At 42.7% G+C, this 70102-nt stretch overlaps 6 protein-coding genes and 1 long non-coding RNA gene across 13 annotated transcripts; 4 read left to right on the top strand and 3 right to left on the bottom strand.

Moving 5' to 3' along the window:
• Positions 1-2075: 2075 nt before the first annotated feature.
• Positions 2076-17548, top strand: LOC121584764 (E3 ubiquitin-protein ligase RNF34). 4 transcript variants are annotated; one of them, XM_041900858.2, is made up of 9 exons: positions 2076-2217; positions 6383-6601; positions 8329-8394; positions 8636-9025; positions 12914-12976; positions 13133-13334; positions 13477-13506; positions 13804-13848; positions 16143-17548. In XM_041900858.2, exons 1-9 carry the CDS (start codon positions 2212-2214, stop codon positions 16328-16330), a joined length of 1209 nt encoding a protein of 402 aa, XP_041756792.1. In that variant the 5' UTR covers positions 2076-2211; the 3' UTR covers positions 16331-17548. The 4 variants fall into 4 exon arrangements, with proteins under 4 accessions (XP_041756792.1, XP_041756795.1, XP_041756794.1 ...); XM_041900861.2 differs by lacking the exon at positions 8329-8394; XM_041900860.2 differs by lacking the exon at positions 13804-13848.
• Positions 17549-20643: 3095 nt separating this feature from the next.
• Positions 20644-38025, bottom strand: LOC121584765 (lysine-specific demethylase 2B). 4 transcript variants are annotated; one of them, XM_041900865.2, is made up of 11 exons: positions 37937-38025; positions 36421-36640; positions 26879-27103; positions 26314-26451; positions 25369-25455; positions 24401-24697; positions 23405-24213; positions 22897-23060; positions 22598-22759; positions 22142-22360; positions 20644-21623 (listed from the first exon to the last, which is right to left on the bottom strand). In XM_041900865.2, exons 2-11 carry the CDS (start codon positions 36472-36474, stop codon positions 21442-21444), a joined length of 2337 nt encoding a protein of 778 aa, XP_041756799.1. In that variant the 5' UTR covers positions 36475-36640; positions 37937-38025; the 3' UTR covers positions 20644-21441. The 4 variants fall into 4 exon arrangements, with proteins under 4 accessions (XP_041756799.1, XP_041756797.1, XP_041756798.1 ...); XM_041900863.2 differs by having other exon boundaries at positions 24401-24706; positions 37937-38024; XM_041900864.2 differs by lacking the exon at positions 37937-38025 and having other exon boundaries at positions 24401-24706; positions 36421-36650.
• A 709-nt stretch (positions 38026-38734) lies between these two features.
• Positions 38735-41553, top strand: LOC121584144 (calcium release-activated calcium channel protein 1-like). The gene is made up of 2 exons (XM_041899984.2): positions 38735-39030; positions 40276-41553. Exons 1-2 carry the CDS (start codon positions 38917-38919, stop codon positions 40828-40830), a joined length of 669 nt encoding a protein of 222 aa, XP_041755918.1. The 5' UTR covers positions 38735-38916; the 3' UTR covers positions 40831-41553.
• A 3946-nt stretch (positions 41554-45499) lies between these two features.
• On the bottom strand, positions 45500-51103 carry LOC121583956 (rho-related GTP-binding protein RhoF-like). The gene is made up of 3 exons (XM_041899812.2): positions 50969-51103; positions 49914-50048; positions 45500-46144 (listed from the first exon to the last, which is right to left on the bottom strand). Exons 1-3 carry the CDS (start codon positions 51101-51103, stop codon positions 45977-45979), a joined length of 438 nt encoding a protein of 145 aa, XP_041755746.1. The 3' UTR covers positions 45500-45976.
• A 1366-nt stretch (positions 51104-52469) lies between these two features.
• Positions 52470-61988, top strand: LOC121583958 (histone-lysine N-methyltransferase SETD1B-A-like). Its single transcript, XM_045225485.1, has 16 exons — positions 52470-52476; positions 52535-52686; positions 52864-52962; positions 53075-53339; positions 53658-53770; positions 53970-54923; positions 55764-56042; positions 56179-56295; positions 56915-57032; positions 57153-57620; positions 57794-58896; positions 59095-59226; positions 59319-59444; positions 59550-59669; positions 59852-59989; positions 60822-61988. Exons 1-16 carry the CDS (start codon positions 52470-52472, stop codon positions 60993-60995), a joined length of 4365 nt encoding a protein of 1454 aa, XP_045081420.1. The 3' UTR covers positions 60996-61988.
• On the top strand, positions 56415-57026 carry LOC121584145. Its single transcript, XR_006003664.1, has 3 exons — positions 56415-56491; positions 56608-56804; positions 56915-57026. It is a non-coding gene; the product is annotated as an uncharacterized LOC121584145 (long non-coding RNA).
• A 1425-nt stretch (positions 61989-63413) lies between the features above and the next one.
• Positions 63414-67731, bottom strand: LOC121584146 (4-hydroxyphenylpyruvate dioxygenase). The gene is made up of 14 exons (XM_041899985.1): positions 67615-67731; positions 67410-67436; positions 67081-67143; positions 66606-66710; positions 66435-66477; positions 66227-66309; positions 65923-66012; positions 65729-65832; positions 65518-65595; positions 64810-64972; positions 64566-64637; positions 64331-64453; positions 64034-64150; positions 63414-63843 (listed from the first exon to the last, which is right to left on the bottom strand). Exons 1-14 carry the CDS (start codon positions 67615-67617, stop codon positions 63733-63735), a joined length of 1182 nt encoding a protein of 393 aa, XP_041755919.1. The 5' UTR covers positions 67618-67731; the 3' UTR covers positions 63414-63732.
• Positions 67732-70102: the final 2371 nt, after the last annotated feature.

Genomic DNA, 70102 nt, shown 5'->3' with positions numbered 1-70102 from the left:
TATTAAGAGCTCATATAGATCACAGACCGTGGAGCTGTGGGCTTTCCCCCCCCCTCACCATGGGGAGAGGAGAGAGGAAAGGCTCCATCGCCTGTGCCCAGTACGCGCATTGGCGTGTTACGTTGAGAGCACAGCAGCGATTAGGTCATCACCTCAGCTCTTTGTGTGTCACGGTGCGGCTGCACTAGGTAGACCACTTTCGAAACAGCGTCTGTCTCATTGGATTTGCGAAGGCATTGAGACAGCTTATGAGGCAGGTGGGGCGACAATTGCCTCAGGGTATAAGGGCCCACTCCACTCGTGGAGTAGCGGCTTCTACTGCCCTTTTCAGAGGAACAGGGGTAGAGGATATTTGTGCAGCAGCGTCGTGGTCGTCACCGTCTCCATTTATCAGTTTCTATCTCTTGGACATGTCTTCTAAGAGACATGTCTTTGGCTTGGTCTGTACTCAGCGTAGCTGATGGGAGGCCTTGAGCTAGGAGAAAGGAATGTAGGACTAAAGAGGTAGGTCTCTTTCAGGTCCGCTCCTTTTAGAGGAAGACATATATGACATGACTCCTGACTGACATGTTCAGTACAGTAGAGGGAATGTTATTGATCTGCCCACCAGTATTACTGGGTTGGGGCGGAATGATGAGGGAAATAGTTTTTGTAACTTTGTTACATTACTATTGGACCATCATAAAATATTTACGGAATTGTGATGTCATCTATCTGCTGGTTCAGATTAGTATGACTCATATTCTGGTTATCTGCCCACTAGACATTGGCAATACCTTTGGACTAGGTGGGGCGGATTTGTACCGAGGACACAGTATATTGTGACACAGTGTGTTACAGTACTGTGGGACTTGGTCGCAGACATTGCTAGGCCCAACCTTTTCATTTCGATGGGAAGTGTTGGGCTCGGCAGGGAGTACATTTTGGAGCGTTGCGCTCCGCCTTAAACCAATAGGAGCAGAGCTCCCCTATGGGGCGGAGCTCCACGATATAAAACGATAGTTACCGGAGTGTAACTCCAGTTCTGAGTGGAGCGAAGCCCCATAGGATTTAAGGCCCTGCCCACCCTCTAGTCTCGCTGAAGATAATTCTCGGGAGGCTGATTGAGGGGAAGCGTCCCCTCTTATAGGGACAACTGTACTCCTATTGGCTGCAGGTGTATGCATAATTTTGTCTCAGGCTGTTCGCTGCCATACTCCCGAGTGGTACAGTGGTCTAAGGCAGTGCTAGCTGTGCCACTAGAGATCCTGGTTTGAATCCAGGCTCTGTCGTAGCTGGCCGCGACCGGGAGACCCACAATTGGCCTAGCGTCGTCCAGGGTAGGGGAGGGAATGGCCGGCAGGGATGTAGCTCAGTTGGTAGAGCATGGCGTTTGCAACGCCAGGGTTGTGGGTTCGATTCCCACGGGGTGCCAGTATGAATATATATATATAATAATGTATGCACTCACTAACTGTAAGTCGCTCTGGATAAGAGCGTCTGCTAAATTACTAAAATGTAAATGTAGGCAGCGGGGTAAACCAATAGGAGCAGAGCTCACCTATGGGGTTCCGCTCCACTCATAGAACTGGAGTTACACTCCGGTAACTATCATTGGACATGACATTTGTGTCTTGGTTAATTAGCAAGAAATGGCGGTGGAAAGATTTTGATTTTGATTCGGTACAGCAAAAATCAATTTGATGGAAAGACATCTCTTTCCATCAAATTTTAGAATATTCGCATGAAAATCTGTCGCCAATTGGATGGAAACCTAGCTAGTGAAGAAGTAATACCTATACAAATCAATCTTAAGACAGCTCTCTCTACTAAACGAGCACATACATTAGGTAGCCTAGCGGTTATGCGCGTTGGGCCAGTAACCGAAAGCCTAACTGGTTCGAATCCCCGAGCCGACTTGAGCAAGGCACTTAACCTTTATTGCTCCTGTATGTCGCCAGCTAAATGACTAAAACGTACAATGGTGGATAGCAGTGAACAGCAGCAGTAAAGTTAACGCCCCTAAATTGTGATTGGACATTATAGATACTGCTGCACGAGACTTAGATTCAATTGGTGGAATTTATGTCCATCATGTTACCCTCGCTGCCTGGTTTCAAGCTCGAGATGCTGGTGGAAAGAAGGAAGACGTAAATGAAGTGAGGATTCCTGAGTTTTTGCAATGGTCAGACTATCCATTTATTGCCACAAATTCCACAACCCGGAGTTGCTATGAAGGTACAATTATTTCTTGTTGAAATTATGCTTTCCTCAATTATCAATAGGTGATTGCTGTCAAGATAGTTGACTGTCAGCGAATGTGTTAGCTAGCTAACTAGGTCGCTGTTTTGTTATTTTTACAAGAGCTATCTACCCAGCTAGAGATAGCTAGCTAGCTAGCTATGTTGAGTGATCTGAGTTCAATCATCTCTATCTGTAGCATATATGCTTGGTAGCTAGCTAATGCAGCTAACGTTATTGCCAGCTACTGTATTGTCAGTATGTACAGTGCCTAAGGAAAGGAACTTATTCACATCACTTGACTTTTTACACATTTTGTGTTACAGCCTGAATAAAAAATGTATTACATTTACATTTGTGTCTCTGGCCCACACACAAAACCCAATAATGTCAAAGTGGAATTTATGTTTTATGATTATCTTTAACAAATTAATCAAAAATGAAAAGCTGAAATGGCTTGAGTCAGTAAGTATTCAACCTCTTTGTTATGGCAAGCATAAATAAGTTCAGGAGTAAACATTTGCTTAACACGTCACATAATAAGTTGCATGGACTCACTCTGTGTGCAATAATAGTGTTTAACATGTTTTTTTGAATGACTACCTCATCTCTTTACCCCACACATACAATTATCTGTAAGGTCCCTCAGTCGAGCAGGGAATTTCAAACACAGATTCAACCACAAAGACCAGGGACGTTTTCCAATGCCTCGCAAAGAAGGGCACCTATTAGTAGATCAGTAAAATAAAAATAGACATTGAATATCTCTTTGAGCATGGTGAAGTTATTAATTACACTTTAGATGGTGTATTAATACACCCAGTCACTACAAATATACAGGCGTCCTTCGTAACTCACCAGGAGGCCAATGGTGAATTTAAAACAGTTAGGAGTTTAATGGCTGTGATAGGAGAAAACTGAGGATGTATCAACAACATTGTAGTTACTCCAGAATACTAACCTAAATGACAGAGTGAAAAGAACGAAGCCTTTACAAAATACAAATATTCCAAAACATGCATCCTGTTTGCAATAAAGCACTAACAAATGTGGCAAAGAAATAAACGTTATGTCCTGAATACAAAGCGTTATGTTTGTGGCAAATCCAACACATTACTGAGTACCACACTTCTTATTTTCAATCATGGTGGCTGCATCATGTAATGGGTATGCTTGTCATTGGCAAGGACTAGGGATTCTTTGGGATAAAAAGAAACAGAGTAGAGCTAAGCAGAGGTAAAATCCCAGATGAAAACTTGGTTCAATCTGCTTTCTAACAGACACTGGGAGACAAATGCACCTTTCAGCAGGACAATAACGTGAACACAAGGCCAGATATACACAGGAGTTGCTTACCATGACGACATTGAACGTTTCTGAGTGCCCTAGTTACAGTTTTGATTTAAATCTACTTGAAAATCTATGGCAAACATGAAAATGATTATCTAGCAATGATCAACAACCAATTTAACAGAGCTTGAAATTTTTTAAAATTAATAATGGTCAAAGGTTGCACAATCCAGGTGTGGAAAGCTCTTAGAGACTAACCCAGAAAGACTCACAGCTGTAATCGCTGCCAAAGGTGTTTCTACAAAGTATTGACTCAGAGGTGTGAATACTTATGTAAATGAGAGATTTCTGTATTTCATTTTCAATACATTTGCAAAAACTTATAAAAACATATTTTTTTTTAATTTTTTTTTTTTGTGTAGATGAGTGAGAAGAAAAAATAATATTTAATTCATTTTGAATTCAGGCTGTAACACAACAAAATGTGCAATAAGTCAAAGGGTATGAATACTTTCTGAAGGCACTGTAGCTAGCTAAGTTACAATGCTGCCGAAATAACGTTAGCTAGCTACTATTAGCTAGATTTTCTTTTCTAACTGTAAGAGCTAGCTAGATTACACTAGCTACTCATCCAGGAAAATTATCATTAACCAGTTTTAATATCCAATATCAGTACTATTGATGATTGCTCCCAAGACCAAGGGTAGCTTGATGTTTTGTGTCTGTGCCTACTGCTAGTTGTAGCCTGCTTTGTGAAAGAACAGTAGATTGATTGACATTTTTCCTTGCTTGTGACTGATATTTGTGATTGAATGGATATTTATATCACAGTTCATATCCTCCCTCCTAGGAAGCACGCTTCTTGTCAACAAATTATTCAATTTTTTAAAATGTATGTTAGCGTTGTCTGTAGGCTGTTTGGTCGCACATCTGTAGAAATCATAAAGTTAATTCATTGGGCATAATGATTTTGATTTGATTTATTAGGATCCCCATTAGCCGACGCCAATGGCGACAGCTGGTTTTACTGGGGTCCGACACATAACGAAAAAGACATTACAGACAAAAGTCTTTACAATTTACATACATTTAAAAACATTAACATGTAGTTTGTGTGTGTGTGTGTATCTATCAAATTATGTTTAGCCAAGTTTATAGTGGGAGTTATAATGTTCAAAAACAATTATCACATTGTTGCCCACCTAATGCAATTTTGTAATTGTTGTACTATCTCTCTTCAATTAATATGTATTAGTAAAGATATTGAACGAATACTGTATTTCATTTGATCATAATACAATCTCAAACTGAGAGACAACTGAGGCATTTTGCTGAATGGATGATTATTGGTAGAACCAGATCAGCAGGGGACTCAATGCAGATACAGGTCAATGTACACAAGCTTATTTACCAGGAGAAACTGCACCTTCAAGAGAAACACCCCCACAACACATCCATAAAAAAATAAGTGAATGCAGACTCACATTTAGACTAACAACTTGAGAGCAGAAAATGCAACATTATTACAACAGTAGTAACAAAATAGTACACCAATTTATGCATAAATTGACCTGTTGCCTGAGGAATAATGATCTGGGGCTGTTTTTCATGGTTCGGGCTAGGCCCCTTAGTTCCAGTAAAGGGAAATCTTAACGCTACAGCATACAATGACATTCTAGATGATTCTGTGCTTCCAACTTTGTGGCAACAGTTTGGGGAAGGCCCTTTCCTGTTTCAGCATGACAATGCCTGCGTGCACAAAGCGAGGTCCATACAGAAATGGTTTGTCGAGATCGGTGTGGAAGAACTTGACTGGCCTGCACAGAGCCATGACCTCAACCCCATCAAACACCTTTGTGATGAATTGGAACGCCGACTGCGAGCCAGGCTTAATCGCCCAACATCAGTGCCCGACCTCACTAATGCTCTTGTGGCTGAATGGAAGCAAATCCCAGCAACAATGTTCCAACATCTAGTGGAAAGCCTTCCCAGAAGAGTGGAGGCTGTTATAGCAGCAAAGGGGGGACCAACTCTGATTTTGGAATGAGAGCAGGTGTCCACATACTTTTGGTAATGTAGTGTATATTCCTGTATTTGACTACTGCACAGTACTATTGTTCATGTAACAGAGACCATTATAGTATGCAATGGCCAATTGATAGGGCCTACGTTTGGAAACAGATTACCTCATTGATAGAGATAGGAGCTGAACTGAAATGGAGTATGTGGAATTATCTCCCCATGTTAATACAGGGAATGCATTCTCTAGTGTTATATTTCCAGGGAACAGATATCGAGTTATCATTTGCAGCCACTCATCGAGGTTAGTTTATCTGATACATTAATCATTTCTCCACTACGTGCCTTTGCTTTCTCACACATTTTCCCCTGCAGACAAAGTATCCCATTTAGAGAAACAATGATAGGATGTGCTAGATGTAGGTCTATTAGGGCTGGTCTGCATGCAGTCCCTGGGCATGTCTAGTCTTTTGTGCTATTCTCAACTTATGCTTTTCATTTCCTCAGCCATATAAAGTGATGCCTCCAGCTTCTCCTGTGGCTGCATAATAGTATAATAGCCGGTGTTTCCATGACCACTCTGTTTTTAGGAGATGTTATCAGACTTGCAATAACCTGTGTGCAATACATTGCAGCATCTAGCCAATCTGTTTGTAGGTATCACTGTGATAATGACTATAGGCTGTGTGGTGTTGCACAGAGAGGTCTCAGCTCAGGGAGAGAAGGCTTGTCGACACTACAGGACTGCTACTGGTGATGTTTGACAGTGATACCTCACTGAGGTGGTGACCCCTTCTCACATCTGTGGAGCTGTGCAGTCTGAAAACTGCTGTCTCTGTTTTGTGTTCTCCAGGCGGGGGCCTCATCCATGTGGGCTTCATGCTGTGGTCTGCTGAATGAAGTCATGGGCACAGGGGCAGTGAGAGGCCAGCAGCCCGGGTTCGGAGCCGGTGCCGGACCCTTCCGGTTCGCCCCCAGCACAGGATACTCCACATACCCGCCCACAACCTCAGGGAGCCCCAGCCTCATATGTAAGGCCTGTGGCCAGGCATTCTCTGTCTTCAGGAGGAAGGTAGGTGTTTGGTTTGGGATTTTTTTGCAAATGTATTAAAAATAAAAAACGGAAATATGACATTTACATAAGTATTCAGACCCTTTGCTATGAGACTCGAAATTGAGCTCCGGTGCATCCTGTTTCTATTGATCATCCTTGATGTTTCTACAACTTGATTGGAGTCCACCTGTGGTAAATTAAATTGATTGGACATTATTTGGAAAGGCACACACCTGTCTATATAAGGTCCCACAGTTGACCGTGCATGTCAGATCAAAATCCAAGCCATGAGGTCGAAGGAATTGTCCTTGGAGCTCCGAGACAGGATTGTGTCGAGGCACAGATCTGGGGAAGGGTACCAAAAAATGTATTCAGCATTGAAGGTCCCCAAGAACACAGTGGCCTCCATCATTCTTAAATGGAAGAAGTTTGGAACCACCAAGACTCTTCCTAGAGCTGGCCGCCCGGCCAAACTGAGCAATCGGGGGAGAAGGGCCTTGGTCAGGGAGGTGACCAAGAACCCGATGGTCACTCTGACAGAGCTCTAGAGTTCCTCTGTGGAGATGGGATAACCTTCCAGAAGGACAACCATCTCTGCAGCACTCCACCAATCAGGCCTTTATGGTAGAGTGGCCAGACGGAAGCCACTCCTCAGTAAAAGGCACATGACAGCCTGCTTGGAGTTTGCCAAAAGGCACCTAAAGACTCTCAGACCATGAGAAACAAGATTCTCTAGTCTGATGAAACCAAGATTGAACTCTTTGGGCTAAATGCCAAGCATCACATCTTGAGGAAACCTGGCACCATCCCTATGGTGAAGCATGGTGGTGGCAGCATCATGCTGTGGGGATGTTTTTCAGCGGCAGGGACTGGGAGACTAGTCAGGATCAAGGCAAAGATGAACGGAGCAAAGTACAGAGAGATCCTTGATGAAAACCTGCTCCAGAGCGCTCAGGACCTCAAACTGGGGTGAAGTTTCACCTTGCAACAGGACAACAACCCTAAGCACACAGCCAAGACAACGGAGGAGTGGCTTCGGGACAAGTCTCTGAATGTCCTTGAGTGGCCCAGCCAGAGCCCGGACTTGAACCCGATCTAACATCTCTGGAGAGAACTGAAAATAGCTGTGCAGCGACACTCTCCATCCAACCTGTGAGAGCTTGAGAGGATCTGCAGAGAAGAATGGGAGAACATTTCTAAAAACCTGTTTTTGCTTTGTCATCATGGGGTATTGTGTGTAGATTGATGAGGAAAATAAACAATTACATTCATTTTAGAATAAGGCTGTAACGTAACAAAATGTGGAAAATGCCAATGGGTCTGAATACTTTCCGAATGCACTGTAGATACACTCACTAACTGTAAGTCGCTCTGGATAAGAGCGTCTGCTAAATGACTAAAATGTAAATGTAGATCAGTCTGGGGGTTTGTTGCTGATGGGGGGAAGAGATCCTCTCCATATTGCAGGGTTGAATTCCATTACTCTGTCTGGTTTGGTCCCTCTGATGCTCTGAGTCACCATGCCAACACAGCGTCTAATCCCACCGCTTGCATGTTATTACTGTTTGATGTTTGTGACATGAAAGAAATGAACTGCCTGCCTCCTGTCCGACTGTCTGGAGAGGGAGCGGAACAGATGCACATGATTGAAAAATGCAGTAACAGTATCAAGACATTGATATTCTGCTTCCTCATGCCTTGTTTGAGCTCCAATACCCCACTTTCCTCTCATCTGTCCACCACAGCCTGTGAAGGTTCTATTGAAGATTAAGCATCAGTGTTGCTTTGTTAAGAACAAACGACCGTTCAAGGTACAGTATATAGAGGGAGGTGATTGCTTATTGAGTAGGCTTATCTGAAATTTAATCATTTTGAATCTTCCTTCTGCACTAATGTTTTAATGGAGATAAATTCTAAATGCTGAATATTGGGCAGGCTTTGCAGATCCTATTAAGGCACAATGTGCCCTGAAGCCTACATTACTGTGTCAATGTCACTTCTCCTGTATCTTCTCCTGCTTAATGCCTACACTCTATCGCTCTCTTCCCCCAGCATATCTGCTGCGACTGTAAGAAAAGCTTCTGCACGCTGTGCTCCATGCTTCAGGAGAACCTGCGTATATGTGCCACATGTCACCTGCTGAAGGGGACAGCCTTCCAGAGACCACAGCTGATGCGGCTGAGGGTCAAAGACCTGCGGCAGTACCTGCTGCTACGCAACGTCCCCACAGACACATGCAGGGAGAAGGAGGACCTGGTGGACCTGGTGCTGTGTCACCAGGGGACCGAAGGGGAGGAGGACCCCGACATGGCTAGCTTCAACTCCCGCTCCCTCTACACCCCGCCCCCCTCCGCCGCACGCTCCGCCTCCGAGCTGTCTGTGCTCTCCGCCTCTCACGGGGAAGCACTCAGCAGAAGTGACAGCTCAGGGACTACCAACCAGGTACACATACTTCTTATACACCCTCCCCAACTACCAACCAGGTACAGTACACGCAATGCAGGTAGAGAGTGTGTAAAAGGTATTAGGTCTGCTTTGGAAATGACTGAGGCAAAGACAGTACAGTATGAAGATAGGCAGAAAGTGCTTCTCCAATAGAAAACCCAATCACACTTGTAGGCGATGTCATGGCGACGTTGGTTAGCTAAGCTTATGCGCAGAAACACGTCATCGCGTCTAGCAGTCGTCTCACGCCGAACTGCGCATGTGCAGGCCGTCAAATCAAAGGCATTCCTTCGATATAAAGTTGTTTTTTGATGAAAATGAATACGGGTCAGTTTGACACTTTCACGAGGTTGGAGTAATAACATGTTCAACTACTTAAGACATTGGCTTGAATTTAGATTGTGCCTTTAGATTTCTTCCTAACAACTAAGGAATAATTTTTCACTTCTCTCATTGACTTCTCAAACCCTGGCCTGGTCTGTTTGATCTGTTTCACTGTTTCTGTTTCGAGGCGATGTTGCACCTCTGGGTTTAGAAACTCTGTGAGTGAGGTCTACATTTCAGGGTTGTGATTCTTCCGGATTAATCCAGAATTCCAGTGTCTGGTACTCAGACCAGCAACGAGCAGGTGAACACTGACTGTTGATGTTTTGTGTGTGAAAGTGCATTCAAGACATGTCCGAAATATGGCGCTTCACAGTTCCTTTCTACTTATGTTAGCTTTAGAAAGCATAAATTTTGCTTGTCCTTATCAGACTGTCAACCCCTGGTGACTAAAAACGATGGGAGTAATTTAGTAAATTCAAAAGAAATCTGTTGATTCATAGACTCATAGTTCTCATTTTCAAACACTTCAGTCAAGCCCTGTGTTCTATTTCCCCCTTGTGGACATGACTGTTGGACTCTCCCCCCCATAGAGAGATGAGGCCTCCTGTTGGACTCTCCCCCCCATAGAGAGATGAGGCCTCCTGTTGGACTCTCCCCCTATAGAGAGATGAGGCCTCCTGTTGGACTCTCCCCCCATAGAGAGATGAGGCCTCCTGTTGGACTCTCCCCCCCATAGAGAGATGAGGCCTCCTGTTGGACTCTCCCCCCATAGAGAGATGAGGCCTCCTGTTGGACTCTCCCCCCCATAGAGAGATGAGGCCTCCTGTTGGACTCTCCCCCCATAGAGAGATGAGGCCTCCTGTTGGACTCTCCCCCCATAGAGAGATGAGGCCTCCTGTTGGACTCTCCCCCCATAGAGAGATGAGGCCTCCTGTTGGACTCTCCCCCCATAGAGAGATGAGGCCTCCTGTTGGACTCTCCCCCATAGAGAGATGAGGCCTCCTGTTGGACTCTCCCCCATAGAGAGATGAGGCCTCCTGTTGGACTCTCCCCCCATAGAGAGATGAGGCCTCCTGTTGGACTCTCCCCCCATAGAGAGATGAGGCCTCCTGTTGGACTCTCCCCCATAGAGAGATGAGGCCTCCTGTTGGACTCTCCCCCCATAGAGAGATGAGGCCTCCTGTTGGACTCTCCCCCCATAGAGAGATGAGGCCTCCTGTTGGACTCTCCCCCATAGAGAGATGAGGCCTCCTGTTGGACTCTCCCCCCATAGAGAGATGAGGCCTCCTGTTGGACTCTCCCCCCCATAGAGAGATGAGGCCTCCTGTTGGACTCTCCCCCCATAGAGAGATGAGGCCTCCTGTTGGACTCTCCCCCCATAGAGAGATGAGGCCTCCTGTTGGACTCTCCCCCCATAGAGAGATGAGGCCTCCTGTTGGACTCTCCCCCCATAGAGAGATGAGGCCTCCTGTTGGACTCTCCCCCCATAGAGAGATGAGGCCTCCTGTTGGACTCTCCCCCCCATAGAGAGATGAGGCCTCCTGTTGGACTCTCCCCTCGCCTCCCCTCTCTTCTCTCTCAAAGATATAGGAAGTAGTCCTGTCCTGTTTCTCAATTCCTGTAAACAAAATATTTATTTTAAATGTCTTCTCATGGTTTATGCGTCACAATTCATGGTATTTCATGCTAGATTGCAGGAAATGTCTGTTTCAGGTTTTAAAAAATCAAAAAGTTATTCAGCTTCATTAGGGGGGTAAAGTACCTCTCTGGACCTCCCCCTCGCTGTTCCTTACACAATTTTTGAGCTTTTTTTCCCCAGACCCCATCACATCTCTGACATTTGTTGACTGCTATAAATACCTGTACTTTACCTGCTCAGCTGGTGCAGACAGCAGTAAAAGCTTTACTATGAATGGAAGGTAAACATAGTAGTCCCCAAGGTATTTATGGACTAAGCAGCGGGTGACTAATCCTAATCCCTACCTAGACTGTACAGTAAGTATTTATAAACTCAGCAAAAAAAGAAACGTCCTCTCACTGTCAACTGCGTTTATTTTCAGCAAACTTAACATGTGTAAATATTTGTATGAACATAACAAGATTCAACAATTGAGACATAAACTGAACAAGTTCCACAGACATGTGACTAACAGAAATTGAATAATATGTCCCGGAACAAAGGGGGGGTCAAAATCAAAATTAACAGTCAGTATCTGGTGTGGCCACCAGCTGCATTAAGTACTGCAGTGCATCTCCTCCTCATGGACTGCACCAGATTTGCCAGTTCTTGCTGTGAGATGTTACCCCACTCTTCCACCAAGGCACCTGCAAGTTCACTGACATTTCTGGGGGGAATGGCCCTAGTCCTCACCCTCTGATCCAACAGGTCCCAGACGTGCTCAATGGGATTGCGATCCGGGCTCTTCGCTGGCCATGGCAGAACACTGACATTCCTGTCTTGCAGGAAATCACGCACAGAACGAGCAGTATGGTTGGTGGCATTGTCATGCTGGAGGGTCATGTCAGGATGAGCCTGCAGGAAGGGTACCACATGAGGGAGGAGGATGTCTTCCCTGTAACGCACAGCGTTGAGATTGCCTGCAATGACAACAAGCTCAGTCCAATGATGCTGTGACACACCGCTCCAGACCGTGACGGACCCTCCACCTCCAAATAGATCCCGCTCCAGAGTACAGGCCTCGGTGTAACGCTCTTTCCTTCGACGATAAACGCGAATCCGACCATCACCCCTGGTGAGACAAAACCGCGACTCGTCAGTGAAGAGTACTTTTTGCCAGTCCTGTCTGGCGACGGTGGGTTTGTGCCCATAGGCGACGTTTTTGCCGGTGATGTCTGGTGAGGACCTGCCTTACAACAGGCCTACAAGCCCTCCGTCCAGCCTCTCTCAGCCTATTGCGGACAGTCTGAGCACTGATGGAGGGATTGTGCGTTCCTGGTGTAACTCGGGCAGTTGTTGTTGCTATCCTGTACCTGTCCCGCAGGTGTGATGTTCGGATGTACCGATCCTGTGCAGGTGTTGTTACACGTGGTCTGCCACTGCGAGGACGATCAGCTGTCCGTCCTATCTCCCTGTAGCGCTGTCTTAGGCGTCTCACAGTACGGACATTGCAATTTATTGCCCTGGCCACATCTGCAGTCCTCATGCCTCCTTGCAGCATGCCTAAGGCATGTTCACGCAGATGAGCAGGGACCCTGGGCATCTTTCTTTTGGTGTTTTTCAGAGTCAGTAGAAAGGCCTCTTTAGTGTCCTAAGTTTTCATAACTGTGACCTTAATTGCCTACCGTCTGTAAGCTGTTAGTGTCTTAACGACCGTTCCACAGGTGCATGTTCATTAATTGTTTATGGTTCATTGAACAAGCATGGGAAACAGTGTTTAAACCCTTTACAATTAAGATCTGTGAAGTTATTTGGATTTTTACAAATTAACTTTGAAAGACAGGGTCCTGAAAAAGGGGCATTTCTTTTTTTGCTGAGTTTAGTTCTCTGTGGAGGTTTCCGTCTGAGTCATATGTTTTGTGTTTGTTTTTGCTGTACAGGATATAGGAGACGCCACGTCTCTCTCCATCCTGAACCTGGAACCCATTGAACACACACCAGAGGTAAATAATGAACATCACCCAGTAGGCTACTACCTCTCACAGCATCTGGAGCTTATTCCGAGGGGTGCAACTTTGTCCTGTCCAATCTGCCCCTTTCTCTCCAATGCAGTGTGTCATGTATGTAATGGCTTATGGCTCCCCTCTCTCCTCCTGCAGGTGAGCCCTCTGACGCGGCAGCGAGCACGGGCCTCTCTCTCAGACGTCTCTGGCCTGAGGGACATCGAAGGCCTGTCCGTCAGACAGCTGAAGGAGATCCTGGCCAGGAACTTTGTCAACTATTCAGGCTGCTGTGAGAAGTGGGAGCTGGTAGATCGCGTCAGCCACTTGTACAGAGAGACAGAAGAGAACAGGAAGTCATGTGAGTAGCTGTGAGCCTGGTCCCAGATTGAGCTGTCTTGCCAACTCCTATGGTCATTACTACGCCATGTTTGCCCATTAAAATGGTGTACGTTAGTTTTATTAGCTTGAGTACCTAAATGTTTTTTCTTACTTTCCTCTAGTGGAAAACGTGAACACAGCTATAACTTCAGGTAAGAGATCACTGCTCTGTCTGTCATTTGTGATGGTACGTGATATGTAAAGTCTGTGGAACAGGAATGGAAAGTACAGCTACTTGACATGTAACCGTTCAGTCTCTGTCTCGTCAGTGATATTCTAGCTCAGGACGTACAGTATGTTCATTACTGTAGCTACCATTAATATTGTACCTTCAGAGTTCCTGTATCCCATCAATGCTTTGTACCAGGGGTTGATTCTTAGTTGATTTCTGTAGTGTTTTTTAAAATTCAGAATCAGTATTTAAATACATTTGCTTTACTCCTTCCAAGTGATGGTCTTGCCCCTTCCTCCCATCTGCATTGGAGGGATTGGAGGTAAGGTATCTGAAAAGGGCAAGTGTTCCCCTGGTCACTCCAACTGTTGACCTGGTCACTCCTACCTTCTCATGGCCCGGCCCCTCAGTCTGCATGTAACACAGGCATCCATCCTCATATACAACCATCAGTTTCACCTTACTTACTACATCTGGTCCCACCACCACCACCACCACTACTACTGCTGCACATCCATCATGGTGTCTTTGTATCTCATCCATACCAAAGGTACCTCCATGCAATCTGAGCATGTCTAGCTATTGGAGGCATCATTGCCCCTTTCCATTGCGAAATAAGAACCAGTCACCCAAGTTCTATCCTTAAGTTTATTACCTCTTAGAAAGCCCAAGATGGTATTTTATAAGTTCACACACATACAGTGCCTTCAGAAAGTATTCATACCCCTTGACTTATTCCACATCTTGTTGTGTTACAGCCTGAATTAAAAAAGGATTCAGCTCTGTCAAGTTGGTTGTTGAACATTGCTAGACATTAATTTTCAAGTCTTGCCATATATACTGAACAAAAATATAAACGCAACATGCAACAATTTCAAAGATTTTACTGAGTTACAGTTCATACAGTATAAGGAAATCAGTCAATTGAAATAAATTATTTAGGCCCTAATCTATGGATTTCACATGACTGGGCAGGGGTGCAGCCATGGGTGGGCCTGAGAGGGCATAGGCCCACCCACATGGCAGAAGGCCCACCCAATCAGAATGTGTTTTCCCCCCACAAAAGGGCTTTATTACAGACGGATCCTGCAGGTGAAGAAGCCAGATGTGGAGGTCCTGGGCTGGCGTGGTTACATGTGGTCTGTGGTTGTGAGGCCAGTTGGATGTACTGCCAAATACTCTAAAACAACGTTGAAGGTGGCTTATGGTAGAGAAATTAATATTCAATTCTCTGGCAACAGCTCTGGTGGACATTCCTGCAGTCAACATGCCAATTGCACGCTCCCTCAACTTGAGACATCTGTGGCGTTGTGTGACAGAACTGCACATTTTAAAGTGGCCTTTTATTGTCCACAGCACAAAGTGCACTTGTGTAATGTTCATGCTGTTTAATCAGCTTCTTGATATGCCACACCTGTCAGGTGGATTATCTTGGCAAAGGAGAAATGCTCACTAACAGGGATGTAAACTAATTTGTGCACAACATTTGAGAGAAATAAGCTTTTTGTGCTTATGGAACATTTCAGTTTATTTTTATCCTAAAAAAAAACTCCCTAGTCCTTGCCGATGATAAGCATACCCATAACATGATTGTCACCACAATGCTTGAAAATATGAAGAGTAGTACTTAGTAATGGGTTGTGTTGGATTTGCCCCAAACATAATGCTTTTTTATTCAGGACATAAAGTTTATTTCTTTGCCACATTTTTGCCAGTTTTACTTTAGTGCCTTATTGCAAACAGGATGCATGTTTTGGAATATTCTTTCTTCTTTTCACTCTGTCATTTAGGTTAGTATTCTGGAGTAACTACAATGTTGTTGATCCATCCTCAGTTTTCTCCTATCACAGCCATTAAACTCTGTAACTGTTTTAAAATCACCATTGGCCTCATGAGTTAGGAAGGACGCCTGTATCTTTGTAGTGACTGGGTGAATTGATACGCCATCCAAAGTGTAATTAATAACTTCACCATGCTCAAAGGGATATTCAATGTCTGCTTTTTTTTTTACCCATCTACCAATAGGTGCCCTTCTTTGCAAGGCATTGGAAAACCTCCCTGGTCTGTGGTTGAATGTGTGTTTGAAATTCACTGCTCGACTGAGGGACCTTATAGATAATTGTATGTGTGGGGTACAGAAATGAGGTAGTCATTCAAAAATCATGTTAAACACTGTTATTGCACACAGTGAATCCACACAACATATGTGACTTGTTAAGTGACACAATCTCAATTTACTTTCTGAAGACACTGTATTCTGTCCAGCTGTATGATGTCTGGGGTCTGAATTCAAACATCCACTGATACACAGTCAGGATGAGGAAGGGGTCTCATTGTCATGGAAACTCCTCTTATGGAAGCCTTTTTAACCGGCTCTGACATTTCCAGGAGCCTGTATGGAGCTTGCCCTCTGCTTTGTACCAGCCATGACCTTCCTAAGATAAGGCACCCTAGATAAGAGAGAGAGGAGATATTGTGATCTCTCTCATAGGCAGTGTCACTCTCTTTTACCTCTTCGGGGCATGACATCATCATTGCTCTCCTCCACTCTGATCTGTATGGAATGTTCTGTTCTTTTGCTTTTTTCTCTGATTCCTCCCCTCTGTCTTCCTCCAGATGGGGGGAAGGCCCAGCTGACCAACCTGGATGACAGTCTGTGCAGGATCTGCATGGACGCTGCGATCGACTGCGTCCTCCTGGAGTGTGGTCACATGGTCACCTGCACCAAGTGTGGTAAGCGGATGAGCGAGTGTCCCATCTGCAGGCAGTACGTTGTGAGAGCCGTGCACGTCTTCAAGTCCTAATGACTCAACCCACAACCGCCACCACAGTCTCACAACCTCAACAAAACATTCACCTCCAGAGAAACGGAGATCTGTTGTTCTGTCACAGTCCATACTGGGAGACTGCCTCCATGCTCACCACCAGCCAACCGAAGTAGCTCAGAAAAATTCCAAAATACTTTGTTGTGGGTGTTCTCTGTTATCATCCCCTGAAACGCTTACATTATTTGCACACTTAAACATGAATATTGGAAATGCAGTGTTCTATATCTTTTTCACTTTTATTATTTAGTTTGACTAATCAGTGTTTGAAGGAAAAGGGCAGCAGTCTACCGTCGTATTAATCCATTCCATTCCTAAACACATCCTTGACTTGTTACTATCTACCTTATCTTCTCTACCTATCAAGAATGTGAGCTATTCAATCATGTGCATTGTTGTCTAACATGATGTATCACTTTCGAATCTGCCTACTATGAACTGTAGCATTTGCTGCAAATGACTGCATAGCTTAGTAATTCTGAAGAAAATACTGTACTGTGCAACAGAGGAGGATGGGGGGTGAGCGAATTAGGTGCCAAATGAGAATGTTTCCCCTCCCCCCAGTGTGAATGTTAATTATTAGTACTGTATGTCATGATGTCATGATGTAACCAATCAGGTGGCACTTTGATTTCACGTACACCATTGTTCCCAGTTATCTACAGAGTGAACCTTTAACTGTGACTGGTAACTCACTGTTCCTCCTGTCCAAATGACCAAGCCCATCATGGAATATCTGTCCATATAGAGGTCTGTTTTGATTCGACAGAGGAAGTCTGTCACATTTGTATTTTAATTCATAACAGCAATATCCAATGTCATTATTTGCTCTTTTGTCATGTCTTAGCACTGAATGTTAAGATGAAAAAGAAAAACAGGTGCTAAATACATTCAAATGTTTTTCCTGTTTCAGCTAGTATACCAACTTAAATTGTGGATATGCTTTTATTAACGGAATATTATTGATACATTATTGTAGTTTTAGCACAGAACTAATCAAAGATAGAGCTGCAACTTAACTGAAACTGGAATATAAAGTGTATATATAAAGGAAAAGTGACTTGCTGTGCATTTGCATATCACTGAGTTGTACATACCTATATTTTTTCCATTTAATTTGAACGTGTAATATTGAATTATTGAAGATGTCCCTCAGATTTGGCTAGTTTATTATTAAAGAGTTATGTTTCACTGTCAGGTGGATTGAAATGTGTTGTTACTGCATTGGTTTGCTTGAGCTTTCTGTCCCCAAACAAGAAGCAGAGTATGAAGATGTACGGTTATGTCCGAAATGGCACCCTATTCCTTATCAATCAATCAAATGTGATTTATAAAGCCCTTTTTACATCAGCAGATATCACAAAGTCCTATACAGAAACCCAGCCTAAAACCCCAAACAGCAATTTTCCTCCAAGATGTTCAAATGTTCATAGATGACCAGCAGGGTCAAATAATAATCACAGTGGTTGTAGAGGTTGCAACAGGTCAGTACATCAGGAGTAAATGTCACTTGGCTTTTCATAGCCGGGCATTTAGAGGTTGAAATAGCAGGTGTAGTAGAGAGAGAGAGTTGAAAACAGCAGGTCTGGGACAAGGTAGCACGTCCGGTGAACAGGTCAGGGTTCCATAGCCGCAGAAGAGTGGAAACTGGAGCAGCAGCACGACCAGGTGGACTGGGGACAGCAAGGAGTCGTCAGGCCAGGTTGTCCTGAGGCATGGTCCTAGGGCTCACGTCCTCCGGGATGGGAGAGAGAGAGAATTAGGACACAGGACACCAGATAAGAAAGGAGAATAACACCAGATATAACAGACTGACCCTAGCCCTCCGGCACAGACTATTGCAGCATAGATACTGGAGGCTGAGACGGTGGGGGGGGGACACTGTGGCCCTGTCTGACGATACCCCCGGACAGGGCCAACCAGGCAGGATATAACCCCACCCACTTTGCCAAAGTCAATCAGAGAATCCCAATGGAGAGACAGCAAGGGCGGTTTATCGCTCCAGTACCTTTCCGTTTACCTTCGCACCCCTGGGCTAGACTACACTCAATCATAGGACCTACTGAAGAGATGAGTCTTCAGTAAAGATTTAAAGGTCGAGACCGAGTCTGCATCTCTCACATGGAAAGGCAGACCATTCCATAAAAATGGAGCTCTATAGGAGAAAGCCCTGCCTCCAGCTGTTTGCTTAGAAATTCTAGCGACAATAAGGAGGCCAGCGTCTTGTGACCGTAGCGTACGTGTAGGTATGTACGGCAGGACCAAATCGGAGAGATAGGTAGGAGCAAGCCCATGTAATGCTTTGTAGGTTAGCAATACAACCTTAATCAGCCCTAGCCTTAACAGGAAGCCAATGTAGAGAGGCTAGCACTGGAGTAATATGATCACATGTTTTGGTTCTAGTCAGGATTCTAGCAGCCGTGTTTAGCACTAACTGAAGTTTATTTAGTGCTTTATCCGGGTAGCCGGAGAGTAGAGCATTGCAGTAGTCTAATCTAGAAGTGACAAAAGCATGGATTAGCATTTCTGAATTTTTGGACAAAGAGTTTCTGATTTTTGCAATGTTACGAAGATGGAAAAAGCTGTCCTTGAAATATTCTTGATATTTTCGTCAAAAGAGAGATCAGGGTCCAGAGTAACGCTGAGGTCCTACACAGTTTTGTTTTTAGACAACTGTACAACCATCAAGATGAATTGTCAAGTGCACTACTTTCGACCAGAACCTATGATGCTTTGGTCAAAAGTAGTGCACTATATAGGCCAGGGAATAGGGTGCCATTTGACATAGGCACTGACATTGGGTTAGAGATCTTATTTCCATACTGATCGTTTTCCTGCCCTTTTAAAATACTAAGCACTGTACTGTTTCAAAGTCAACGTTGCTGCTATTTCAGAAAATGTCACATGCAAGCGCCTATAGTAGCTGAGAAGGTTGCACTTCCCTTTGGAAGGGTATGCTAAACAAATAGTGTGCAAGGTCTGGTCTTTGTATTTGGGAATGTATAACTTTTTATTTAGGCAATTAAAGATTTTTATTAAATACATTAGACTGTCTACTTGTCTAGTATGCGGTGATGCCCAGACCACTCATTCTTGGCACCCCTTTGAAAAATGAAATTAACAATTTGATAAATAGGGAAATGCTTTAGGAAAATGAAAGCAATCCTGTAGGGTGAACTAGTGTTTAGAGTACCAGATTATACCTTTGTCTAGGAGAGGACAGCTGCAGACAGCAGCTTCCATGTGACAAACGCTGAATGTAAAACAAAAAAACATGGTTGATACATCACCTGAGTTGGGTGAGAAGGTTCCAAAAATATGTCCATATACCAATGTTATTTCCTGCTCATCGAAAGCTAAGCCACCTGAGGTCACCAGTTACCCTGGCATTTAGGAAATACTCTGCTGTGCCCTATCAAAAGGCCACAACTGAGGGTCAAAAATATGTTATACAGAGAAATATACTTTTAATGACAATCATCGCACTTGATTTTAGATTTACAAATATGAACTACATCGTGCATCTGTAGTCAAGGTGGCCAACATCATTCACTTGTGACATTGTCGGTCACAGTCACAACAGATAATGGCAAATTATAATTACATTATTTGCACAAAACCACAATTATGGATGATAACTATCAAATATAAATAAATACAAAATTAATAGATAAAGTCAATCTTGGAATTAATAATCGGATAATCAAATGCTCTTTCATAGAAACATGCCAAGTCTGTGGAGGCCACTGTTACTGTATGCACTGGTGGAAACAGTTTTGTAAAGGGGCAGTCTGCAGTTGCTACACCCATTTTTGGACTTAGAAATTAATTATATATTCTCATTGATTCTTTAATATAACTTACAAATGCCTCATGAGCTTAGTAAACAAATGTAAACAAACTGTATAGCCTCAAAATGTGGTTAAAAGTATCATTTTGATATCATGGATGGTCAGTCCTTGCATCCATATGTCTTCGAATTTGAGAGTGATTACATTTCTCCAGGCCCAGCCCTCAGCTTTTTACCAAAACAGGCGGGTAACGCTTTGTTATTGTTTCAAATGCGGATTGTCCCTTTAAAGCGGATTATTCAATTACTTGACAGAATCTCACATTATGGGCTCGAGTGCTAAAACATGCGAAACACAATGAGATTGAAATATGTACGAAACAGAATCTCACATTATGGGCTCGAGTGCTAAAACATGCGAAACACAATGAGATTGAAATATGTACGAAACAGAGGAAAATGCAGAAGGTACTGAGAGATTTAAAAAATACATTGACTAACATTCCTTATGTCAATATTTATTGACTGATTAATTTCAAGATATATTCATTAACCTAACCATCTTTGCAACATTTATTTAAATCTTATTTAAACATTTAAAACATGTATTTTCTAATTGTCTTATGTTCATGTTTTAAGTAAAGTATTAAAGTAAATCCAGTCCAAGTCAGTAACTACCATTAACTTGTAATGTCACCTTCAGAATTTGGCACATGATATCAGGTAAAACACAGCATCCAAAAATATATATTACCATCGGTGTCAAGGCAAACTGATTTAAAGTACTGTAGGTCAATATTCAGTTCTAAGAATTATCTGGAAACTGTTCATAAGTTGAAATCTGGGGTGTGTATGGTACTGCATACATAGAGTTTCACTATAACCTAAATTGTTAGCCCAATGCGTGAATTATTATTGTATAAAAAAAAAAAATCTAATGTTTTAAACATTTAACATTTCTAAGTAATAGAAAACAAATTCCCCAACAAATTCAATGCAACAAACACAAGCCTTTGAAAAGGGTATAATCTTAACACAAAAATAAACACATGCATGTTTTGTTTTCCCTCCCCATCTCCTTCTGTCCAGTACATCTTCCCCTTTAACGTCCAGAATGACATTGATGCAAAAATGTGACATTGTTCGTTCACAAATCTAATACAGTAGATTCTCCAATGAAGAGGAAATAAATATACAAAACCAACCAGTGCAGGCTTGATGGGGGAAACCTTGTCTTGCTCCATTTAGTAAAAAGGGTAGTTCTTTTTTGCTGTGTACATTTTGGCCTTAATGTCAGTGTCTAGCTGAGTTTCTGCAGTAATTTGTCCTCTTTGAGTCCAAACTGTACACTCACAGACATCTCTGCTATGAACTGTTCACAGGCAGTCTTGGTCACCTGTTTGCAATAGCGCAGGTCAATGTGACAGATGGTTCCACAGCGCTTGAAGAAGGTAAGGGAATGGTCTGTCACCCTATTACAAACTGGAGGGGGAGACAAAAACAGAGCCAGGCATGAGAAAACAAGTAGAGAGCCAGATTGAATATTATGAAGCCTAAATGCAACAAAGACTTGCAAATTATAATAAATAAAAAAACTAAAATCAAGATAAGACAAAGAATAAATACATATTCTATATTCTTTAATATGAAGACACAAAATAAGTGAAATAGCTCGTTCTATAATAGTTATGACTGAAAAGACAATGTATAATTACTATCTATCCAGATGTAATGTATATCAAATTACTTTATTCTTGCTATGTAACTACTGTAAAAAAATAAGTGGCATGATTCTAAAATGTGTTTAGAATGTACATGTAACAACAAAAGAAAAAGCTGTAAAAACAAAAGTTTATTTTTGTCATCCGAAGGTAAAAAAAGAAGAAAAAAAAGTGACATAGCAGAGTAAATAAAATGAGCCTCTGCGGTGCTGTATTACTCTAGCCCCAAGTGCTAATACTGAGGTTGTGAGAGTGGTGTGACTGACTGAGGGTTCCTACCTGACAGGTTGATCTCTGTGAGGGAATCTCTGGTTGTTGTCCCTGCGGCCGTCAGCAGGTTGACCGACTGGTCGTTGATGTGGTTGCAATAGCTCAGGTCCAGTCGGGAAAGTAACGGCATATGTCTGATAATCAGACGCAGAGAGGTGTCTGTGATGTCCAGTCCGGCCAGACACAAGTCCAAAACGTTCCTCAGCTTACAGCGGTTGTCCAACTGACCTGAGGGTGGACAGCAGGAATAAAATAGGAGTGATTTCCCATCTCGCAGTCAAGCATGGTGAGTAATCTCATTCATTTTCGTTAACATCCTTTAAGATACACTCATATTTTCTGCCTAATGGGTTTTTAGAAAGAAAAGCCTCCCAGTCCTGTCACACCCAGGAGAACCACCAGAGGTTGCTATAATACAGTCATGTCAATTTCATCTAACTCTCCCCTCTTGTTGCCGGTGGTTACCTGGTCTGTTGTCGGTCGGTGGCGAGAGCAGGTCCCTCATCTGGGCATCTTTGAGCCCCTCCACCCACTGCACGTCCAGGGTGCGCAGCAGAGGGCAGCTAGAGGTGCAGAGGGCAGATACAGCCACCCACGAGCACCCTGAGAGCAGCAACACCCGCAGACCTGCAGGACACAGAGCGGTGTAGTGTCAGAAGGGTTTCAACAGACACAATCACATAGAGGGGTGGACAGTCTCTAGTGTCTAGCCAAAACATATTTCTCTCCCATAGATCAGAGGTTCACATGGTCCTGGTATGTACCTGGTAAGCGGTTAATTAGCCAGCCCAGCTGCTTCTTGGAGATGTTGGTCCAGCTGAGGTCCAGTGAGAGGGGCTGTCTGCGGATGATGCCACTCAGCATGAGGGGAGTGATAGATTTACAGCGGTTCAGATCAATGTTGGTCCACAGTCTTTTATCACAGCACCTGTCAGAAATAGACAATAGAGATACACAGTCACTATCTGGCTTGGACTAAAATTCACTATGTTCTAGATAATTAGTATATTTGAATGTGAGTGTTAAAAGAGATTGAACGGGATCTTAAGCACTTACAAATTAGTAACATATTTTACGAATTGGAATTCCTAAAAAAAAAATATACAGGACGTAACACATCATACGAAATGGATGACATACACAATTGTGCACAAATTTCAGGGACTCAGTTTGGATCGTGAGAGCTACTTTTATAACGCATCTTTCATTTAAGTTTTATAGGCCCTTAATGTAAAGTAAAAATCTGAGTGGGAATAGTAAAAGAGCTCTAACCATCTATTCCATGTCTTGCAGACACACATGCAGACACACAGCTCCTTGTGTGTGAAGTGTCCAAAGATCTTCATCCAGATCTCTCTCTGCACCGCATGGGTCTTCCCATCCACCAGGGGCAGTCTGTCCGGCGGGGGGCTGATGGGGGGTGGCCGGATGACGTGACGCTCCATTTGGACACACTTGGGTGGGGAGCGTGGGGGCAGGGGCCGGGTACCAGGGGAGCTCCTGTTGAAGCCCAGAGGGGTGATCTGGCTGGGGTAGAAGTGGCGCAGCTCCCAGGGGGTGCCGTTCATTTCCTTGGTCCGGAGGTGGGGGCGCTCCCCTCCCAGGTCACTGCCGATGCGGAAGCCCCTCTTGGGCTCCTCATTCTCACTCTCTGGCTCCACCTTGAGGGGCTGGCGGTTCTCATTGGCTAGGCAGTTCTCAGTCTTCTGGATCTCCTGGTTCAGTGCTTTGCTCAGCTCTTTGCTCAGCTCCTTGTTGGGTAAACGGCGTTTGCGGCGTGCTTTGGGGCGTGGGCCCTTCTCCTGGGGTTCACTGCCCCCCTCGCTGCTGGGGCCAGCCTGTGGAGAGCTGCAGTGAGACTGGTCACTGTCTAGAACAGGAGTTTTGAGAGGAGGCCTTGGCAGGTTTGTCTTTGTGTCCTCGTCATCCCTGTCCTCTGCCTCGTCCTCGGTATCTCCTAAACGCACTCTCCTCTCCAGGCCTCGCCAGAACAGAGAGTCCTTCTCCTTCTCATCCACTTCCTCCTCCTCAGTCTTGATCTGATGAAGGAGTTTGGGGAACAGAGTTTCATCTGACTTTCCCTGTGGGGGAGAGGGAGGTTTAGTTAGAGAGCATGTTCAACTATGGATACCAGAGCACATATCAACATCCAAACATTTTACAAAAGGAGTTGCTTGGCACAGCATGAAAATGGCCATCCATAGTCAATGAGTAACATTGTACTAACAGACACAAACAGAAACTGCATTATGAAATCAGTCTCTCTACCTTCTTCCTCACACTGAAGTCCTCTTCCTCATCATCGTCGAAGAGCTTCCTCTTCTTCCTCAGTTTGTCCTCAGGTCTGGGCCGAGGCAGGGTGCTGGGGGTCAGGACAGGGGGGTGTCTGTGGAGGGGCTCCCGTTCCTCAGGTCTGTGTCTGGGGGTCTCATCCCCTTCAGGCTTCCTCTTGGCTGTAGACGTAGAGGTGGATGTGGACTCGCCCTCCTCCTTGACTGTCTTCTGCTCCTTCAGCAGGGAGCCAGGGAGGTTAGACGCATACTTGAATCCTGGTCCCCTTTTTTGCTTGCAGACCAAAAGGTGGAAAAACAGGGAAGACAACTTTATATATTTTGCCTATCACGACAGGGTCACCAAACTGAGCTACTGTACTTGTTTCACAATGGTGAAACAAGTCAGACATTGTAAAAACTACTTAGACTGTGACGGTGCCACTTCTAGAGAATTAGGTGTTGGTTTCCTTCCCGTGTAACAGAAACAAGGCATTGAACCATGTGATATAGTAAGTAGATGAACAGGAAGTAAGAAACCACAAAGTAAAGTCATTATTTGGAGTGGTTCACAGCACTGTTTCCTAATCCAACATCAGATGACAAAATTGGTGTGTGCTTTATCTTTGGCGAAAGGGTAAACTAAAATCAGAAATATCCATTTCATATTAATGCTAATAAACTTGAGAATAGATAGTATTCTATGATAGGCTGCCTACAGTAAGACCTCAAAATGATGCATTCATATATAGATGTATGATCACCCTGTTGCAGGACATTTTAAACTTGTAGTGCATTTGATGTTTAAAAAGGCTTCTGAAGTTTATAATTTCAAATGTATCAACCCCTACAAAATATCCATTAAATATAATCCACATAATAATTCACATATCCTTTTGCTGCAGGATTATTTTCCTGCTGTAGCAAACTGGCTCAAATTAAGATCCTACATTTGTAGGTACTCACTTTTCCGGTTTTCCCAGCATAGTTGCATTTGGGACATTCCCAACAGTTAGGAAGTTCATCGTTCACCACGCCAGAGGCATCTTTTACCTGAAAAGCAAGAAGTAAAATAGAGAGTTAAGAAGAGAAGGGCAGAAGGGGAGTCAGTCTAATGTACAATGTGTTCACCACAGAGAGAAATGAACAGGGAACTGAAAGTGTGACTGTTGTGACCTCTTTATGTGAGGCAGTTTAACACTTTATTTTCTGACACATTTAAAAAGTGAGAAACTCTAGCAAACAACAACCTCTAACATATAAAGACTCACAAAGTCTTATCAAAATGAAAAATAAATATTCTTCAGAAATACCTTACCACAAGTGTGTTATGTGCCTGGAATACCACAAATACAAAGGCTGTGTTCCTAATATTTGATGTAGATCACAACCTCCCTTCATTAGAACAGGTTCGAGCAAGGACATGCTATGACATGTTATGCTTTGGTAGAATGGTTGCTAAGAGTGCATGAGCCGCTTTACATTTTATTTGCATCCGGCTCCACCCGGCAATGTCAACAACACTGCAAAGTGGTATTCTAGCATCATGTGATTTCAACTGGACACAGCCTACTGCAAGTCAAGCTGGAGGAGGGAATGTGATGAGGTGGTTCAGTGTCAAACAACAACAGGAAGTCCCCACCACACCAATGACTCATCAAGCTGCCTTGTAAAACAGTTTGACAGTCAAACACAGTGAATCACCTGCCGTTTGTACAAAGGCAAACATTCCAGGATATTGCCCTCACTTGTGTGTCACAAAGCATATGAATCACTCAACCGTATCATAAACATTCAGGTGAATCTCACTCACAAAAATTATGAATCATCAAACTCATCAGATGGAGGCTTGGCCTTGTGTTCAGTCATGGTCGTGTTCAGTCACGACTCGACATGCTCATCCTGTCTCACCTTTAAGCAGTTGGGGTGGACAATCTCATTGCAGATGGAGCACTCCATGAGCATGACATTGAACTTGTCCTCCTCCAATGTGTCCTCCTTCCCTGCTTCTCCGCACACCACACACACAGCTGTGTGGGGCAGGACGGGCTGCAAAGGACAAACACAAAAACACATTCAGTGACACAAATAGTGTTGATAAGCTGCTACTGGTCTTTTTCCTGTTTTAGGAGAATCATTAACAGACATTGGCAACTATGCCAAGCCGTAAACAAATATCCACTGAATGGACTCAAAAGAATCAAGAAAATGTTACACATGAATGAGTCATACTGTTGCAAAAACTTCCTGAGGTCTCGCTCGGTATCATTGTACTTCTGGTTGGTTCTCGCTTACACTGACCCTTCTTTCAGACCCTGAACTGTGAACCTGTCATTATGGTTTTCATGTCAAATGCAGTCTTTTGCATTTGTGGCACAGCACTGTAGCACTGGATAAGACAATATTGGCTAACTGAACTATCTGCTAAATAGTATGAATGATGAAAAGCCTGTGTGGTTACTATGGCTTTACTCACTGCAATGCACTGCCTCATGATACAGGATTGCTTCATGCGCCCTGGTCCTCCAAACTTCTTCATGTCTTTACAGAAGTGACATTCTCCACACTCGGTTCGGAGGCACGCCTCACACTTTCGGCAGCGTGTTCTCCTGCGTCTGGCGCCAGACGCACTGCGATTGGATGGCAGCTTGACCGCTGCTGAAGTCCCCATTTTGGGCTTTGGCCGGTTGGCTTCCCGTTGCTGCAGAGAAAAATAATAAAATTAATGTTAAAACATCCATTACCTCTTGTCCCTGGAAGTAGACTTCTTGAGTCCGGTCATTGGCTCCCTGGTCCTCCCCAATCAATATTCAACCCTGAGCATTAGGAAACTACTTTAGAAAGGCAATTCAAATGGACACTATTGCCCAAGACAGTAACCTACATTCTACTTCATTACTGAACACAAAACATCTAGGATGGTCTACTCCTGACGTTTATAAAGCTAGTGAAACAGTACTGAGGCCACCGGCTGCGAACCACATACAGTACCTTTCGAACCTCTCTAAACGCCAAATCTGTAAATCCACCTCTGTCCAAGAAAATAAAAATATTCTCTCCCACCCCGTGACACCACAAATAGTTAGAGGTTCACAGGTAAAAATAATAATTTCAAATACTCTTTAGCCGAGCCTAGAGCCACCAGAACAATAAAAATGAGATATTCCCTACGCCATTACTGAGGAATGTATTTTTTGCTGCAGAGGCGAGTGTTTCCTTGGCAACACAGTTCCCCTGCTTTTCCTAACCATTTGAATAGAATAATGAAAGGAGATGAGAACTAGCAGAGACATACTGTACTTTAGCTTTAAATGGGAGGGCTGTGGAGGGGTTATGATTGTTTTAAAATTGAACATTTTCATGGCTCCTCTTCCAGAAGTAAAACTGTTACTTTATTTTCCCATAAAGTACACATATAGCTTCAGGCACTAGGAGACATGCTGGAAAAACACAGAGTTAAATGTGATACTGTAGATTGGGTTATTCATTCCCCTGGAGGCTATTCTTACTGGCACTAAAAACACTGTTTATGTGGTGAGATTAAAGAAACAAAATCACAAGACAGCAACACACACAGGTCCACAAAACATGTCTTACCACCTGGCAATGCTCCTCAGTTAAGGATTAATCCACAACACTGAGAAACACTGTCATGTCACAGCCCTTACATAATCATCCTCCTGGAACATATATAGCTACTAAAGGACCAAACCTCCATCTTATAAAAGCAGATGGAATTATTGCAGAGGGCTTAAAGAGAGAGAAAAACACTAGAGCAGGGTCATTGAGAACAAAGTGTTCCTTCATGAATACCAGAATAACATTTCACTGGGGAGACATACCACAAGAAGATTCTTTACCAGGAAGCTTTTCTTCAGGTTTGGAGAGAGAGTTGTTATAATAACATTTTACCTTTGTCTCATCTTTGGCCATCCTCAAGCATATTTCCAGATCCAAACTGAGATTCTCAAGCATACACTGTTGTTGATGACACCACATCCAACTGGGATTGGGAAACAGACTACAATCTGATGGTTTTCCTAATAAATCTGTTCAACCAAGGAGTGTGTGGAAAGGTGTACGAAGAAGACATCAGAAGGAGGGCTGAGGCTGTAAATGCTATGACTATCAGCATTGCACAACATTCAAGTGTGATTGGCACATTCCTGTCATTGTCTTAAAATGTTGAAATTCCTCAAACAGATTTTTTAGAGACCTTTTAACAAAAATCTCTACAACATCATATCCAACACAGCAAATCCCCAAAGCAATCAATGTAGGACTACTAGAAACCCATGTGTGCTACATTACCTATTTTCCTCTCAAACAAACTCATCTTGAGTAAAGTAGCTGATACCCTCTTACTCCAAATATTCAAGTAATTTGTGCAACAGTGTTTTAGCCTGACAGAATGCTTGACAAAGTGTTCTGTGTATGTGAGTTGTGAAAATAGTGACGTTCTTCGAATATCTGTTCTGCCAAGGGGGCATGAATTTGTTTATCTTTTATTTGTTTTAACCAACAAGTGGGTGAGTATGGTCTTCTTTGCCATTTATGTGAAACCACTGAATTACAGGAGAAAGCAGTAAATAGTGTGGCAAACATGAGGAGTGATCCTCTCTGGATGACACATCCATGAGTCAGGGGAACAGGTACTCACTCAGCCAGGCTATTCTCCTCCTATGCCCCTCTTTCAATAATCGTAAATTCAATCTTTAAGACATTTGTATCGTCTTTTTAAAAAACTAAAGTCGTCTGAGTCAAAAGCAGGCCTATGAAACACTAAATGTGTTGATTGTTTACAAAAGCATCTTGACCTATAATAGTTCCAGACTGCTTAGCAGCACTTACTGTAACTTAGCTGACTAATGTGCTAGGAATGTTAGGTTGGTTTGATGAGGCCCTAAAACACTAGGCCGAGATGGGGGCCATATCTGATCAGTATTACTGTGGATCTCAGTGCTGTGGGAGGAAGTCACAGGGTTCACGTTCTGCCTGTCTTCAGTGGACCACAGCACACCACAGCGATGCCCACACAAAAGGGAGGGAAGTCTGACATCTCTACAACTGTGCCAAAAGAACAAGATCAAAATAACCCACTTCATAAACAATGACTGTGAGTGGGTTTAATGCGTTGCAATTCCTTACTCGTACCCCTGAGGAGCACATCATTCATCTGGTTATTCAAGCTGAAAGAGCAAGGGACGATGGACGGGGCCATGTACCGCCCAGTGCTCAGCGAACCAATCCTATATCTTCCTTCATAAGGTCCTGGATCCCACTGGTCTACCAGGTATTTTCTACTTGTAGGGTAGTGCTGAGCGATTAGTACTTTTAGAGGTTGGTTCGGTTTTCAATTATAATTTTTTACATTAAATGCATTATGAAATAATGAAATTAAAATATTTAGGGCTGGTCCAAAATAGGGCAGAGTTGTCTAACTTTGGGGAGGGTGGTGTTTTATTGGGCACAGGAGTGTAGTGCATTTTTCCCCCTGATTTACATTCGCTCTTTTGCAGGTTTTACTATATAAGGTCTTCCATGCTAGCCAAATTTCCTCATCTGCTTGCATGCGCCTCACCTATATCAAGGTGTTTTTTCGAGAAGCCGGTGTTTGGAGGATATATTGGCACAGTTTGCAACACCCTTGCCAATATATCCTCCAAACACTGGCTTCTCTGGCATTATCACTTAAATAACCGCCATTTCACACATAATACAAGATCCCACCTTGCTAGCGTATTTTCTTTTGTCGACATTTGGAAAGTTTACTGACATTTGCTGTTTCCATCAGGACTGTCATTACATTTTTTTATCCGACATGTACTTGACTCGAATAAAAAGGTTGGATGGAAACTTGGTTAATGTCAAGCCATTTTGAGGATGCTGGAATTATATTTTGTCAAGCCATTTTGCAAACCGTGCCAATATTTACTTGGATACATCCATAACAATGAGCTAATGAGGCGTGATTTCGCCTAGCATAGAAAATGTGCTCGCTCGTCAGGACTCTGTTGTTCAGAGGAGCTAGCCAACAACACAGCTAACACAATCACTTCGAACTGAAGCGGGAAAGACTGCAAACTAGCTGCACTTCGTTTCGTTTTACCTTTTTTCAATTGACATTTATTTGTATATATCCTTAAAAATGATGCCAGCTGATTCATGATTTTGACTGGCTGAGAAACGCTGCCTGCCTGTCTGTCTCGTCCCGACTCCCGAGTTCTTTACTATTGGACAGCTGGAGATCGAATTTGAATATTGAAACAATGTTACAAATGTCGGAGAGACAGACAGCAAGGTTTATACAAATCTCCGCTGTTGAAAACGAAATGTTAGTCTAAAAGAAATGTGAGAATGTCTAGATGTTTTTTATAGTGGAGATCAAGTTTATAAATTGCTTGGTTGGGCTGATGAGAGTGGATTGCGCAGCCAAATGGAACAGAGTAAATTTTCACATCATAGATTTAGCCGGTGGTAACTTGTGGAATAGACACCGGCTGGAATGCTGTTTTAACAAATCAGCATTCAGGATTAGACCCACCCGTTGTATAATAACCATAATATCTAAGTAAACCTGGAGTCATGTGATGGTATGTTGTGTGGTCCTCCTACTAAGACTCTGGAAAGCATGCACTACACGGAAGGATCTTGTCAATGATCTCAAGGCAGCTGGGACCATAGTCACCAAGAAAACAATTGGTAACACACTACAACGTGAAGGACTGAAATCCTGCAGTGCCCGCAAGGTCCCCCTGCTCAAGAAAGCACATATACAGGCCCGTCTGAAGTTTGCCAATGAACATCTGAATGATTCAGAGGAGAACTGGGTGAAAGTGTTGTGGTCAGATGAGACCAAAATCGAGCTCTTTGGCATCAACTCAACTCGCCGTGTTTGGAGGAGGAGGAATGCTGCCTATGACCCCAAGAACACCATCCCCACCGTCAAACATGGAGATGGAAACATTATGCTTTGGGGGTGTTTTTCTGCTAAGGGGACAGGACAACTTCACTGCATCAAAGGGACGATGGACGGGGCCATGTACCGTCAAATCTTGGGTGAGAACCTCCAGCCAGGGCATTGAAAATGGGTCGTGGGTGGGTATTCCAGCATGACAATGACCCAAAACACACGGCCAAGGCAACAAAGGAGTGGCTCAAGAAGAAGCACATGAAGGTCCTGGAGTGGCCTAGCCAGTCTCCACCTTAATCCCATAGAAAATCTGTGGAGGGAGCTGAAGGTTCGAGTTGCCAAACGTCAGCCTCAAAACCTTAATGACTTGGAGAAGATCTGCAAAGAGGAGTGGGACAAAACCCCTCCTGAGATGTGTGCAAACCTGGTAGCCAACTACAAGAAACGTCTGACCTCTGATTGCCAACAAGGGTTTTGCCACCAAGTACTAAGTCATGTTTTGCAGAGGGGTCAAATACTTATTTCCCTCATTAAAATGCAAATCAATTTATAACATTTTTGACATCCGTTTTTCTGGATTTTTTTGTTGTTATTCTGTCTCTCACTGTTCAAATAAACCTACCATTAAAATTATAGACTGATCATGTCTTTGTCAGTGGGCAAACGTACAAAATCAGCAGGGGATCAAATACTTTTTCCCCCTCACTGTATATGCACAATTTTTTTTACTGGCAAATAAAAATCTAATTAATCCAAACTGTGCAGTGCGGCCATTTGATGAATGGAAAGAGACATCTGTTAAAAAACACCAAAAAGTTGAATGACATTCAGAGATTATCGAAGGTTTGGCTTGACACTGGGTAGGCCTACAAGGTAGGAGGGATATATTTTCTGTTTGTCGAGATTGACGGTCTTTTTATTTGTATTTATTAGGGATCCCCATTAGCTGCTGCCAAGCGCTTGTGTGCATATGCGTGTCTGTACCTTTGTGTGTGTCTCTTCACAGTCCCTGCTGTTCCATAAAGTGTATTTTTACCTGTTTAAAAAAAAATCTGATTCTACTGCTTGCATCAGTTACCTGATGTGGAATAGAGTTCCATGTAGTACTGTGTGCCTCCCATAGTCTGTTCAAGACTTGGGGATTGTGAAGAGGCCTCTGGTGGCATGTCTTGTGGGGTATGCATGGGTGTCCGAGCTGTGTGCTAATAGTTTAAACAGACAGCTCGGTACATTCAGCTTGTCAACACCTCTTACAAAAACAAGTAGTGATGAAGTCAATCTCTCCTCCACTTTGAGCCATGAGAGATTGATATGCATATCATTGATGTTAGCTCTCTGTGTACTTTTAAGGGCCAGCTGTGCTGCCCTGTTCTGAGCCAATTGAAATTTTCTTTGTGGCACCTGACCACACTACTGAACAGTAATCCAGGTGTGACAAAACTAGGGCCTGTAGGACCTGCCTTGTTGTTAGGAAGGCAGAGCAGCACTTTATTATGGACAGACTTCTCCCCATCTTAGCTACTGTTGTATCAATATGTTTTGACCATGACAGTTTACAATCCAGGGTTACTCAAAGCAGTTTAGTCACCTTAACTTGCTCAATTTCCACATTATTCATTACAAGATTTAGTTGAGATTTAGTGAATGATTTGTCCCAAATACAATGATTGTAGTTCTTGAAATATTTAGGACTAACTTATTCCTTGCCACCCATTCTGAAACTAACTGCAGCTCTTTGTTAAGTGTTGCAGTCATTTCAGTCGCTGTTGTAGCTGACGTGTATAGTGTTGAGTCATCTGCATACATAGATACACTGGCTCACTACTCATTGGCACAGAAACCTGTTGGGGAAAATTTGTTGCAGATATTTTATATCATTATAAATTAAATATGGCATCAAAATGTTGAAAATCTGATTTCCCCCTAGCTGATCAATGTCTGCAGCCGGTTTTGATCGTAGTGTAGGCCTAATGAAACAAACAGAGTAAGTGAGCTTGTCCGTGGTGGTGGTACCTTCTGGCCCATAACCCTGCATGGCATCAACTGTGCCACAAGAGCATGCTGAAGTGGCAAAGTCGATATCCATATTTATAAACACAGGGTCGCTATCGTTATTTGTGGTCGTAAACATTATTTTGAGTTAATTCTGAGGGCGGAGGGTATGCAGTGTTTTTTACAGTACAAGGGGAGGGACCAGCCCCCACCAGTAAATTTCGAACTGCAGAGATGTCTGACGAAATCATTTGACTAGTTCTTCAAAGTAGATAAGGCATACTTTCACGAAATGTCTATGTGCCTCTCATCGTTGTGTTGTGTACTTTCCTCTCTCAAGGTCTATGCGGTCTGTGTTTATCTAACCTAACGTAGCAGGCTTATAAGTGTATCCGATACTGAGAAATATCGGTGAAACGCCTTTATGCACAAATATTGATATAATAACCATCATATCTAAGTAAACTTGGAGTCACTCCCGAGTGGCGCAGTGGTCTAAGGCACTGCATCGCAGTGCTAGCTGTGCCACTAGAGATCCTGGTTCGAATCCAGGGGCGGCGCACAATTGGCCCAGCGTCGTCTAGGGTAGGGGAGGGAATGGTCGGCAGGGATGTAGCTCAGTTGGTAGGGCATGGCGTTTGCAACGCCAGGGTTGTGGGTTCGATTCCCACGGGGGTATAAAAAATAATGTAAGTCGCTCTGGATAAGAGCGTCTGCTAAATGACGTAAATGTAAATATGTTGTGTGGTCCTCCCATGCAGTTTATTAGGCTACAGCTGGAATATACCCTTTTCCAGGACACGGATGCGCGCGACTCTTGGCGGCAGTAAGAAAGCTATCGCCATCTGCGCCCATTCAACATTTACGTTTTTATTACTTCTAAACAGAATAACTTGTTGGGGTTCTCATACCGTTACAATTATGTTATGGTTCTTGATTGAACATTCGCTAATATTATATTTGGTTGTGATCTTTGCAAAATAACTATTTGGATGCAGCAGTTGTTAGCTAGAATGCTAACGCTCATTGATATAGGCTGTAGCAAAAGCTAGCCAAAGAGCCATTTTAGTGGTTGAAGTTGAAGTGTTTTTAAAGTATAACGCAGTTGATTTGCGATGATGACAAACATTATTTTAAGCAGGACATTTATATGAGCCTTACAATCAAATTATAATCCAAAAGTTGTGTGAAATGCACTCATAAACAACATGTAAAGAGAGGCTATTTTTGCTGGCGTTCTAGAACTCCCCCTTGTTCTGCCACCAACTTGCGCGGATTGCCCTCGTGTGGCAATGTTTGTAAACACAGAAAGGGCTCATTATGAACTTCACAGGGTGGTGAATGTGCAAGGTGACGATCTTGATGTTCCTTTCCAATAAATATCGAGGGTCTTATTCTGGTGACATGATGATCGATGCTTGGCTGCCGTTTGACAAATACAAATAATAGCGCTCTTATCCATAATAATCTCATAACGTAGGTTATATCTGCGAGCTGTTGGCTAGAGCGCATGTGCCATGACCAGAGTGGTCACATTTACTATATAACAACAGTTGATACAAAACCATCAGTAGAGTTGAAAATGCGATGGAAACCCATTTAACTGTTTCATTCTAATGGTAAAAGTAATGTTTATGTGCGCTACGTCATGACGCCGAGCCTTTTATCCGCAAAAAGTCAGTTTGATTGAAACATCTCTGGTGGTAAAATGTGCATATTGTTTTATGCAGATTTTCGAATATTTTCATGAAAATATGTCGCAAATTGGATGGAAACCTAGTTAATTACCACGTTGAATATTTGCTTCATGAACACTACAACTCCCTTCAGCCCAGCGTCCCGCATAGTTCTTGACTTGATTTCACTCTTAAAGGATTTTATTTCCCTTGAGAAACGGCGCAATGGGCTCACAAAAAACCGACCTAAATGGGTTTAAAGTAATTTAACCAATGTCGGTCAATCTGTTGTTTAATAACCGAAAAAAAACGACATGTCGGTTAATAGCTCAGCACTATTGTAAGGTAACCTACAACGAAAAGTCTCCAAACAGTTAAGAGCGGTCAATCGCTGTAAGAGCAGCTCATTGTTCCCTCTCCCCATCCCCCTCCCCAGTTCAGTTCAGTTCCTGCGAAACAACATTGCCTCCAGCCCTCTTAAAGGCACAGAGCATGGTGAGGTGTGAGTATGAGCAATGAAGGACAATTCACAGGATATGAGTTTTCTTTCTCAGTGATCCAGATAGTTAGACATGGAAGGAATAAGTATGTCTGTCAAGAGAGCTAGACCTGAATGTGACAATGGTGCTACATCAGGCATGGCCTGATTTAGCGTAATCTATTTACTTTAGTTTTAGAAACAGTCAACACTGAGCCTCAGGTGAAGTGTAGTGAAAGGCCTCACATGTATAGTCATGCTGCCTCCTACACTACTCTCCCACACCCTGACTGTTCACACAAAAATACCAGTCACAATGACCAATCCCTTTCCATGATCACAGTAACTTGACCAAGAACACAATCTGACAGCTCAGTGTGTGACAAATAGCTAGTAGGCAACAGAGAGGGGCAATGTGTCTTCTTCAGGGTTTTTGTTGAGAAAGGTTTGTTCCAAAGGTGAGAGGATTCTGGATTTTATTTAAATGTTTAGTCATTTAGCAGACACTCTTATCCAGAGCGACTTACAGTTAGTGAGTGCATACATTTTCATACTGGATCACATTTAAAGCCAAGCAATTATGGGGATGAAATAACTACTTTGGTGAGCAGCTCATTCTTTTCTTGCTAGGGTCTGAGATAGGTCGTCTGGATACAACAACATGAGCCAGGGACAGGAGAAGGTGTCTCTATGACCTCTTAAATAGCTATCTCTTGCCCAGTGGATTAGTTCTCTTACTGAAACAACAAACCATGTTTCCCTTCTCCATCCATTCCCTATTCAAATGATTACCCTATTCCTGCTTATGGTGCCGAGTGAGTGGAGATAGAGAAAATAAAGAGATAGAAGGTGGGGAGAGAAAATACATTCTACTCACAGGATTACTGGTCTAAAGAAAGACAAAACAGCATGCAGATTAGAAACCCAACGTGGTCGGTGTTAACATTCTGTTCTCTGACCTGTTCAGATTCTGAATCATAATCCTCTTCGTCTGCACTCAGTGACAAGGCCATGGTTCCTCTCTTCTCATCGTCTGTCCAGTGTTGTAGAGAAAACTGACATGGCTGAAGCCTCCAGCCCTGCTGCTGTTCCCTGCTCACTCTGTCGTCACCCTCTCCCTGACTCTCTCCCTCCCTCTCTCTCTCGCTCGCTCTCCACACACCGCTCAGGAACAAGCAGCTGTACAGGCACACACAAGGCGACAGGAAGTCTCATGAATATGCACAGGGAAGGTCAGGAGAGAGAGGGGGCAGGCAAAGCCAATGGAGAGGCAGATGGCATTTGCTTACAGGGTTGCTTACAAAGGGCACCCAGAGTCAGAGAGGGTGGGACTGGAGAGTGGTAGGGAGGGAATGGTCAGGAATAGTACAGACAGTGTCATTAGAGAAGACGGGCAAGGGGAAGACATCTGGCTCCTTGGGAATGGGGGGGCATGTTATGACGCAAACATTTTTCATAATGATTTAGGACATATTTCACTTTACTACAGTCAGTTATTGTCATGAGTCTTGTCCTGTAGGCAGAATTTAGCGATTTCCCCTTAGGCCAAAATTGGCTATACTGTAAAAATTCATGAAAACTAAACATTTGCTTTTTGGTCTTAATTTAATGTTAGGCATTAGGGTTAGCAGTGTGGTTAAGGTTAGGTTTAAAAATCAGATGTTATGACTGTGTCTGTGCCAGCTAGTGACCACTCTGCAGAGCTGCCTCCAGAACAAGATTCATGAAGAAAAACGCTAACCTGCGACAGACACAGGAAGCCATCAGCTGCTCTGGGTTTGATTGCTCTGCCCTTAATGTCTACAGATAGTCAGAGGACAAAATACCTATCTCGTGATTTCTTGGTAGTTCAAGGCAGAAATAATTAATAGCCAGCAACTAAAGTACTCATCTAGGACATTATTGAGTGCTTTCATTGGAAGAATTACATCTAATTGCTGCACAAGTATTACCAATTTAACAAGTGTAATCATCACCATCATTATACTGTTTAAGTCTGATCTAATAATGCCCAGAACCTTATTTGTGCTTGTTAAAATTTTGTGAAATTCTTGCATCTGTGCATATGAACAGATTAAATAGCAGGATATTCTAATACAATTGTTCGACTAAAATATGATGGATAAAGAGACAGCTACACACGCCTTCCCAAAATCCCCCCATCACACTAAGTATCCCACTAAATAGAAACTACACTGAGTAGTTTCTATTTATTGCGTTCCTAATATTGCGTTGCATATATGAGCATGGAAAAACCCAGCAGCGTTTCAGTTCATACCTCGTTCAAATGCACTTACATTTTTTTTCTTGTCCATTCACCCTCTGAATGGCGCACATACACAATCCATGTCTCTCCTTCTTTAACCTGCCCCAATAACTGGCATTAACAGCTATGATTAGATTGTTCTACATGCCTAGCTGGGCCTTGTTCTCTCTGACATCAGGGACTTGGTACATGATTGTGTGCTCACCTACCTTGTCTTTAATACTTGGTCAGTGCAGTCGGTGCAGAAACCTGCTCCCAAAACCAATTAAATTTCACAGTGCAGATACTCTCAAAGCTAGCAGCACCTGTGTGTGAGGGAAGAGACAAGTATTATTGAGACCCAACGCACATAAAATCAGAGCAATAAAAAGGGAAACAATTATTGTACTAGTAGAAAATGTTAACCAAATAGTTCGAAAGGGAGAACAATAAAGAAGTCAAACATGAAAATAATTGACAAAAAGCACTCGCCAACAAAATCATTTCTAGGCCTTCATTCTCAGGGCTTCATTGATTTGTCATAATATCCTATGGCCTCCACTAGGTGGCAGTCAAAGATGGCTGCTCAATAGCATGTCTCCCATCAAATCAGTATTTTGATAATTAATTCATAAAAACGTTTAATGAATACTACCAAGCCAACAGCACATATAGAGATAGTTTACCATCACGTCCAATGTCACAGATGCATCGAATTATTGCAGATGGAATTCTGGTACTAGAATATTGTCAGTCTTCTATGGCTGAAATGCAAGTGAAAAAGTATGGTAGCATTTGTGCAATTCTATAGGCTATGGACGCACACAAATAAATATAATCACCCCACGGTATTCAACACATTGTTTGCATTTTTTAGGCGAAGCTGATGTGGCCTATTCAAACGTGCACCCACAGAGGAAAAACACAGGAATGTTCATAGGTGCACTACTACTACCGCAAGCAGTGCCCTCTCAAGCAGCGCCGCACACAGAAACAGCATTGGATTGTGGGTAAGATAATATATTGTGTTTCCTGAATTAGTTATGGCTACAGTAGCAGAAGGTTAACGTTTTTAGAAATAACGTTTTTTGTTTTACAAATCTCTAGTTTAAAAGTATAATTGTATGTCAATTCGCATGAGTCCGCATCTCGTGTAGAAACTACAGGTTGACTGCTTGAAAAGTTATACAAGTTAGAACGGTAGCCAGCAATGAGTTTGAACGAACACTCTTTGCAAGCTCTGTCATGGAGAAAACTTTACTTGAGTCGAGCAAAGCTAAAGGCTACGAGCAGAACTTCAGCTCTCCTGTCGGGTTTCGCAATGGTGAGTACAACTCAGCGATTGGAGCGGATTCTGACAACTTTGCCAAAATTGAGTGATATGACGCACAATTTCTTGACACATGAGACCTACCGGCCTATTTGACTGTCTAATAACGTAGCATTCGTAATCAAGTGGGAAGGTAGTAATTACCAGTTGTGAAGTCGTAAATACAAATTCAAGCGCTTTGAACTCGTTGAGAAACGCCGATTGGCTAATGTAATGGGCAACAAGCTGTATCAACCATAAACTAAAAGTAGGCTCACAGCTATCATGTCTGTAAACAAAATATAGTGTTCAAAAACCATATTAGTAGATTACTTTTTATAAATAATGTTTTGTTGTTACATTTAACTGTCGAAAATGTTATCGAGGTCATTCCCTTAGTAGGGGAAGTCAGAGGTCAGCATGTGGGAGAAGTCGGAGCTCAGGGATGATGCCGCTTTCAAAACAACTGGGAACTCTTAAATCTCCGACTACAGTGCGTTCAAGACAACTGGGAACTCTGGAAAAAACTAGCTCAGACTGAGAAAAATCTATTTGAACGGTCATCCAACTCGGAATTCAAGTCGGAAACTCAGGCATCTTTCTAGAGCGCTGACCTGACGATCACTGACGTCATGATTTTATCTAGTTTTTTCAAGTGGATTTTTCCCAGTCATATGTGGTAAATACCACCTTCCCACTTGGTTATGAACGCAGCATTAGGCCTGATGAAGTGTGGTATATTTAAACAATAAGGCCCGAGGAGGTGTGGTTTATGGCCAATCGAGGTCAGCTAAGGGCTGTTCTTAAGCACAACACAACACAGAGTATGCATAGATTTGCATACCCACGGCCACGGATGGAGCATAGTTGAATGCATTTAAATGTCTCTGCAAGTTTAAACCACTATGCAAGGCCAGATGCAAAGTAAAAATGGCATTAGTGAGTCAGACTCATATCTAAACCTTAACCTACCACAAATAAACTGCAGCAAATCCTACTGTTCCATACAAGCCAATAACATTTAATCTGACAGTCACTCACCCAACAGACAGTTAGACCCAGTACAGTTGTCACCTGGTCACAGGGGTTAGGCTACATCTTCCTGTGCAGCCTGCACCCAACAGAGAAAAAATATAGAATTGTCACATGCAGTGGTTGAGCTATAAATGAGATCGTCTCTGTTCAAATTGTTCTGAATCAAATCCTGCTCGTTGCTCTCTCGGTCAGTGTTTCGTGTTAAAATGCGTCTCTGTATTTCAGGTGGCTATGGTAGAGGTGCAGCTGGAGCCAGATCATGTGTATCCCCCAGGGCTGCTGATAGCCTTCAGCGCCTGCACCACTGTCCTAGTGGCAGTGCACCTCTTCGCCCTGATGATCAGCACCTGCATCCTGCCAAACCTGGAGGCCGTCAGCAACGTTCACAACTTGAACTCGGTCAACGAGTCACCCCATGAGCGCATGCACCACCACATTGAGCTGGCCTGGGCCTTCTCCACTGTCATCGGCACCCTGCTCTTCCTGACCGAGGTGGTTCTGCTGTGCTGGGTCAAGTTCCTGCCCCTCAGGCGCCCCACTGATAATGGCACCATCAGTTCTGGTGAGGCGGCAGCCATTGCCTCCACCTCCATCATGGTGCCATTTGGACTAGTGTTCATCGTGTTCGCTGTGCACTTCTACCGCTCTCTGGTCAGTCACAAAACTGACCGTCAGTTTCAGGAGCTGGAGGAGCTGTCAAATATCACCCGGCTGCAGAACCAGCTGGACCACAGGGCAGAGACGACCAGTCTGCAGCCCTCCTCTGTCCACTTCCCCTAACGGGAACATACACACGAGTAGGGAGAATAGAGCAGTAGACAGCTGTAAGAAATCTATAATGATATCTATATATTTTTTTGTCTATTTGCATGAGCACCCTGAGAAAGGATACTTTATATAGTAATATATCATTTCTACAGATGTTTTGTATTGGGATTTGGACTCTGCTCTAGGCTTTTTCTATTTGCTTAAATGGTTGTTGAGAGGTCAGGAGAATTTGCTTTGTATTGCTAATTCGATTGGACTCAAGCCACTCTTTTTTTTTTTATGTGCTGCATGTCTATTGTCTTCCTTATGTCTTCAGAAACAGATCTGAATAGCTGAACGTGAGTGAGCACCTGTGTAAAATCTGTAGTTTAATATTTTGGGATATCTTCATTACATAGATTATATTTGAATTCATATCACATGCACATAACTACACTATGTTTTGTCTATGGCGGCTGGGGAACACCAAAAGTGTGGGATGAACATAAGATAACATTTTGTGAAGTAGCTAGAATTATTAATTTACAAACGATAACCGACCAATTTCCATGAAAGTAAAACTCCTCAGGAGAGCGTAACATGCATTAACTGCTGTAATAGTTTTGGTGCAAGGGAAGTGCAGAATTCAGATATTTTTTGTCAGGTGACCTTAATCTGTCCATCAGGGTTGGAATATTTATATTTAAACTTTTTAAACTCCACATAATTGATAATTAAAGATATGCTCTGATGGTTTTTTGATAAGTTAATGCATTTTAAGCACACTCATCATACTGTTGGTACATGATAGATTAACTATTATACTGTGGTTGAGATACAGTGAGGGGAAAAAAGTATTTGATCCCCTGCTGATTTGTATGTTTACCCACTGACAAAGACATGATCAGTCTATAATTTTAATGGTAGGTTTATTTGAACAGTGAGAGACAGAATAACAACAAAAAAATCCAGAAAAACGCATGTCAAAAATGTTATAAATTGATTTGCATTTTAATGAGGGAAATAAGTATTTGACCCCTCTGCAAAACATGACTTAGTACTTGGTGGCAAAACCCTTGTTGGCAATCACAGAGGTCAGACGTTTCTTGTAGTTGGCCACCAGGTTTGCACACATCTCAGGAGGGATTTTGTCCCACTCCTCTTTGCAGATTTTCTCCAAGTCATTAAGGTTTCGAGGCTGACGTTTGGGAACTCAAACCTTCAGCTCCCTCCACAGATTTTCTATGGGATTAAGGTCTGGAGACTGGCTAGGCCACTCCAGGACCTTAATGTGCTTCATCTTGAGCCACTCCTTTGTTGCCTTGGCCGTGCGTTTTGGGTCATTGTCATGCTGGAATACCAATCCACGACCTATTGTCAATGCCCTGGCTGAGGGAAGGAGGTTCTCACCCAACATTTGACAGTACATGGCCCCGTCCATCGTCCCTTTGATGCGGTGAAGTTGTCCTGTCCCCTTAGCAGAAAAACACCCCCAAAGCATAATGTTTCCACCTCTATGTTTGACGGTGGGGATGGTGTTCTTGGGGTCATAGGCAGCATTCCTCCTCCTCCTAACACGACGAGTTGAGTTGATGCCAAAGAGCTCGATTTTGGTCTCATCTGACCACAACACTTTCACACAGTTCTCCTCTGAATCATTCAGATGTTCATTGGCAAACTTCAGACAGGCCTGTATATGTGCTTTCTTGAGCAGGGGGACCTTGCGGGCGCTGCAGGATTTCAGTCCTTCACGGCGTAGTGTGTTACCAATTGTTTTCTTGGTGACTATGGTCCCAGCTGCCTTGAGATCATTGACAAGATCCTCCCGTGTAGTTCTGGGCTGATTCCTCACCATTCTCATGATCATTGCAACTCCACGAGGTGAGATCTTGCATTGAGCCCCAGGCCGAGGGAGATTGACAGTTATTTTGTGTTTCTTCCATTTGCGAATAATCGCACCAACTGTTGTCACCTTCTCACCAAGCTGCTTGGCGATGGTCTTGTAGCCCATTCCAGCCTTGTGTAGGTCTACAATCTTGTCCCTGACATCCTTGGAGAGCTCTTTGGTCTTGGCCATGGTGGAGAGTTTGGAATCTGATTGATTGATTGCTTCTGTGGACAGGTTTATTTTATACAGGTAACAAACTGAGATTAGGAGCACTCCCTTAAAGAGTGTGCTCCTAATCTCAGCTCGTTACCTGTATAAAAGACACCTGGGAGCCAGAAATCTTTCTGATTGAGAGGGGGTCAAATACTTATTTCCCTCAATAAAATGCAAATCAATTTATAACATTTTTTACATGCGTTTTTCTGGATTTTTTTGTTGTTATTCTGTCTCTCACTGTTCAAATAAACCTACCATTAAAATTATAGACTGATAATTTCTTTGTCAGTGGGCAAACGTACAAAATCAGCAGGGGATCAAATACTTTTTTCCCTCACTGTATGTCACGCTGAAATATTGTCCTCAACATAATGTACTTCCCTTAACAATACTGTAAAGCACTGATTGTTTTGCGTTTATGTGAAGTCACAAGTAGCTGCTTCTAAATTAATTTCAATGGAGGCAAAACTTCAGATCTTTATCGTCAACCTTTGAATGTGATCCAAGTGCACATATTACTTTAATCAAATAATGGCATATTATTATTTGCTGTTTTTATTATTTATGCGTCAGTATACTGTATGATGGTTTATGCCTTTTTTAAAACATCCCCTTTAAATGCCATTTTATGTTTTTAAGATGTTGTGTTTGAGTGCCTGGGGCTTACTAAACCACACACAATTATGTTTAATCTATGAATATACTACCTTGTGTCTGGTGCCAAATCCAAGAGGTTGAATAGTTTCATAGTCGTATACTGTAAATCTGTTACAATGTGGTGAGTCTCCCCATTATACATATTATGAAATACATTATACATATTTTGTATGTCATATTTCATTCATTGTCATTGGAAGGACTGGAGTCAATGTTCAATTGTTATTATGCGTAACAATCCATGGCTTACCAAAGAACGAATTCTACAAGCTAATCCAGATTTATGTTGCTTCATTTATTCATATTAACGTATATATATATATATATATATATATATATATATATATATATATATATTATATATATATATATACAGTGGGGAAAAAAAGTATTTAGTCAGCCACCAATTGTGCAAGTTCTCCCACTTAAAAAGATGAGAGAGGCCTGTAATTTTCATCATAGGTACACGTCAACAATGACAGACAAATTGAGAAAAAAAAATCCAGAAAATCACATTGTAGGATTTTTAATGAATTTATTTGCAAATTATGGTGGAAAATAAGTATTTGGTCACCTACAAACAAGCAAGATTTCTGGCTCTCACAGACCTGTAACTTCTTCTTTAAGAGGCTCCTCTGTCCTCCACTCGTTACCTGTATTAATGGCACTTGTTTGAACTTGTTATCAGTATAAAAGACACCTCTCCACAACCTCAAACAGTCACACTCCAAACTCCACTATGGCCAAGACCAAAGAGCTGTCAAAGGACACCAGAAACAAAATTGTAGACCTGCACCAGGCTGGGAAGACTGAATCTGCAATAGGTAAGCAGCTTGGTTTGAAGAAATCAACTGTGGGAGCAATTATTAGGAAATGGAAGACATACAAGACCACTGATAATCTCCCTCGATTGGGGCTCCACGCAAGATCTCACCCCGTGGGGTCAAAATGATCACAAGAACGGTGAGCAAAAATCCCAGAACCACACGGGGGGACCTAGTGAATGACCTGCAGGGAGCTGGGACCAAAGTAACAAAGCCTACCATCAGTAACACACTACGCCGCCAGGGACTTAAATCCTGCAGTGCCAGACGTGTCCCCCTGCTTAAGCCAGTACATGTCCAGGCCCGTCTGAAGTTTGCTAGAGTGCATTTGGATGATCCAGAAGAGGATTGGGAGAATGTCATATGGTCAGATGAAACCAAAATATAACTTTTTGGTAAAAACTCAACTCGTCGTGTTTGGAGGACAAAGAATGCTGAGTTGCATCCAAAGAACACCATACCTACTGTGAAGCATGGGGGTGGAAACATCATGCTTTGGGGCTGTTTTTCTGCAAAGGGACCAGGACGACTGATCCGTGTAAAGGAAAGAATGAATGGGGCAATGTATCGTGAGATTTTGAGTGAAAACCTCCTTCCATCAGCAAGGGCATTGAAGATTAAACGTGGCTGGGTCTTTCAGCATGCCAATGATCCCAAACACACCGCCCGGGCAACGAAGGAGTGGCTTCGTAAGAAGCATTTCAAGGTCCTGGAGTGGCCTAGCCAGTCTCCAGATCTCAACCCCATAGAAAATCTTTGGAGGGAGTTGAAAGTCCGTGTTGCCCAGCGACAGCCCCAAAACATCACTGCTCTAGAGGAGATCTGCATGGAGGAATGGGCCAAAATACCAGCAACAGTGTGTGAAAACCTTGTGAAGACTTACAGAAAACGTTTGACCTGTGTCATTGCCAACAAAGGGTATATAACAAAGTATTGAGAAACTTTTGTTATTGACCAAATACTTATTTTCCACCATAATTTGCAAATAAATTCATAAAAAATCCTACAATGTGATTTTCTGGATTTTCTTTTCTCATTTTGTCTGTCATAGTTGACGTGTACCTATGATGAAAATTACAGGCCTCTCTCATCTTTTTAAGTGGGAGAACTTGCACAATTGGTGGCTGACTAAATACTTTTTTTCCCCACTGTATATATATATATATATATATATTTTTTTACATCTATGAGATGTACTATGTGAATTACTGTTTGAGTGAACCTTCTTTTTTATATAAATTAAAAGATTGGATGCATCAAAATGAAAAATACAATGGTGCCATCAATTATTATACAATGGTACCTTCAACTTCCCCCTCATGCATCCTTAATTTTCTAAGACCAAATTTCCCCATTTGTGGTTCTATAACTTGAGGGCGTTGTCCATTTCTTTTAAAGAAACACATTTTGACAATATGTCAAGAATTAGCAGGAAGGAACAACAAAGGAAGTTGGTTAACAGAAGGGTAAACTGCAGCAACAATACTGTAAGGACTCATAGGGAGGAGTAGTCTGTCATCATCTGTGTTTTCCCTGAGAGTAGGGCATTGTCTGTATCAGGAGCTCATGGTGGTGGATAGCATTATCTCTTGGGTCACAGAAGGGCACAGAATCCATTCCTCTTCTTTGCCTTTCTGGACTTCCTTGTTGTTGCAAGGGCTCGTTTGGTAGTCTTTCTGAATATGTCCTCCACATTCTCCTTGTATTTGGCTGAACACTCCAAGTAGAGCTCAGCTTTGATCTTCCTTTTGGTCTCTTCACCCTGCTCAGATGATCATATATAGTGATCTTCCTAATTGAGAGAGGCCCAAAAAAACATTTACCTTGTCCTACTATTCTGAGGTAACCTTTCCTGTTATGCGTTATCAGGAAAATATTGTATGACATAAAAGTTCCCTCCATGACATGAACTAGCTCTATTGTCAAAAAGAAAATGGCAGATAAATAAATTGAGTCCATGTGAAAGGGTTATTCAGAAATTTGATTATCACTCACAAATGTGGGGAATCGCATTGTCATGACTGTCATTAACATAATATAATCAATGCTCTTGATCGTTTGAAAGTGTTTTTAATCAAACACTTCTGATCAAAGTCTCCCATTCCAATCACACAACTCAAATTCAACCACTTGTATTGCATTTTCAATAAACCCAATGCTAATTACTTATTATTATGTACAGTAAGTGGCATGGCAGATATACATTCAATGTACGTACAGTGCCTTCAGAAAGTATTCAGACCCCTTGACTTTTTCCACATTTTGTTACATTACAGCCTTATTCTAATATTGATTAAGACATTTTTTTTCCAATCTACACATAATACACCATAATGACAAAGCAAAAACAGGTTTGTAGAAATGTTTGCTAATTTTTTAATAAAACCCTGAAATATCACATTTACATAAGTATTCAGACCCTTTACTTAGTACTTTGTTGAAGCACCTTTGGCAGCGATTACAGCATTGAGTCATCTTGGGTATGACGCTACAAGCTTGGCACACCTGTATTTGCGGAGTTTCTCCCATTCTTCTCTGCAGATCCTCTCAAGCTCTGTCAGGTTGGATGTGGAGCATTGCTGCACAGCTACTTTCAGGTCTCTCCAGAGATGTTCGATCGGGTTTAAGTCCGGGCAATGGCTGGGCCACTAAAGGACATTCAGAGACTTGTCCCGAAGCCACTCCTGCGTTGTCTTGGTTGTGTGCTTAGGGTCGTTGTCCTGTTGGAAGGTGAACCTTCGCCCTAGTCGGAGGTCCTGAGCACTCTGGAGCAGGTTTTCATCAAGGATCTCTCTGTACTTTGCTCCGTTAATCTTTGCCTCAATCCTGACTAGTGTCCCAGTCCCTGCTGCTGAAAAACATCCCCAAAGCCTGATGCTGCCACCACCATGCTTCACTGTAGGGATGGTGCCAGGTTTCCTCCAGACGTAATATCTCCCGAGTGGCGCAGTGGTCTAAGGCACTGCATCGCAGTGCTAGCTGTGCCACTAGAGATCCTGGTTCGAATCCAGGCTCTGTCGTAGCTGGCCGTGACCGGGAGACCCATGGGGCGGCGCACAATTGGCCCAGCGTCGTCCAGGGTAGGGGAGGGAATGGCCAGCAGGGATGTAGCTCAGTTGGTAGAGCATGGTGTTTGCAACGCCAGGGTTGTGGGTTCGATTCCCATGGGGGGCCAGTATGAAAAAATAAATAAAAATATGTATGCACTCACTAACTGTAAGTCGCTCTGGATAAGAGCGTCTGCTAAATGACTAAAATGTAAATGTAAATGTAATGCTTGGCATTCAGACCAAGGAGTTCAATCTTGGTTTCATCAGACCAGAGAATCTTGTTTCTCATGGTCTGAGAGTCTTTAGGTGCCTTTCGGCAAACTCCAAGCAGGCTGTCATGTGCCTTTTACTGAGATGTGGCTTCCGTCTGGCCACTCTACCATAAAGGCCTGATTGGTGGAGTGCTGCAGAGATGGTTGTCCTTCTGGAAGGTTATCCCATCTCCACAGAGGAACTCTAGAGCTCTGTCAGAGTGACCATCGGGTTCTTGGTCACCTCCCTGACCAAGGCCCTTCTCCCCCGATTGCTCAATTTGGCCGGGCGGCCAGCTCTAGATGATGGAGGCCACTGTGTTCTTGGGGACCTTCAATGCTGCAGACATTTTTTGGTACCCTTCTCCAGATCTGTGCCTCAACACAATCCTGTCTCGGATCTCTACGGACAATTCCTTCGACCTCATGGCTTGGTTTTTGCTCTGACATGCACTGTCAACTGTGGGACCTTATATAGACAGGTGTGTGCCTTTCCAAATAATGTCCAATCAATTGAATTTACCATAGGTGGACTCCAATCAAGTTGTAGAAACATCTCAAGGATGATCAATGGAAACAGGATGCACCTGAGCTCAACTTCGAGTCTCATAACAAAGGGTCTGTATATTTACGTAAATAAGGTATTTTAGTTTTTTATATTTTTAGTAAATGTGCACAAATTTCTATAAACCAGTTTTCGCTTTGTCATTATGGGGTATTGTGTGTAGATTGCTGAGGAATTTGTTTTATTTAATCCATTTTAGAATAAGGCTGTAACATAACAACATTTGGAAAAAGTCAAGGGGTCTGAATACTTTCCGAAGGCATTGTTTCTAAGTTATACATTCACTACCAGTCAAAAGTTTGGACACACCTACTCATTCAAGTGTTTTTCTTTATTTTTACTATTTTTTACATCGTAGAATAATAGTGAAGAGATCACAACTATGAAATAACACATATGGAATCATGTAGTAACGAAAAAACGGTTAAACAAATCAAAATATATTTTATATTTGAGATTCTTCAAATAGCCACCCTTTGCCTTGATGACAGCTTTGCACACTCTTGGCATTCTCTCAACCAGTTTCACCTGGAATGCTTTTCCAACAGTCTTGAAGGAGTTCCCACATATGCTGAGCACTTGTTGGCTGCTTTTCCTTCACTCTGCGGTCCGACTCATCCCAAACCATCTCAATTGGGTTGAGGTCGGCGGATTGTGGAGGCCAGGTCATCTGATGCAGCACTCCATCCTTCTTGGTAAAATAGCCCTTACACAGCCTGGATGTGTGTTAGGTCATTGTCCTGTTGAAAAACAAATTATAGTCCCACTAAGCCCAAACCAGATGGGATGGCGTATCGCTATAGAATGCTGTGGTAGCCATGCTGGTTAAGTGTGCCTTGAATTCTAAATAAATTATGGAGAGTGTCACTAGCAAAGCACCCCCACACCATAACACCTCCTCCTCCATGCTTTTGGGAAATACATATGCGGAGATCATCCGTTCACCCACACCACGTCTCACAAAGACACAGCGGTTGGAACCAAAAATCTCCAATTTGGGCTCCAGACCAAAGGACATATCTCCACCGGTCTAATGTCCATTGCTCGTGTTTCTTGGCCCAAGCAGGTCTCTTCTTCTTATTGGTGTCCTTTAGTAGTGTTTTCTTTGCAGCAATTCGACCATGAAGGCCTGATTTACACAGTCTCCTCTGAACAGTTGATGTTGAGATGTGTCTGTTACTTGAACTCTGTGAAGCATTTATTTGGGCTGCAATTTCTGAGGCTGGTAACTCTAATGAACTTATCCTCTGCAGCAGAGTTAACTCTGGGTCTTCCATTCTTGTCGCGGTCCTCATGAGAGACAGTTTCATCATAGCGCTTGATGGTTTTTGCCGACTGCACTTGAAAAAACTTTAAAAGTTCTTGAAATGTTCCGTATTGACTGACCTTCATGTCTTAAAGTAATGATGGACTGTTGTTTGTCTTTGCTTATTTGAGCTGTTTTTGCCATAATATGGACTTGGTATTTTACCAAATAGGGCTACCTTCTGTATATCCCCCCATGATTCCATATGTGTTATTTCATAGTTTTGATGTCTTCAGTATTATTCTACAATGTAGAAAATAGTTTAAAAAATAAAGAAAAACCCTGGAATGAGTAGGTGTGTCCAAACTTTTGACTGGTACTGTACATACATACTGTTTGGCTATGCATGAAATCTCTACCTGGATGTATGTGATGGGGTTCTGGCCTGAAGACCACAGTTTCCTTGCCAAGGCCTTGTCTTTCCGCAGGTCTGTTTTGCATCCTACCAGGATAATGGGCACGCCATGGCAGAAGTGATGCACCTCAGGGTACCACTGAAATATATGTAAACAGAGTTAGATATTCTAAACATTCTACGTCATGCATTCTTGTGAGAGTGACTGCATCTACTGTGCAAAAATAATTGACCATGAACCTGATAAATACTTGCTTGAGCAAGTATTCAAATATCTTTCTGATACTCAGCTGACATTGTCACCTGTCTTCAGCGATATTAAATCTGTTGTAAATGTCATAAAACTTTATATGGCATGTATGTTGATAATGTTTCTTCCTCATTCTGTGGATTTAAACAGACAAACGAGCAGTAAAGTATGAAGAGAAGAAAGTGCAGTACCTTTATTAGGACATTGTCAGATCAACACCAGGTTGGCACTCGGTTAGGACAGAGGCCGTAATCAGTCATAGTCCTCTTGACCTGAAATGCACAGAAATACACAGAAACAGATGGATGTGCATTATTAGTCTGCCTTGAAAATAATCGCACAGCAAAAAATCACTCTCTTAAGACATTGGCTACTTAAATCAATGGCAGTCTTCTCTGTTATTCCTAAATCGGTTATACCTCTATCTTTCTTTAAAATATAAATGTTTATAACTCTCTCCTGAATTTCACTTAGGCCTATAGTAAATGATTAAGATTATTTAGCAACCAGAGGGTGTTTGTTATTGCATTTCTAAGATATCTTTGACTACTTAATAATAGCACAACACGCCCATTAAAGACTGTTTAGCCAGGTGTAAGTGCACTGGTGCTTTCAAAAGCATGGGTATACAAGACCTTACCTGCAGTATCGTAGAGGTTATATACAAATTATATACTATAATTTGTCTGCATGCAGAGTAATAATAGTGCTGAAAAACGAATGAAAATATATACACTTTTCCCTTAAAGCAAGTGTAAAAAGAGAAGAGAAGCAGCCAGATGATGAGCTGGCTTTGTCAGTTGTCTTACCTCTGGAAAGCCTTTTTTAGTGTAAACCATGAGGAGGGAGGTTTTCCCACATCCACCATCACCTACTATCACAACCTTCAACCCCTCTCGCCGCCTGGTATGCCCTCTGCTCACCCCTGACACGTTCTGTGGCATGGCTCTCTCTGAGAAGCTAGATGAAAATGTGGCAAAAGAGCCTCCTCTTGTTGAAGAAGATTTGGTTATCTGGATAATGGCCGCAGACACTTGAGATAAGAATAAATGACAAAAAACCCTGAGTGAGAAAACTAGCTTAACATAGTGAGTGAATAGCACTGGACTACCTGTCCATTGTCACCTTGTATATACCTGGGCTGAATATCCAGTGGTTTTAAGGAGGCTCCTCTTGGTTGAGTACTTACCATGACAGAAACGTAGGGCCTCCCCTTTTCTCTGCCCCACCCATTTATTAATGAATGGGCACATTACCAGTGCCTCATCAAGGAACACATGAAAGCCAGAAGAGACATAATCAAAGGAAGCTGACAACCCCTTGTTCATTAGCTGCAGAACAAAATCAACTGTTAGCAGGAGAGTGAAACAATTGAAATGCTTTAATATGGGTCATGGAAACAGGCCCTTTAGTATTATGGCTGTATGTTACAATTGGTGCTGTTCCACCCGTTCAAAACAGATTAAATGTATATGCCACCTAGTGGATCAAATGCTAAAGGATGTACATCAATCAGATAGTAGATCCTTTATGTACGAATACTGTGCTTGTTTGTAGAATCCATAGACCGTAGGTATAATCCAATAATAATCGAATCATTTATATCTAATAAAAATGATCTAATAAAACACAGTGATCAATAACTGAGGTGGGTGACCTGTACACGGCATGTACAGGTGTTTGTTTTCCTTTCTTTTTTTTTGGGCCACCTGATGAATGATTGTAGATTTAGGTACTTTCTCCAACAATTCATCGTCTAGATCCTACACTCTACATAGTTCTATTACTTTCCATATAGCATAGCTGTATACCCTTTATCTTTTAATGTAGGCCTATTGTATTGACAGAAGCTTAACATTATTTTCTTCAGTTTAAAGTATCGAATGTGCGGAGTGATTCTTAAGTGGGTTCCCGTCCCCAGTCCCCAATACCGTAAACTGGAAGGAAAAAAGTGCTATGACAACAGGTGCACAATGTAGGTCCGTGGGAGGCAGCTTTCCGTGCAGGTAAGAGAGAATTTGCAAATAAAAAAACATTGCAACATATTCTCGATTAAAAGAAAAGCTCGATAAAAATGTGCTCAAAACTAGCAAAAAATTTCAAGCATCACGAATTACCATAACATTATATTGGTAGCTACAGGGGAATCGCCATCTCTCCATCACCTGTCAGGGCGTGTTTCAATGGCTAGGACCAGATGATAAATCTCTCTAACGAGTAGCCAGTCTACCATCACATTTATACATTTTATCGTGTCGCATTGAACAATGTTTTTTTTGTTTTACATGTTGTTATATAAATATTATCAACATGGCGTGTAATATAGCCTATTGCATATGCCGTATGTTCAATAGGTCTACTGTTTACGTTTTCAGGTGTGGTGAATGTAATGGAAAACAACCATCAGGTAAATCACGGAGAAAAACATCCTCAGCACTGGAGGAGCTGCAAGTTGATCATAGATCCTGCGTTGAATAATGGGTTTTATAAAGTGTATCGTTATGATGGGCAACATTTCAACATGCCAGTGAGTACATTTAATTATTGATTTGTACATGTAGTTGTATTCATATTTTTAGGCTACTTGTTGAATGTTGTTCCAGATACTGTAGCCCTTGACCTAAACTTTCTTTTGACAACACACTTTTTTTCTGTTCCCACATGAGTGTTCTTACCTCCTTGATGTATGCTGTATCAGGTTCAGGACTTAGGGGTATTTCCTGTGGATACTGTTCGGGATCCCAGAATCTGTCCTATTTGGACCAAATTCAGAGACACTGACCTGCTGGTCCCCAAATTTAAGGTAACACCTAATTTTCTGTGACGACAGTCATGTGAAATGCAATTTCTGATCATAGATGGATAATAATAATTGTTTACCAACTGACAATCTGTTATCTGATTAATGTTTATAGATTGATGAATGCTATGTCGGCCCTCCCAAGGAAGTGACATTTGCCAGGTTAAATGACAATGTAAGGGAGTGTTTCTTGACTGACATGTGCATAAAGTACGGACAGATTGAGGAAGTGGAAATCTTGTATAATCCTAAAAACAAGAAGCATTTAGGAATTGCTAAAGTCATCTTCGACACAGTCAAGGCTGCAAAGGACACTGTGGAACACCTTCATGACACCTCTGTCATGGGGAACATTATCCACGTGGAACTTGATCCAAAAGGTACGTTAATATAATAGAATGATAATTGAAAATAATAATAATAATAATAATAATATGCCATTTAGCAGACGCTTTTATCCAAAGCGACTTACAGTCATGTGCGCATACATTTTTACGTATGGGTGGTCCCGGGGATCGAACCCACTACCCTGGCGTTACAAGCACCATGCTCTACCAATTGAGCTACAGAGGACCACTTAATTACACATACATAATTACACATACATAACTAATGTCAATACATGTGATAATAGATTATGATTTATGATTTTCAATTGACTTTTGGGTGGTGATCCATCTGACTCTAATCCTCCTCAGGTAAAAACAGAATGCGGTACTTCCATCTCCTTGTTAGTGGACTCTACACCCCTTGGACATTGCCACTGGGCAGTGATGAGCATACCCTCAATAGCCTAACTGAGAGATTGCAGGTAATATAATTCTACTGCTCTACTGTTCTAATGTGTTCCATTTCTAGTTCTTCGACAGACATAATTCAATCTTATGTTTATTACTGCTCATTAGAGAAGTTGTTTTTGGTTGTGGTGATGTGAGTAGACTCGGCTGAGGTGATGTGAGATGCTTCATTGCTTCATTTTAGCCATTCTGTTTTGTCTCCTCCATCTTTAGGACAGCAAACCTCTGCAGAAACTGACTGATGGGAGTTCATCATTGACAAGGTCTATTTCCAGTCCCACCAGCGTTGCTACACCTTTCTCCCTGGACACAGCCTACTCCAGTATCTGGCAGGACACACCGGGCAGCTTTGGGCAGACACCCCTCTCTCAGGGCACCCCTCACACCCCCTGCCTGTCTGGGACCCCCCTCTCTCAGGACTCTTGCTACTCCAGCCAGCACACCACCCCAGTCCACCAAGTCAGTCAGGGTGAACACTCCTCATACGGTACTCACAGACGCTTGAGGCGCGATGTCTGCTATCGTCAACCAGGGAGAACTTATATGAGATCCCACCATCGGAGCTCAGAGCTGAGCTCTCTCCTCAAACACCTCCAACCTCACCGTCCTCTCCAGCCCCAAACCCAGGCTGCGGGCAGCAGCTACAAATCTTCCTTCCTCTGGTATCAGAACCGCCTGCCCTCGGCTGATGATAACCCTGCCACAGAGCCTCCCCTCCACCTCTCCCTTCCTGAACAGGAGTCCTGGAGGGTGCCCTCTCTACCTCCTGCCTCTGAGTCTTTCCCTCTGAGCAGCAGCTCTGCCAGTGCCACAAGTATGAACGTGGTACCTCTGAAGGAGAGACCCCAGTCTCTCCCTTCTGGGCCCAATGCGGGCATTACAGAACCGACCCCTTCCACTCCCGATAACTCTCCTGGAAGCCCCATCCCAGAGGCAGAGAGCCACAGCCTGGACTCACGCATTGAGATGCTGCTCAGGAAGACTCAGAGTTCCTGCCTCCCTCTCCATGGTAAAAGGGGTTTGGATGCTGAAGTGCACTCTCAGGACAGCCCTGTTTCCCCATTCTCCCCTGTCTCGATGTACTCTCCTGAGTCTGACCGCACCCCAGCCCGTAGTGGATCTCCCGTTAACTCTACCCACCACACCACCAGTGATGGTCTGGAGGATGTCAGTCCCACTCCCCTCCCTGAGTGGGAAGGAGACGAGTCCCTTCCAGGGATGCCTTCCCTAATATGGACCTCACAGCCCCCCTGTCCCCCTGGGACCCTCTCTCTCACTCAAAGGGAGAGAAGTAAAGGAACAGAGTTGGACCATGCAGATCAGACAACCTCTGGTGAAAAGTATATGGGACGGGGACTCCATTCCTTATCATTTCCTCAGGTATTGGAGAAAATGCAGAGGATGAACACATTGATATGTTTCACACGTTTTAACCAGCAACATCATAGATAAAGAATTAGGGACAGATTTCTTGCATTGCACATTGGGGGGTGGGGGGTGGGGGGGGGGTTACAATCTATTCATTTTACATTTCTTTCACAGGGTCTCCATTTGCCAGGGGAAGACAAGGACATCTCAAATGCGGGGCGATCTGGAATGTCGAATCCCAAAAGCCATTGTTCCAAGAGCATCACAGTCAACTCCTCCATTCCCTCCTTGCGACAGCCTCTTCCAATCTCCTCTCTCAATCACCCTGCTCCAATCCCTCCCTCCAATCTTCACTCTTCAGTTCTCTCTTCCAATCGTCCCCCTCCAATCACTCACTCCAACCTCCCCATTCAATTCTCTCCCTCCAACCCTCACCCTCAAATCCCCCCTTCCATCCCTCCCATTCCAGCTCCTCTTTCTATTCCAATCCCACCTCCAGGATTCCCTCTGCTTCCTCAACACATTCCTCCTCCTCTCACTGTCTTTGGGCCTCCTCCAACTATGGCAGCCCCTCCCTCTATCGTACATCCAGTTTACCCATATCCCTTGAATACGCTGCACACTGTGCATATGGACAAGGTGAATGGTCTGCCCGGGTGTGGCAGTGTGCCAGTGTCGTTTGCTGGGCAACCCTGGCCCCTGCCTCCCTTCATGCCCACCTTCAACCCCTCTGTGCCCCCGCCAGGCTACCTGCCTCTGCAGGAGGACTCTCATAAGGCCACAGTGGAAAAGGTGCTGGCAGTCATTACGGAGGAGCTGAAGTCCATCGTGAAGAGAGACATCAACCGTAAATTGGTTGAGGGGGTAGCCTTCAGGGCGTTTGATGAGTGGTGGGATGGCCAGGAGCAGAAAGCTAAGGTGAGCTACTACATAGTTGAAGTCCAGTATAGTTGAAGATACATAACTCTTCTACACCACAGCAAAATATCTGTTTTGATTCTTGTGGTTTGTTGCTATAATGTTTATAATGCTTCTTCATTTCGTCATTTGTCAGACTGCTGTAACTCTTGTGAGAGCCATAGAGGGTAGAGTGGAGGTGAGGACCAAACCAAGAGACTCCCTAAGACAGAACATTGGCCAGCGTGGTGCCACCAACCTGCCTTCCTTCAAGGTAGGCTACTGCTGCTACCATGAAGGAGCTCAAACAAGGTACAGTGTGACTGTGTCTGTGGGGGTGATTATCATGATGATCGTGACTTGTGTTCATGTGTAGGTAAAGAAGAAAGAGCCCGACGATCGAACTGCCTCAGAGGACCCCAAAAGAAAGTGTCCCTACACACCTGTTAATGATGCGCATGAGAGTGCTGGTTAGTGCTGTGCACCAGGACAAGGCAACATATTCATTCCCCAGTACGATTTCAATTGGTTTTCAAATGAGAATATTGTGAATGCTTAGCACGCTTTCTTTCTCTTTCCCCCTCAGAGCTGGATAATAATATAGCGAATCACACATTGGACAGGTCCCCAAAAACTGGAAGTATTCCAGCTCTGAGGCGAAGACATGCAAGGCCACTGGAGCTGGACAGTGAGGGGGAAGAGGAGGAAGAGGAGAGCAGAGAGAAAGAGGGGGAGCCAACAAGAGAGAAAGAGGAGGCAGCAGACAAGGTTCCCCAACGCCAGGTACACAGAGGTTTCCAGCTGTCAATCAACAGAAATACCAAAATGACAAATGTATTTAATAAAATGACATGATTAAGTTGCAATGACCAGTTGTTTGGATTTTTTTTCAGCAGAGGGATGAAGATGATGACAATGACCAAAAAGAGGAAGAAGTGGACGATGATGAAGATGAAGATGAAGATGTGGTCTTCTCTAAAGTTACAACAGGATTACAGTCTCCAAATGAGGGTAATGTTTAAGAAGCTTTGAGTTTTTGTCTTAAGGGGTTTTAATAGTTATAATAAACGTAATGCTCAATGATTCTGTTACACCTACTGAAATGCACATTATTGTTTTCTCATTTACCAGAAGTTGCCAAGGTAAGCCTCTCGGAGGTAGAGTCTTACTCCGCAGAAGACAGTGAATACCTCTCAGAGTCTGACTCCTCAGACTCCTTCTCTGAGGAAAGTGAAGACTTCTCAGACTATGACTCCAGTTCTAACCAGGAGACAGAGGAAGAGGAGGAGACAGATGGAGATGCTGATGAGGTCAACAGGGAGGTAGAGTGTGTGGTGTTGTCATCAGATGAGGATGAGATGGATCTGGAGCCCCCGGCCACACCCTCAGCCCCTCATACCCCAGGCACAGAGCTGGACCTATTGGATGGTTCAGAGACGCTCCTGAGGGATCAGCCTGGGGAGGAGAAGCACTCAGTCTGTCTGACTGGAGATGTTTTTGGGCACACCAGCAGCACCAGCCAACCTGACCCAGGGATGGAGCGCCTGCCCAGTGAGCACGACCATGATCTCCAGGCCCCCTCACCCATAGGACTGCCAGGTAGATTTATTTAAAGACATGCATGTGTTGGTAAATAATAATAGAAGTGCTCTTCAATAACATTTGAACAACTCTTATGTATGCTTGGGTACATTGTAGAATGTCTTCATTTTAGGCCTGACAGCAATTACAGGGTTGAACAAAAAATTGTGTTTGTTTTCCTCTACCTACAGTGGTGGAGCCTGATTTTGAGGTGGAGATAGATAGCCCTGAATGGAGCATTGAGTCACCAGATAATGTGGAGAACCTCCGGCCTCTCACCCCTACTGGCTCTCTGGGGGACAGCGACTCAGACCTGCTGTTCAAGAGCAAAACAACCCCCCCTGCTGTGGAAGAGTTGGAACTGCCACACACTCCTGGTCGGGGAGCAGAGGCCCTCCTGGAGAGTGAGGAGGACTCTATGGACCATCTCCTCTCCCTCTCTCCCACAGACAGTGAGCCTTTGTCCCAGAGCCATCCCACTCATCCCCCTGCCTTAGCCTCATACCCAGCATACGAGGACATGCCCAAAACACCAGGCAGAGATGAGAGGGGTCTATGGAATCACCTTACCCCCTGGAGGGTGCCAGTGACACCGGGCAGAGAGACAGGCCTCACAGAGGGAGGCCTGGGGTTTAGTCCCACTCCCTGTAGCCCTTTCCCCCTCCCCTCCCTGTCCACCGGCCTCTACATCAGGACCCCACGAACCCCTGGGAGGGACTTCATCCCAACCAAGAGAACACACAGGAATACTACACTTATGGTGGCCTCTTCACAGAGGACTAATGGTGCTCCTTTATCCTGTGATGAATTGCTTACAGACTCATCTGTTCTAGCTTCCTCTCCTAGCAGCCTGTCTGAGTCATCAGCAGAGACTCCTGACCATGGGGGTGTGTGGCTTAATCCTAATCCTGGGACCCAGAGGAAGATGCCCCTGCAGGGCCTGGAGAACTGGTCAGGGCTGGCGGATGTGGAGAACCAGAGAGAAATGGAGAAGTGCTCTTGGAGGAGGGTACAACCGAGAATGAGGCGGAGGATGAGGCGGAGGATGAGGCGATGGCAAAGGATGACGTCACTGCAGACAGCCATGCCCTCTGTCTTCTCTGCCAGACCCTGTCGTCGGTCACGAAGTGAGGAGATGACTGTCCTCCACAGTGTCTGGAGGGAGGGTCTGGATGAGGAGGATGCCAAGCTGCTGCAGGTCACCTATGACAGGCTGCTACAGCAGGACAATGGCTTCAGCTGGCTCAGTGACACTCTCTGGGTCCCCCACCCTCATATCCTTTACTACAGAGCTGTTATTACCATACTGTCACTGGACACTGATACACTAATGGGATCTCAACTGTTATTGTGTATGTTTTAGAACTCATTTTTATAGACTAACTGTTGCACATTGACATTAATTAAGAATTGCATACATATCCCTCTATACATCAGTGAATGAGTGTCTAGTTCCCTTGACCCCTTTGCACTCACCAGAGTCTTGACGGAGAAGAGGAAGGAGCTCAATGATTGGATGCGGGACCATGTGACAGGATCTGCCCGCAGCGAGGGCTTTTACAAAATCAGCAAGATGGACAAAATGAAATACCTCAACAACACGTGTTTGGCTACAGACACCCAGGTATTCAGAGAGGAAAAGCTCTTCCCCATGTTATTCTATGCCATACCTGATAACTGACAGCTTTGATAATGGACATGATTTTATTTCTGCAGGGGGTGAGTCTTTCAGCCCAGCCGCAGCCCTCCCTGCGGTCTGGGTCTGAGTTCAGGTCTGAACAACGCCGTCTGCTCTCCTCCTTCAGCTGTGACAGTGACCTGCTCAAGTTTAACCAGCTTAAGGTCAGTCAACCACTCATCTGTGCCCAGACAGACAGTACAGTTTAGTGTATCTCTTACTGCAGACAACATGAGGCTTTACTCACAGACGATATTCCTGTGTTTCAGTTCCGCAAGAAGAGAATTCGTTTCTGCCGCAGTCACATCCATGACTGGGGCCTGTTTGCCCTGGAGCCCATAGCAGCAGATGAGATGGTGATTGAGTATGTGGGCCAGTGCATCAGACAGGTGAGACACAGACTGGGCCACAGTACACAGTAAATAGGTAGCACAATAAGGGACATGCCAAGTAAGGGGCACAGCAGACTGGTGTAACATTTTGATACATATTAATGTACATGTATATTTAATCTAGAGCTAATTCTTAACTGAGTGACTTGTGTGAATGGGCCCGCCACCCCTCTCCTCAGGTGATTGCAGATATGCGGGAGAAGTGCTATGAAGATGAGGGGATTGGGAGCAGCTACCTGTTCCGGGTCGATCAGGATACCATCATCGACGCCACTAAATATGGGAACTTGGCCAGATTTATCAACCACAGCTGCAATGTGAGTGGTTTATGGTCTATGGAAAAAAATTACATTTCAGAACTATTATGTGTTGTAAATGGTTTGATTTATAGTATTGATAATTTATAAAACATTTTGGAAACAGATACAATGGTCAGACTATCACACTTAGGGGTTGTAAATGGAGGGTATATTACCGGAAACGTTCAAAGTTTACCAGTAAAATACCAGAATTTTGGCATTTTCAATCTAGCACAAGACACCTAGTGGCCCTTTTGGTACTTCAGATTATTACAGGTGTCTAATTATCTCTGTCCCTCTGTGTGTTAAATTAATTAAATAATTAATTAAGTAATTAAAAAATATGATTGCTGTAAAACATTATCCTAAATATAAACCATCAACTTAGTTAATACCATTGGTGTTTAATATGAGGGTTTCAGTATGAAATATACTTTATATTTTTTACACACTTATTTATTTTACTATGTCAGTATGTATTTGTTGTCAATGTTTTGGCGTCAAACTGGTGACAGTTGTGAAAAAAGTATATAGTTTCAGAGTTAATAGAAAATAATGCAATTGTTGATTAGATGCTTTTTTCATTAATTAGGCTATTTTCTCTTGAACCATATGGTCTATCCACTAGAAACTCATGGACAATATGGACATAGATATAAAAAATGAATACTAAACATTAATACATTTTTCAAAAGTTATTCAAGTGTAAATTACCAAAGTTATAATAGATTGCCATAGATTTTTGGTTAATTACCAAAATGACTGAATATTCCAGTAACTTTGGTAAATTACCGGTAGCTTTGCAACCCTAATCACACTGATGATTTAGTAATCATTTTTCTCTCTTCAGCCTAATTGCTATGCAAAAATCATCACAGTGGAATCCCAGAAGAAGATAGTGATCTACTCCCGGCAGCCCATCGGTGTCAATGAGGAGATCACGTATGATTACAAGTTCCCCATTGAGGATGAGAAGATTCCCTGTCTGTGTGGAGCAGAGAACTGCCAGGGCTCCCTCAACTGAACTCTGAACCCTTGTCTCCAGCCCCCCTCTCAAGCATTAACTCCTGACTGTCCTGCTGCCTTACAGTTCCTGACATAGGAAAAATAATGCCTCCCTTTCCAACCAAGGTTCATGAAGAGTGGAGCAAGCTGAAAAAAAAAGTGTTTTATTGTTAAAACAGTTTGTGAAAAAAACACACCCCCACTGCACCAGGGATGGGCGCTGTTCTCCTCTCCCTTAAAAGTACTATACAGGATGGGGTATGATATTACCTTGCCCTGTTGAGGTGATTTCTTGTGCAAATGTGTACATGATGAGTTAAATGTTTTCATTCATGAGAGCTAATGCAGATATATTCTGCTTGTGTCAAGCATTTTATTAAGTTATTTTGGTAATTGTTCTCTCAGGTTTGTTGTTTTAGGCAGAGTGGTCACTATATTTATAAATTATTTGGTTCATTATGTCTTTTTCATAAGTTCTCTCTCTCACACACAAACAAATACTGTGAATGAGGAAGGAGTCTCAATGCAGTTGTATTTTTTATTACATGCTCTTAAAAACTAATGCTAAAAGTAGTCAAAGTAAAAAAGGTTACGAAAGCAATTGGAGGAATCAAAATGAACAAGTAATGTGTAAAAATGCCTTTTAGTTCATGGAAAGAATACATTGTGCGTCTTATGTTGTGGTTTATTACTTAGTTTCACTTAAATATGATTATTTTTTTAGAAGTAAGGCAAATAAGACAATATGAAGCTAAGACTACAGAGTTAATGTCATACTTAAAAATTGCTTGTTAATACCAGATTTTATAACATAGCTGGCTCAAATCTAATGATGATGTCTGCTCTGTTGCTGTTGCTTTGGATTGTACATCAACATATTTGATAATTCTTTGATCAGTCACAAAAATGTGTTTTCTAAGCCAGAAACAAATACACAGCCTTCAGAAAGTAGTCACACCCCTTGACTTTTTCCACATTTTGTTGCGTTACAGCCTGAATTTATTAAATTGAGATTTTGTGTCACTGGCCACACACAATACCCCATAATGTCAAAGTGGAATTATGTCTTTATGTTTACAAATTTATTAAAAATGTAAAGCTGAAATGTCTTGAGTCAATAACTATTCAACCCATTTGTTATGGCAAGCCTAAATAAGTTCAGGAGTAGAAATTTGTGTAACAAGTTACATAATGGGGCGGCAGGTAGCTTAGTGGTTAAGAGCGTTGTGCCAGTTATCGAAAGGTCGCTGGTTCTAATCCCCGAGCCGACTAGGTGAAAAATCTGCCGATGTGCCCTTGAGCAAGGTACTTAACCCTAATTGCTCATGTAAGTCGCTCTGGATAAGAGCGTCTGCTAAATGACGTATATGTATATGTATATATATGTATATGTATACGTATATGTATAATAAGTTGCATGGACTCCCTCTTTGCGCAAGAATAGTTTTTAACATGACTTTTAAATGACTACCTCATCTCTCACACATACAATTATCTGTAAGGTCCCTCAGTCTAGCAGTGAATTTCAAACACAGATTCAACCACAAAGACCAGGGAGGTTAAAACAGTTACAGAGTTGAATGGCTGTGATAGGAGTAAACTGAGGATGGATCAACAACATTGTAGTTACTCCACAATACTAACCTAAATGACAGAGTGAAAAGAAGGAAGCATGTACAAAATAAAAATATTCCAAAACATGCATCCTGTTTGCAATAAGGCACTAACGTAAAACTGCAAAAAATGTGGCAAAGAAATGTACTTTATGTTCTGAATACAAAAAATCGTTATGTTTGGGGCAAATCCGACACAACACATCACTGAGGACAACTGTTCATATTTTCAAGCATGGTGGTGGCTGCATCATGTTATGGGTATGCTTGTCATCGGCAAGGACTAGGGAGTTTTTTTTGTATAAAAATAAACGGAATAGAGCTAAGCATAGGAAAAATCCTAGAGGAAAACCTGGTTCAGTCTGCTTTCCAACAGACACTGGGAGACAAATTCACCTTTCAGCAGGATAATAACCTACAACACAAGGCCAAATATACACTGGAGTTGCTTACCTAGACGACATTGAATGTTCCTGAGTGACCTAGTTATAGTTTTGACTTAAATCGTCTTGAAAATCTATTGCAAGACTTGAAAATGGCTGTCTAGCAATTATCAACAACCAACTTGACAGAGCTTGAATAATAAAAATAAAAAAATTGTACAATCCAGGTGTGCAAAGCTCTTAGAGACCCAGAAATACTCACAGCTGTGTGCATTCTTATGTAAATTAGATATTTATGTGTTTAATTTGTAATACATTTGCAAAAATGTCTAAAAACATGTTTTCACTTTGTCATTATATGGTATTGTGTGTAGATGGGTGACACATTTTTTTTATTGAATCCATTTGAATTCAGGCTGTAACGCAACAAAATGTGGAATAAGTCAAGGGTTATGAATACTTTCTGAAGGCACTGTATTTAAAATTGGCATCAAGTAAAATATATTTTTTATGGTCTTTTAGTGTCACTAAATTATTCAAATAATTAACAATCATTCCTACGTTTGACTCCACAAGGCATGTCAATCATAATTTCAATTTGTGTGTGCACAGAGCAGCAATTTATCCATCAGTCATTCAACTAGATTCTGGTTCACCTCAGATATAAATTGTTGAACAAATGATTTGCAATATTTCTAAATTAAATGTAATCTTCAGAGATGATGGACATTATATCAATCGTGTAAATCAGAGGGGTACTTCAAATTTGGTTAGACACTCCATTAGGGGTCAGGATAGTCAAGTTCCCTCTAGCGTTCTGGTCTGCCTCGATGGCCTCGAAAAGAGCCTTGAAGTTGCCTGCACCAAAGCCCTAGGAAGAGTACAAAGACATGTTTTCACATAGTTTTCAGTCTAAATGTAGATCTGCACATCAATCTTTATCATCATTACATACTGTAAATTGACTTTTCAATCCACTAGCAAAGCTTATAGTCCTAAATTCAATCTGGTTATATATTGTTTCATTGGTAAGGCTCTTTGAAATTTCATGCTCCTCTCACCTGATGGTTGTGTCTTTGAATGACCTCCAGGAACACCGTGGGACGGTCCTGAACAGGCTTGGTGAAGATCTGGAGTAGGTAGCCATTGTCATCAAAATCCACTAAGATCTTCAGCTCCTGTCAGAGCAACAGGACATTAGAGTGCTTATCAGGCTGAGTAGCTAAGAACCTACCATGGAAGTTCAAATTAACTGAATGATCATCATAATGCAATTAACTATCAGGTATTTGGATAATTGAAATATAATAAATAATTGAAACATTTATTAAAACATCAGAGAAAATGGTGTCTCTGACCTCCAGAATGTCCAGGTCCTCACTGATCCTGACTTGGGATTGTTGGAGATTCTTTCTCAGCAGCTGGTAGTAGGAGTCTGGCACACACATAAACTCCATGCCACGCTCCTTCAGGTTACGGATCTACAACAAAGAGAATACACTAACCACACCAATCTTTCAATCTTCCATCTTCCATTAATGTGTATGTAAAAGTAACCAGGTTGAGCTTAGCGTTTTGTGTGAAAAGACTTACTGCGGTGATGATGTCTGATGTGTTCATGGCGATGTGCTGGACACCTGGGCCACCGTAGTACTCCACATACTCCTGTTAAGTCCAGTGAGTTTAGCGAGGTACAAGCTCTACCCATTCAATTTTTTGTAATGCTGTTTTTGAAAGGTACAGTACTGAATATGTGTATGGATGTCTTTGTTACGTTGGTAAACTTTTCTTTACATACTTAATATATGATATATTGAATAACATGGCGATGACTTGCCTGGATCTGGGACTTGCGTTTACCCATGGCTGGCTCATTAATGGGCATCTTCACTGTCTCTTCATAATTGGCCACAACGATGGAGCGCAGTGCACTGAAGTCTGTCTGCAGCTGCTTGTCGTCTACTGACCAGAACCGGTGGAAGAGCAGGTTATTCTGGTACCTATGGAAACAGAACTTACTACTCAGGAACCCCTGTGTGTTGGATGGACAGGTGAGAGACTACACTATATCTATCCCACAGCCCTCTTCCCTGGCCCTTCCCTTTAGAGATCAAACCCATCCCTGTTTTCTATCTCAGAGCTGCATGGTGGAGCTCTAACTGACTCCAGATGTGGGGAACCCCAGGGACCCGGCTCAAAAACTGTTAAGTCATAGTAGCATCTGGCCTATGCCAAACACCCTGGGTTACATAATACTGACGCCTCCCCATCCACCCATCTATTCACCCACCTAACTACAGCTGCATGCAGAACCATGAGGAGTAGTCAACTTGGCCTCAGTTGCATTGGATGGAGAACATTCTAGAGAATGTAAAATTAATCCTAAAATGTTGGCTATAGGTTGCTGTTTCTTTTATACTGCATTCAGTGTGTGGTAGAGGAAACTCTGATGTTCATGGATGTTTTTGTCTGGAATAAAATATACAGGCCAGTGTGTGTGTTAATACATCCCTGTGCCCTAGGCTAGGCCTAGATAATGCCTTACCATTCCACTACAGGCACCATCTCATCATCTGGCTGGTTCCCCACAACATGGTCAATGAAGTTCAGTAATCCACTGGGTCTGTAACGTTAGATAAGGCCTCACAGTGATGTCAACTGTTTAACTGAAACAGTCACTCGAATTCTGTCTTGTTTACAATGGTCTGTAAAGAGCACTATACTCTCTAACACCAGATCAAATTGTTCATACTCACAGCTTGGCCAACAAGGGGTCCCGGTGGAGAGGAGGATGGAACCCTGGGAGGAACAGCCCGTTGTACGCCATCCTCTCCACAAATGTGTGTGTGGTGTCCCCATACTATAGTGATATAAGAGAAAATCCCAAATCTAGAGCATACTGTAAATCTACTTTTCGGCTCTCAGTTTCACCAGATATTGATTGACTTACCGTCTGGAGAACAGCCAGCTTTACTCTGCCATATTTGTCCTCCAGTACATACGGCTCTTTCACTATGATGGCACCACGCTCTCTGGCTTTCTAGAGTATAATAGACAGATAATCATATGCATGTGATGAAGATCCAGGAAGATAAAAAAAGACTAATCCTATGGCTATGCATCTTTTCAATAAATCAAAGAAAACGATTGCAATCCAAAAGTATATTTACAACCCATCTCATTAGGAAAGAGGCATTCTCCTCATTCCAGAAAGAGCAGCGATATTGGTTTAAACGGTAAGCCTGCTTTGGTACCTGCACAAGGTAATCACAGTTCTCCACAGTGAATGCAATGTCCTTGGCTCCATCCCCATGTTTGACCAAATGCTCCCCCATTTCTGAATAAAGGAGATGGACAAAAGTATACTCAAATCGGAGTGGGTGAAGTAGCACACTAGTCAGTGACAGCTTATCTCATCATATCTAACCACATGAAGGATTACATTTTTGTGTCATACTGTACCTTTGTTTCCAGGATTGAGGGCGGACGCGAATACATAAATAATCTGTGGGGGAAAAAGAGCCAGAAAGTTACATGGTGGACAACCAAGGACCTCCATCACTTGTATCAAGTTACCTCACTATTATAAACATGTGCCATAATGAATTCAGAATGCTGCAATGCTCTGCTCACCTTGTCTTGTTTGACCACATGGGACACCACATCACGGCAGCCTGTCTCTAAACCCTGGTAGGCCAACGGTTCAAATCCAAGCTTGTTACAATAGTAAGATGCTGCCTGTTGAAACAGAAGAAAAAACACTATTGCCATTCACAATCAATCACCAAGCAATACAATATTTGTACATTTACTATCAGGCACAAAACCTTAATAACAGTTCTATAGTGTGTTGTGAACTGTAAAGGACTGTGGTGGGCCGCCACCTCCTGGTGATGGAGTGGAAAACCTCCAGCTTCTGGATCAAATTAAGAGCAGGGAGAATGGTGGGGTCTACTCTGAGGTTTCATGCCTATTGCCCCCACCCCTTAAGAGAGCCAATAGCCATCCCTCAGTGAATACTCCTTTAACTTTGAGAAAGTTCAGGAACATTTTTACCACATGAAAAAAAAAAGTGAAAAACAGCCATCCTGGCACATGATTCTCATACCTGTTTGGCATTTCCAACCCAGAATGTGATGTGGTCGAAACAGACGAACTTGCCATGGTCGTGCTTCGAACAAATCCAGAACAATTTAATACCGGTATGTATCAGCCCATTCATTAATTTATGAAATAGCAATTATACATTCTTAGATGTAAGAGAACGATTATTGCACATTTACACATATTGGTAGGCTATTTACACATTTTAAATACATTTGTAAGTTTCTCAACTATTGAATCATACTTTGAACTAGTTAAAAGTCATTCTAATAATTATGTGTTCATAAAAATATCTATGGGCAATTCAAAAAGAGTATTAATTAAAGGACTAACCTTTTCACCTCTGTCCATGTAGGTAGTCTAAATAGATTGATACAAAACATGACATATAAGCATTAACGTTAAAGATCATTCTTTCAATAGCTCACAAATCTTGGAATGTGAAATTGAAATAAGACATTGAATAAGATGACATAACAACAGACAATGTATGTAATGAATAATAATACTTTTCGAATAAATATATATTTTATCTTACCATCTTGTACCCTTAGCCTTTCAACTGCTTGAAAAGAAAATCAGTACAATAAAGTCGAGTGTTTAAACGTTCAGAATCAAGTTCGAACTTCCACGCCCCCGGTGTTCGAGGAGGAGGAGAGTGGGAGCGAAAGAGAAAGAGAGAGAGAAAGATCAAGAGAAGAATAGTGATGCTCACTTTAGGTTACACAATCATTTTTGCGTCATAATATACATAAACAAATAAAAGTAATCGAACGCTTGACTCTGTATAGAGCTTGGAAGACATTTTATACCAAAAGTTTATATTAGGTGAATCACATAACTTATTCAAATCGCATATAACAACAAGTAATATCAGAAAAACACGCACTTACCTTCTCTACTCAAACACCTAAATTCTTATGTTTTATTTCAAACTGAAATGCAAAGACACAGACATAATGCATTCACAATCATTTCAACTGTCAGGCCACAAACACCTAAATTCTTATGTTTTATTTCAAACTGAAATGCAAAGACACAGACATAATGCATTCACAATCATTTCAACTGTCAGGCCATGTGTTTGTATTTAGTCTCGAGAGGAGGTTCACTCGTTGAGGTTTCCTATTGGCTGTTCGTTTGGAAGTATGTTGGAGTCAGTCATCCACAATTTTGACATTAAACAAGTTTATGCTTATTGTGGACCCTTGCAGTAATTTACTATTGGTAGGCTACAATAGCCCCCCTCCCCCTTTTCATAATTAGTGGCCTAATCTATTAATTAATTAGTAGGCCTAATCAATGTATGAGAAAGTGTTTTATACCTCTTGCATCATTCTTTACAAATCCTCTGTGGTAGCTCAGCTGTAACGCCAGGGTAGTGGGTTCGATCCACGCGACCACGCATACACAAAAATGTATGCACGCATGACTGTAAGTCGCTTTGGATAAAAGCGTCTGCTAAATGGTATATTATTATTAACATTGGTATGGAAATGATTCTTCCAGAGATGTTTCATTGATCTATTGGTGTGTGCCTGATGTACTTTTGCCCAACATGCCAATATTGACAGCCCGCACAACTGATTTACTTAGTAGTGAATATGATACACTACAACACTACAGTTCTTCTCCTCAAGTGACCTAGTAATCTGTCTCAAAATGTGATGTGAATAAATTCGTTAAATTCCTGCATAAATGGGGACACCATGTAACCCTAGTGTGGACATGGAATGGGCTGCTGAAAAATTTATTATTCCTACAGAAGATGACATTTGACATATTGTCAAATTACACTACAGCAGAAATAGACTCCGGTCAAGCTATTCATTGCTTCCTAGATTGTGAGCAGTTAAAATTTCATAGCGTCAACCGAATCAACACAACACGAGGTTGCACCTTGTCATAGTGATGATTATATTATACTTTTTTTTTTTTTACAGCCATGTGGATTTATATCCCAGTGGGGGTGAATAGGATTAAGTACATCAACGAAACAATGCATTTCATAACCCTGTAATTTCCCTCAAGCACATGGTCATTACACTGACTTACCCCTTGTATTCATAGGACTCAGTTTCCAAGAAAATAAGTGACACTATCCGACAGGTGGTCAGAGCGTTGGGCCAGTTACCAAAAGGTTGCTAGTTCGAATCCCCGAGCCGAGTAGGCGAAATCTGTCAATCTGCTCTTGATCAAGGCACTTAGCCCTTATTGCTCCAGGGTCGCGGTCAATAATAGCTGATCTCTGGCTGTGACCCCAGTCTCAGGGGGAGTGGGATATGCAAAAAACGAATTTCCATTTCACCCCAACACACTTGTATAGGTTACACACTTGTACATGTGTGAAACAGGGCAAATATAAGCACCCCCTATTTGACGTTTGACCATGCAAGCTCTCTGGTGTAACAATATGTACCCAGAGATTCTGTAGAACAGATATTGTTCTATCAATTCTCTTTAAGTATCCCAACCATGTACATATCCCAACCAGAAGCCATGGATTACAGACAACAAACGCACTGAGCTAAAGGCTAGAGCTGCTGCTTTCAAGGAGCGGGACACTAATCCGGACGCTTATAAGAAATCTCGCTATGCCCTCGGATGAACCATCAAACCGCCAAAATGTCAATACAGGACTAAGATCGAATCCTACTACACCGGTTCTGACGCTCGTCGGATGTGGCAGGGCTTGCAAACTATCATGGATTACAAAGGGAAACCCAGCCATGAGCTGCCTAGTGACGCAAGTCTACTAGACGAGCTAAATGCCTTCTATGGTAGCTTCGAAGCTAGCAACACTGAACCATGCATGAGAGCACCAGCTGTTCTGGACGACTGTGTGAACATTCTCTCCGTACTCGATGTGAGTAAGACCTTTAAACAGGTTAACATTCACAAGACCGCAGGGCCAGACAGATTACAAGGACGCATACTAAAGAGCATGTGCTGACCAGCTGGCAAGTGTCTTCACTGACATTTTCAACCTATCCCTGATCCAGTCTTTAATATCTACATGTTTCAAG

Source organism: Coregonus clupeaformis, chromosome 16, assembly GCF_020615455.1.
Source record: "Coregonus clupeaformis isolate EN_2021a chromosome 16, ASM2061545v1, whole genome shotgun sequence".
In the NCBI taxonomy this organism is placed as follows: domain Eukaryota; kingdom Metazoa; phylum Chordata; class Actinopteri; order Salmoniformes; family Salmonidae; genus Coregonus; species Coregonus clupeaformis.
This window is presented reverse-complemented; position numbering and strand designations above follow the sequence as displayed.

Bases quoted from the DNA above. Each gene is read 5' to 3' on its own strand.
- LOC121584764 (XM_041900858.2), top strand. The intron at 8,395-8,635 runs GTACAGTATATA...CTCTTCCCCCAG, and splicing joins AGAACAAACGACCGTTCAAG to CATATCTGCTGCGACTGTAA. The intron at 13,849-16,142 runs GTAAGGTATCTG...GTCTTCCTCCAG, and splicing joins CTGCATTGGAGGGATTGGAG to ATGGGGGGAAGGCCCAGCTG.
- LOC121584765 (XM_041900863.2), bottom strand. From the start codon at position 36,474: ATGGCCTTGTCACTGAGTGCAGACGAAGAGGATTATGATTCAGAATCT. The intron at 26,452-26,878 runs GTGAGTAAAGCC...TGTCCTTTGCAG, and splicing joins TCATGAGGCAGTGCATTGCA to CCCGTCCTGCCCCACACAGC. The intron at 24,214-24,400 runs GTAGAGAGACTG...TCTCCCCCACAG, and splicing joins ACTTCAGTGTGAGGAAGAAG to GGAAAGTCAGATGAAACTCT.
- LOC121584144 (XM_041899984.2), top strand. From the start codon at position 38,917: ATGAGTTTGAACGAACACTCTTTGCAAGCTCTGTCATGGAGAAAACTT. The intron at 39,031-40,275 runs GTGAGTACAACT...TCTGTATTTCAG, and splicing joins TCCTGTCGGGTTTCGCAATG to GTGGCTATGGTAGAGGTGCA.
- LOC121583956 (XM_041899812.2), bottom strand. From the start codon at position 51,103: ATGCCACAGAACGTGTCAGGGGTGAGCAGAGGGCATACCAGGCGGCGA. The intron at 50,049-50,968 runs GTAAGACAACTG...CATATATTTCAG, and splicing joins CTAAAAAAGGCTTTCCAGAG to TGGTACCCTGAGGTGCATCA. The intron at 46,145-49,913 runs GTAGAGATTTCA...TCATCTGAGCAG, and splicing joins ACCCCATCACATACATCCAG to GGTGAAGAGACCAAAAGGAA.
- LOC121583958 (XM_045225485.1), top strand. The intron at 53,340-53,657 runs GTACGTTAATAT...AATCCTCCTCAG, and splicing joins CGTGGAACTTGATCCAAAAG to GTAAAAACAGAATGCGGTAC. The intron at 59,990-60,821 runs GTGAGTGGTTTA...TTCTCTCTTCAG, and splicing joins TTATCAACCACAGCTGCAAT to CCTAATTGCTATGCAAAAAT.
- LOC121584146 (XM_041899985.1), bottom strand. The intron at 65,596-65,728 runs GTGAGTATGAAC...CTAACGTTACAG, and splicing joins GACCCCTTGTTGGCCAAGCT to ACCCAGTGGATTACTGAACT. The intron at 64,973-65,517 runs GTAAGGCATTAT...CTGTTTCCATAG, and splicing joins ATGGTGCCTGTAGTGGAATG to GTACCAGAATAACCTGCTCT.